Source organism: Zonotrichia leucophrys, unplaced genomic scaffold (genome assembly GCF_028769735.1).
Source record: "Zonotrichia leucophrys gambelii isolate GWCS_2022_RI unplaced genomic scaffold, RI_Zleu_2.0 Scaffold_49_388800, whole genome shotgun sequence".
Classification (NCBI taxonomy): Eukaryota; Metazoa; Chordata; class Aves; order Passeriformes; family Passerellidae; genus Zonotrichia; species Zonotrichia leucophrys.
Genome location: NW_026992254.1, coordinates 284,865 through 353,239, shown reverse-complemented (window position 1 = coordinate 353,239; position 68,375 = coordinate 284,865). Strand labels below are relative to the sequence as shown.

Genomic DNA, 68,375 nt, shown 5'->3' with positions numbered 1-68,375 from the left:
TCCTCAACGACCACAAGAAGAAGGTGCTCAAGAGGGTGACGCTGAACCCCAGCCTGCAGGTGAGGGGGGCTGGGGGGGGCTGTGGGGCTCAGGGGGCTTGGGGGACCCCACGGTGATGTCCCTGTGCCCACCTGTGCCCACCTGTGGTGTCACTGAGCTCACCTGTGCCCACCCATGCTTACCTGTGCTCACCTGTGCTCACCTGTGGTGTCCCTGTGGTGTCATTGAGCTCCCCTGTGCCCACCTGTGCCCACCTGTGCTTACCTGTGCTGTCCCTGTGCTGTCCCTGTGCTCACCTGTGGTGTCCCTGTGGTGTCACTGAGCTCACCTGTGCCCACCTGCTCTCACCTGTGCCCACCTGTGCTGTCCCTGTGCTGTGCCTGTGCTCACCTGCACTCACCTGTGCTGTCCCTATGGTGTCACTGTGCCCACCTGCACTCACCTGTGCCCACCTGTGCTCACCTGTTGTGTCCCTGTGGTGTCACTGAGCTCACCTGTGCTCACCTGTGCTCACCTGTGCCCACCTGTGCTCACCTGTGGTGTCCCTGTGTTCACCTGCGCTCACCTGTGCTGTCCCTGTGGTGTCACTGAGCTCACCTGTCGAGTCCCTGCACTCACCTGTGCCCACCTGTGCTGTCCCTGCCCTCCCTTGTGCTGTCCCTGCCCTCACCCGTGCCCACCTGTGCCCACCTGTGCTGTCCCTATGGTGTCCCTGTGCTGTCCCCGCCCTCACCTGTGCCCACCTGTGCTGTCCCTGTGGTGTCACTGAGCTCACCTGTGCCCACCTGTGGTGACCCTGTGCTGTCCCTGCCCTCACCTGCCCCCACCTGCCCTCACCTGTGCCCACCTGCCTCGGGTGCTGTCCCTGTGCCTGTCCCCCCTCACCTGTGCTCACCTGTGCCCACTGTGCTGTCCTCCTCCCTGTGCCACCTGTGCCCACCGGTGCTGTCCGTGCCCTCACGTGCTGTCCCTGCCCTCCCCGTGCCCACCGCTCTCCTGTGCTGTCGGTGGCCTGACGGTGCTGTCGCTGCGCTCCCCGCCGGCAGGAGGCGCTGCACACGTTCCCGCAGCTGCACGCCGAGCCCGGCGAGTCCCTGGTGCGGCTGCGCCCGGGCGGGGACCCGTACAACCGAAAAACGCTGAGCAAGGTGAAACGGAGCGTGGGCAAACCGCAGGTACGGATTTGGGGGTACCTGGGGGTACCTGGGGGGCACAGGTGGGGTTTGGGGGGTACCTGGGGGTACCTGGGGGGCACAGGTGGGGTTTGGGGGTACCTGGGGGGCACAGGTGGGGTTTGGGGGGACCCGTACAACCGAAAAACGCTGAGCAAGGTGAAACGGAGCGTGGGCAAACCGCAGGTACGGGCACCTGGGGTACCTGGGGGTACCTGGAGGGCACAGGTGGGGTTTGGGGGTACCTGAGGGGGCACAGGTGGGGTTTGGGGGCTCCTGAGGGGTCACAGGATGGGGATGGGGTTGGGGGGCACAGGTGGGGTTTGGACGGGGTACCTGGGCAGCACAGGTGGGGTCTTGGGGGACCTGAGGGGGTCCCAGGTGGGGTTTGGGGGTCCCAGGTGGGGTTTGGGGGTACCTGAGGGGGCACAGGTGGGGTTTGGGGGACCTGAGGGGGTCACAGGTGGGGTTTGGGGGTCTCCAGGTGAGTTTGGGGGTCCCAGAGGATCCCCAGGTGGATTTGGGGGTCCCGGGGAGTCCCCAGGTAGGTTTGGGTGGTCTCAGGTGGGTTTGGGGGTCCCCAGGTGGAGTTTGGGGGGTCCCCAGGTGTGTCAGGGTGTCCCAGGCTGTCCCCAGGTGTCCCAGGGTGTCCCCAGGTGTGTCCCAGGGTGTCCCCAGGTGGTCAGGTGTCCCAGGTGTCAGGCTGTCCCCAGGGGGTTTTGTGGGGGTCCCCAGGTGTGTCCCAGGCTGTCCCCAGGTGTCCCAGGGTGTCCCCAGGTGTGTCGCTGACCCCAGGTGTCCCAGGCTGTCCCCAGGTGTGTCAGGCTGTCCCCAGGTGTCCCCAGGTGTGTCCCAGGCTGTCCCCAGGTGTGTCCCAGGTGTCCCCAGGTGTGTCCCAGGCTGTCCCAGTGTCCCCAGGTGTCCCCAGGCTGTCCCCAGGTGTGTGTGGGTGTCCCCAGGTGTCCCAGGCTGTCCCCAGGTGTCCCCAGGTGTCCCAGGCTGTCCCCAGGTGTCCCAGGTGTCCCCAGGTGTGTCGCTGACCGCGGTGTCCCCGCAGGAGTTCAAGGTGGAGGTGGAGAAGTCGTTCCTGTACACGCTGTACCACTCGCTGCACCACTACAAGTACCACACCTTCCTGCGCTGCAAGGACGAGGTGAGCGCACCTGGGACACCTGGTGTCACTGTCACCTGTGTGTGACACCTTTTTGTCACCTGTTTGCCACCTGTGTGTCACCTGTCTCACCTGAGTGTCACCTGTCTGTCACCTGAGTGTACTGTCACCTGTGTGTTCACCTGATAGCCACCTGTGTGTCACCTGTGTGTCACTGGGTGTCACCTGTGTGTGTCACCTGTGTGTGACACCTGTCTGTCACTGGACACCGAGTCACCTGTCTGTCACCTGTGTGTCACCTGGGACACCTACTGTGCCCCTGGTCTCCCATGTCCCCACACTTCTGGCTGCAGACCATGAGTGCACCTGGACACCTGTGTGTGTCACCTGTGTGTCACCTGTGTGTGTCACCTGTGTGTGTCACCTGTGTGTCACTTGAGTCACCTGTGTGTCACCTGTCTGTCACCTGAGTGTCACCTGGGACACCTGGGTGTCACCTGAGCCACCCCCTGTCACCTGTGTGTCACCTGTGTGTGCTGTGTGTGTCACCTGTGTGTCACCTGTGTGTCACCTGTGTGTCACCTGTGTGTCACCTGTGTGTGTCACCTGTGTGTGTCACCTGTGTGTCACCTGGGATGTCACCCCCTGTCACCTGTGTCCCTCCCCTCACTGACCGCACCGCCGGTCACTTTGTCGCAGTGACCGTCCTGCTCATGGCGGTCACCCTTTGGCCCTTTGCTCCATCCCACTGACCATTCACTGGCCATTCCCCACCCCACTGCCATTTCCGTCCCACTGACCATTCCCCACTGCCCCCTCCCCATCCCCACTGACCACCCCACTGACATTCCCACTCACCCGACCATTCCACTGACCATCCCCCCTCGACGGACCATTCCCCATGACCATTCCCCACCCCACTGACCATTCCCCACTGCCCACTCCCCATCCCACTGACCACTCCCCGCTGACCATTCCCCACCCCACTGACCACTCCCTGTCCTACTGACCATTCCCTGTCCTACTGACCATTCCCCACTGACCATTCCCTGACCCCACTGACCATTCCCCATCCCACTGACCATTCCCCACCCCACTGACCATTCCCTGTCCCACTGACCATTCCCTGTCCCACTGACCATTCCCTGTCCCGCTGACCATTCCCCACCCTGCTGACCATTCTTTGTCCCACTGACCATTCCCCACTGACCACTCCCCACTGACCATTCCCCACCCCACTGACCATTCCCCACTGACCACTCCCCACTGACCACTCCCCGTCCCACTGACCCCTCCCCACTGACCACTCCCCTCCCCGCTGCCCCCTCCCCGCTGACGGCGTGTCCGTGTGTCCCCGCAGACGACGGCCATCGAGGGCCGCGCCGAGGACCTGGGCCAGGAGGAGGTGGTGCAGCGCTGCATGCGCAACCAGCCCTGGCTCGAGCGCCTCTTCGACTCCTTCAGCGACCTGCTGGCCCAGGCGCGCGCCAAGTGCGCCTGAACCCCGAAAACACGGGGGGGACACACCCCTGGGATTGGGGATCCCCCCCAAAAAACCCGGGGGGACACCCCAGAAATCGGGGACACCCCCCGCAAAACCGGGGTGACACCCCCCAGAAATCGGGGATCCCCCCCGAAAAACCCGGGGGGAACCCCCCAGAAATTTGGGACAGCCCCCAAAAAATCGGGGTGACGCCCCCTGGGATCGGGGATCCCCCCCAGAAAACTGGGAGGACACCCCCCAGAAATCGGGGACGCCCCCCAGAAATTCGGGGTGACACCCTGGGATCGGGAACACCCTCCAAAAAATCGGGGTGACACCCCCTGGGATCGGGGACACCCCTCCCAAAAACCCAGGGGGACACCCCCCAGAAATCGGGGATCCCCCCCAAAAAATCGGGGACACCCCCGGTATTGGGGACACCCCCCACAAAAAATCGGAGGGACACCCCCGGATCGGGGATACCCCCAAAAAACCCAGGGGGGGACACCCCCGGCATCGGGGACACCCCCAAAACACCGGGGGGACACCCCCCAGAAATTCAGGGTGACACCCCTGGGATCGGGGACACCCCCCCAAAAAACCCGGAGGGACACCCCCCAGAAAATTGGGGTGACACCCCCGGCATGGAGAGGGGACACCCCCGGGATAAGGACTGAACCTGCTGCCATGGGATGGGGACGCCTGGAACCCCCCCTAAAATGGGGATCCCCCCCAGAAAAATCGGGGGGACACCATCTGGGATTGGGGACACCCCCCAAAATCGGGGACACCCCCCAAAAAACCGGGGGTGACACCCCCGGGATAAGGACTGAATCTGCTGCCATGGGATGGGGACACCTGGACACCCCCCTAAAATGGGGATCCCCCCCAAAAAATCGGGGTGACACCCCCCAGAAATTGGGGACACCCCCCAAAAAATCGGGGTGACATGGAGAGGGGACACCCCCAGGATAAGGACTGAACCTGCTGCCATGGGATGGGGACGCCTGGACCCCCCTAAAATAGGGATCCCCCTAAAATGTGGGCACCCCCCCCCCCAAAAATGGGGACCCCACCCCCCCAAAAATCGGGGATCCCTTCCAAAATATGGGGTGACACCCCCGGGATAAGGACTGAACCTGCTGCCATGGGATGGGGACGCCTGGACCCCCCTAAAATGGGGATCCCCCCTAAAATGGGGAGCCCCCAAAAATCCGGGATCCCCCCCTAAAAATGGGGACACCCCCAAAATCTGGGATGCTCCCCAAAAACGGGGATCCCCCCCCCAAAAAAATGGGGTGACACCCCCAGAATGGAGGGTGACACCACTGAAACAGCAAAGGGGGGGACAAGGACTGAACCTCCTGCTATGGGGACACCAATGTGGGGGAGACCCCCCCCAATTTAGCACCCCAAAATACGAGGACCCCCCCCAAAAATATAGAGGACCCCCCCCAAAATATGGAGACCCCTCCAAAGGATGGGGAACCCCCCAAAAATGGGGATCCCCCCAAAAAATGGGGTGACACCCCCAGAATGGCAGAGGCGACAAAGACTGAACCTCCCATCATAGGGACCCCAATGTGGGGGAGACCCCCCCCCAATTTAGCACCCCAAAATACGAGGATCCCCCCCTCAAAATATGAAGACCCCCCCCAAAAAATATAGGGATCCCCCCAAAAATGTGGGAACTTGCCCAAAATCGGGGTTCCCCCCCCAAAATACACCCCCAGAACGGCAAGGACTGCACCTCCCACCATGGCGACCCCAATGGGGAGGGGGCGCCCCAAAATATTGGGGATCCCCCTCCCCAAAAAAAAAAAAACTGCACCCCAAAATATGGGCGGGACCCCTCCCCCCAAAAAAATTGGGACCACCCCAAAAACCCCCCAAAATGGGGGGGTGGGGGCGTTTTTTGGGATAAGGATTGAAACTCCTGCAGCGGGGCCCTGAAATTCAGTGGGGTCCCCAAAATCTGGGGGGGGTCCCCAAAAATGGGGTGGGGGGGACACCCAAAGGAGGGAGAGTGGGATAGATCCCCCCCCCCCATGCAGGAATAGGAGGATCCCATGGGGAGGAGTGGGAGGGCCCCCCAAAAATGGGGACACCCCAAAAACGGGATCCCCCCTCCCCAAATTTCCTGACAGGGTTTGAGACCCCCCCCCAAAAACACAGGGACCCCTCCCAAAAATCGGGGGGCAGCTCCCCCCACGAACTACACCCCAAAAATTGGGACTTTTCCCCCCCCAAAATTGGAGCACCCCCTTTTTAGGGACCCTTCCCCACCCAAAATCACCCCAGCAGGGTCTGTGTGTCCCCCTCCCCTTTTTTTATAGGGTGGGGGGCTCTGGAAATTGGCAGAGATACAGGAGACCCCCCCCCCAAAATAAAAACGGGGTGTCCCCACCCCCAAATCGGGGGGTCCCCCAAAAAACGCCCCCCCCCCTATTTATATATATGTACAAATGTCTATTAGCAGCCCCCTCTCTCTGCCCCGATTTTGGGGAGGGGGGTCCCCAATTTTTTTTTTTTTTTTTGGGGGGGGTTTGGGCGCCCCAACACCGGTGTCCCCCCAAAAATCCCAGGCAGCCAACAGGGTTATTTTGGGGAGGTGGGGGGGGGAACCCCCAAAATTTGCCCCCCCCTCCCCTCCCCCTTTCCGGGACCACCCCTCACCCCCCCCCTCGAGGGGAACGTGTATATAAATTGGGGGGGGGGGGTTCAAAATGAGGGGTGGGGGGGGCCCTGCCAAGGGATGGGGAGGGGTCCCCAAAATCACCATCAGCCCCCCCCCCCCCCTCCCCACACTATTTATTGCCAAGTTGCCCCCCCCCCGGATGAATTTGGGGGGTGGGGTTCAAAGGGAGGGGTCGCCCCCCAAAAGCCCCCCCACCCCCCGGGATTTTGGGGAGGGGGGGGGTCTGTAAATAGTGTATATGGTCAAAGTCTCTATGTATCATATTGTATTTGCCCCCCTCCCCCCCCGGGGGTCGCATTTGCCCCCCCCCGGGGCAATTCCCCCCCCCTCACCCCTCCCGGGGCATTTATACCCCCCCCCCAGGGGTAAATTTACCCCCCCCCCCAAAATTTGCCCCCCTGGGTGGGGTTGATTCCCCCCCCCCCCAGGTGTCCAACACACAACCCCTCCCCCACCATGGGCAGGGGGGTATTTCCTCCCCCCCCCCCTCAATTTTGGGTGGGGGGGGCTTCTCTCCTTTCCCCCTCCACCCTCTCCCCATTTTTTTGTTCATTTCGGGGTTTTTTTTAATTATTATTATTATTATTATTATTATATATATATTGGGGGCCCCTCCTACCCCTTCCCTCCTTTCCCCCCCCCCCCCACGGGGTTTTTGGGGGGGTTTTGGGGGCCCCCCCCCGGTACCCCCCCCCCATTTTCTACGGTGTATCGTGACGGGCGTGTCGTGGGTGTTGCCGAGACCTTTTTATCGTTGCCGAGGCTCCGCGAGTTTTTTTGGGGTGAAAAAAGGGGAATTTGGGGAGGTCATGCAGTTTTGGGGTGCAGGGGGGGGGGTCACAGGGTTTTGGGAGGGGTCGGATTTTGGGGGGGGTCAGTCAACTCTGGGGGTCATTTTTGGGGTGAGATGTCAGATTTTAGGGTTCACAATTTGGGGAGATTGTAAAAACAGAGTTCAGATTTTGGGGGGGTTTATATGAATTTGGGGGGCTCAGTCTTGGGGTTGAATTTTTTGGGGGGAGGTCAGATTTTGGGGAGTCTCACCTCTGGGAGATCAGGTATGGGGGGTCTCATTTTTGGGGTGGGATGTCAGATTTTAGGATTCAAAATTTGGAGAGATTGTGAAAACAGATTTCAGATTTTAGGGGGGTTTATATGAATTTGGGGGGCTCAGTCTTGGGGCTGAATTTTTTGGGGTCACAAAATTTGGGGAATGGTCAAATTTTTGGGGGTCAGTCAACTCTGAGGGTCATTTTTGGGGTGAGATGTCAGATTTTAGGGTTCACAATTTGGGGAGATTGTGAAAACAGATTTTGGGGGCGTTTATATGAATTTGGGGGGCTCAGTCTTGGGGTTGAATTTTTGGGGGGGGGGCAGATTTTGGGGAGTCTCACCTCTGGGAGATCAGGTATGGGGGGGTCTCATTTTTTGGGGGTGGGATGTCAGATTTTAGGATTCAAAATTTGGGGAGATTGTGTGAAAATAGAGTTCATATTTTGGGGGTTGTGAGTTTGGCGGGCTCAGTCTTGGGGTCGAAATTTTTGGAGGGTTCACACAATTTTGGGGATGGAGGGGTCACACAATTTGGGGAGGGGGTCTGCGAAATACACAAAATACACACAAATACATACCCAAGCGGGAACCCACAAATTCCCACAGAATCCAGTGCAAGGATTTGCTGTGACCATGGCAGCATTGAGGAATCCAAGAACCCCAGGACTCTTTTTGGTCATTTTCCTCACAATTTCCCCTTTTTTACTCACATTTCCCACCCTTTTCCCCTCTGGTTTTCCACCAGTTTTCCCCTCACACTTCCCGCTCTTCTTTCTATCCCTTCACATTTCCCATCATGTTTGGCCCTGTGTTGTCTGCTTTTTTTCCCCTTTAACACCAATTTTCTCTCCTGTTTCCTGTCTTTTCTCCCCTCACATTTCCTTTCCTTTTCTCCCCTCTCATTTTCCACCCTTTTTTCCCCTCACATTTTCCTCCCCTCATGTTTCCGGCCCTTTTCTCCCCTCACGATCCCCACCATTTTGCTCCCTCACATTTCCCTTCCTTTTCTCCCCTCACATTTCCTCCCCTCACATTTCCTGCTCTTTTCTTCCCTCACATCTCCCGCCTTTTCTCCCCTCATTTCACACCTTTTCTTCCTCTCATTTCCCGTCCTTTTCACTCAAGTTTGCTGTTCTCCTTGCCTTCCGTTTCCTGGCTTTTTCTCCTCATGTTTCCCGCCCTTTTCTCCCCTCATGATCCCCACCATTTTGTCCCCTCACATTTCCCTTCCTTTTCTCCCCTCACATTTCCCACGTTTTCTTCCTCTCATTTCCCGTCCTTTTCACTCAAGTTTGCTGTTCTCCTTGCCTTCCGTTTCCTGGCTTTTCCTCCCCTCATGTTTCCCGCCCTTTTCTCCCCTCATGATCCCCACCATTTTGTCCCCTCACATTTCCCGCTTTTTCCTCCCCTCACGTTTCTCCCCTCACATTTTCCACCATTTTTTCCCCTCATGTTTCCCACCCTTTTCTCCCCTTGTTTCATACTTTTTCTTACTCTCATTTCCTTTCTTTTTCATTTAATTTTACTGTCCTTTTTGTCTTCCGTTTCTGGCCTTTTTCTCCCCTCATATTTCCCACCCTTTTCTCCCCTCACGATCCCCACCATTTTGCTCCTTCACATTTCCCTTCCTTTTCTCATTTTGCTCCTTCACATTTCCCTTCCTTTTCTCCCCTCACATTTCCTGCTCTTTTCTTCCCTCACATCTCCCGCCTTTTCTCCCCTCATTTCACACCTTTTCTTCCTCTCATTTCCCGTCCTTTTCACTCAAGTTTGCTGTTCTCCTTGCCTTCCGTTTCCTGGCTTTTTCTCCTCCTGTTTCCCGCCCTTTTCTCCCCTCATGATCCCCACCATTTTGTCCCCTCACATTTCCCTTCCTTTTCTCCCCTCACATTTCCCACTCTTTTCTCCCCTTATTTCACACGTTTTCTTCCTCTCATTTCCCGTCCTTTTTGCTCAAATTTGCTGTTCTCCTTGCCTTCCGTTTCCTGGCTTTTCCTCCCCTCATGTTTCCCGCCCTTTTCTCCCCTCACGATCCCCACCATTTTGCCCCCTCACATTTCCCGCTTTTTCCTCCCCTCACGTTTCTCCCCTCACATTTTCCACCATTTTCCCCCTCATGTTTCCCACCCTTTTCTCCCCTTGTTTCATACCTTTTCTTTCCTCTCATTTCCTTTCTTTTTCATTTAATTTTACTGTCCTTTTTGTCTTCCGTTTCTGGTCTTTTTCTCCCCTCACATTTCCCGCCCTTTTCTCCCCTCACGATCCCCACCATTTTGTCCCCTCACGTTTCCCTCTCTTTTTCCTCCTCACATTTCCCACCTTTTCTGCCCTTTCTTTATACCTTTTCTTCTCAAGTTTCCCGTCCTTTTTGCTCAAGTTTACTGTCCTTTTTGCCTTCCATTTCCCAGTTTTCCCCCCCCTCGCGTTTCCTTCTCTTTTCTCCCCTCACATTTTCCACCAGTTTTCCCCCTCACATTTCCCATTTTTTTTCTCCCCTTCTGTTTCCTACCTTTCCTTCCTCTCATTTCTCGTCCTTTTTCCTCGAGTTTATTGTCCTTTTCGCTTTCCATTTCCCAGCTTTTCCCCCTCACGTTTCCTGCTCTTTTCTCCCCTCACATTTCCCTCCCTTTCTCTCCCCTCATGTTTCCCGCTCTTTTCTTCTGTCACCCCAAAATTACCTTAAACCACCCAAACATAGCATAAAAACACCCCAAAAAATTAAAAAACATGCCCAAAATGCCCTAAAAGCGCCCTAAAACCACTTAAAATAACCCAAACCCACCAAAATTCCCAAATATCCTAAAAATGTCCCTAAAAATATCCTAAAATCCCCAAGAATTACCCAAAAACTGCTCAAAAATACCACCAAAATGCCCCAAAACCACCAAAACTCTCCCAAATTCCCCAAAAAAACCTCAAAGTATCTTCAAAATACCCTAAAAACACCCCAAAAATGTCTCAAAACCACCCCAAAACAACCGCAGGTCTAGGGGGGTGTGTACCCTCTTTCCGCTGTTCCCGTTGGCATGGGAACAACGCGATTGCCATGGAAACAGCGCGGGGGGAGGGGAGAAGGCACGGCAGTGTTGCCATGACGACAGCGATGCGGGGGAGACGGCGGGCCCTGGGAACAGCGGGCGGTTTCCATGGTAACAGGAACAGCCGCGCGGAGGGAGGCGAGGCGATTAAGGCAATGGCGGTTGCCATGGGAACAGAGCGGGCGGTTCCCATAGCAACGGGAACAGCGCCAAAGGCGGGAATCGCGGCCCCCTCCGGAAAAATGGGAATGGGGAGGGGGGTGCCCAAAAAATGGGACCCCCCCCAAAATTTGGAGACCCCTCCTCAAAAAAGGGGTCCTGGGGTGCGACCGACAGCCCTGACAAAATTTGGGGACCCCCCCCCCATCCGAAATTTGGAGTTTCCCCCCCAAAAATTGAGTTTCGAAATGTGGAGTTCTCCCCGAAATTGGGGGTCCCAAGGGCATGACCGCCCCCAAAAATTGGGGTCCTAAAGTTGCGACCCTCCCCCCCCGAAAAAAATTGGGGCCCTCCAAAAATGGAACCGCCCAAAAATTTGGGGTCTCTCCCCAAATTTGGAGGTCATAAAGGCGACTCTCCCCTCAAAAAATGAAATCGCCCAAACTTTGTGGTTCTAGGGGTGCAATCCCCCTCCCTCAAAAAATGGAATCGCCCAAAAGTTGGTGACCTTCCCCAAAAAGTTGGGGTCCCAGGGACGCGAATCACCCCCCAAAAATGGAATCGTCCGAAATTTGAGGACCCTTTCCCTAAAATTTGGGGTCCCAAGAGTGCGACACCCCCTAAAAATGGAATCGCCCCAAAAATTGGGGACTCCAAGGATATGACCCCCCCTCCAAAGAATGGAATCTCCCAAATTTTGAGGACTCCTCCCCAAAATTTGGAGCCCTAAAGGAGCGGCCCCCCCCCCCAAAAAAATGGAACTGCCCAAATTTGGGGTCTCCCCTCACCCCCATTTGGCCCCAAGCCCCGCCCACAAAGAGCCTCAAGGCCCGCCCACAAAGAGCCTCAAGCCCCGCCCACAAAGAGCTCGAAGTCCCTCCCCGATTTCCAAACCCCGCCCTCAAAGGGGTCCGGGCCACGCCCTCCGAGTTCTCAAACCACGCCCACAAATGGGGTCAAGACCACGCCCACAAATATCTCCAGACCACGCCCACAAATGTCACCAGGCTCCGCCCACACCCGGAAGTGCCCCCGCGGGGGGTGGGGGGGTGGGGGGCAAGGGCAGGAGGGAGGCGCGAGCGAGCGAAAGGGTGCGGCGTAATTAGTGGGGTGGGGTTAATTAGGGCGGTTGGGTTAATAAGGGGGGTTTGGGGTTAATTAGGGGATTTGGGTTAATAGAGTTGAGAGTAAAGGGGTTTGAGGGTTAATTAGGGGAATTTCTGGGTTAATTAGATGGGTTGAGAGTTAATTAGGGGTGTTTACAGAGTTAATTAAGGGCGTTTGTGTTAATTAGTGGGGTTTTGGGGTTAATTAGGGAAATTTATGGGTTAATTAGAGGGGTTTGAGTGTTAATTAGGGGGAGCTCGGGCTTAATTATGGGAATTTAGGGGTTAATTAGAAGGTTTGGGGGTTAATTAGGAGAATTTGGGGGTTAATTAGGAGAATTTAAGGGTTAATTAGCGGACTTGAGGGTTAATTAAGGGGCTTAGGGGGTGAATTAGTTGGGTTTGGGGCCCTATTAGGGGTTAATTAGAAGGTTAGGGGTTAATTAGGGGAATTTAGGGATTAATTGGTTTGAGGGTTAATTAAGGGGGGGTTTGGCGTTAATTAGGGGGGTTTGGCGTTAATTAGGGGGGTTTGGAGTTAATTAGGGGGCCTTTGGGGCTTAATTAAGGGTTAATTAGGGCGGTTTGGGGGTTAATTAAGGGGGTTTGGGGCTTAATTAGGGGAAATTGGGGTTAATTAGGAGAATTTAGGGGTTTATTAGAAAGTTTGGGGCTTAATTAGATCGGTTTGGGGTTAATTAAGGGGGTTTTGGGGTTAATTAGGGGGGTGGGGGATCAATTAATTAGGGGTAATTAATGCTAATCATGGGTTAGTTCCTGTTAATTAGGGATTGATTCGTGTTAGTTGGGGTTAATCAGTGCTCATTGGGGATTAATTAATGTTGATTAGTGTAAATTAAGGGTTAATAATGGTTAATTAGGGGTTAATTAGTGTTAATTAGGGGTTAATTAGTGCTACTTAGGGGTTAATTAGTGTTAATTAGTGTTAATTAGGGGTTAGTTGGTGTTACTTAGGGGTTAATCAATGTTAATTAGCGTTAATTGGCTGCCCCAGGCCATGGAGGAGCAGCCGCGGATTCGGCGCGTTGGGATCCTGGGATACGGACAGCTCGGTACTGGGTTATACTGGTTTATACTGGTTTATACTGGGATATACTAGAATATACTGGTTTATACTGGGACGGACTGGTTTATACTGGGATATACTGGGTTGGAGTGGGATAGACTAGTTATACTGGTTTATACTGGTTTATACTGGGATATACTGGAATATACTGGAATATACTGGTTTATACTGGGATGGACTGGGATATACTGGGATGGACTGGGATATACTGGGATGGACTGGTTATATGGACTGGGGATACTGGTTTATACTGGTTTATACTGGGATGGACTGAGACAAACTGGTTATATTGGTTTATACTGGGATATACTGGTTTATACTGGGTTACACTGGGTTTACTGGTTTGTACTGGGATAGACTGAGATTGACTGGGATATACTGGGTTATACTGATTTATACTGGTTTATACTGGGATGGACTGAGACTGACTGGGTTATACTGGTTATACTGGTTTATACTGGTTATATGGACTGGGGATACTGGTTTATACTGGTTTGTACTGGGATGGACTGGGACAAACTTGTTGTACTGCTTCGTACTGGTTTATACTGGGACAGACTGGGTTATACTGGTTTGTACTGGGATGGACTGAGATTGAGTGGGTTATACTGGTTATACTAGGTTATACTGGTTATATGGACTGGGGATACTGGTTTATACTGGGAAACAGAGAGCTCAGTACTGGAAGAGACTGGGATGGATGGGGAATACTGGTTTATAGTGGGATGGACTGGGACAAACTGGTTTATACTGGGATATGGAGAGCTCAGTACTCGGAGGGACTGGGGATACTGGGATAGACTGGGTTATATTGGGTTATACTGGTTTATACTGGTTCTATGGACTGGAGATACTGGTTTATACTGGGATGGACTGGGACAAACTGGTTATACTGGTTTATACTGGACTATACTGGTTTATACTGGATATACTGGGATATGGAGAGCTCAGTACTGGGATATACTGAGATATACTGGTTTATACTGGGTTATACTGGGATGTACTGGGATACAGAGAGCTCGGTTCTGGGAGGGACTGGGGATACTGGGATGTCCTGGGTTATACTGGCTTTTACTGGGTTATACTGGGATGTACTGGGATGTGGAGAGCTCAGTGCTGGGAGGGGACACTGGGGACATTGAAGGGACACTGGGAGGGACTGGGACTAACTGGGACAAACTGGGGGCACATTGAGGGGACACTGGGACAGACTGGGATAAACTGGGAGGGACTGGGAGGGGACACTGGGGACATTGGGAATTGGGACATGGGAGGATGGACAATGGATGGACGGGAGGAATGGGAGGGGACTGGGACAGGACTGGGATGACTGGGAGGAACTGGGATAAACTGGGAGGGGACACTGGAGGGACATTGGGGACATTGAGAGGGGACACTGGGAGGGACTGGGACAGACTGGGAGGAACTGGGATAAACTGGGAAGGGACACTGGGGGGACGTTGGGGACATTGAGGGGACACTTGGGAGGACGGGACAACTGGGATAAACTGGGAGGAGACAGAGGAAACTGGGAGGGACACTGGGACTTGGGGACATTGAGGCATGGGGGACACTGGGATGGAACTGGGAGGGAACTGGGATAAACTGGGAGGGACACTGGGGACATTGAGAGGGGACACTGGGATGAACTGGGAGGGGACACTGAGGGGACATTGAGGGGACATTTGGAACATTTTGGAGGGACTGAGGGGACACTTGGGGACATTGAGGGGACATTGAGAGAGGACACTGGGAGGGACTGGGAACAAACTGGGAGGGGACACTGGGAACGCTGGGAGATGACAGGGGGAGGTGACAGCACTGTCCCAGGGGAGGTGACACTGCTGTCCCCAATGTCCCAAAGGCCATTCCTGGTGTCACAGGGGAGGTGACACATGTGACAGGGCTGTCCCCAATGTCCCCGATGTCCCCAGGGCCGTTCCTGGTGTGACAGAGGGGAGGTGACACCTGTGACAGGGAGGTGACACTGCTGTCCCCGATGTCCCCACGGTCCGTCCGTCGGTCTGTCCCTGTCCGTGTGTCACAGGGAGGTGACACAGGTGACAGGGAGGTGGCACTGCTGTCCCCAGGGCAGTTCCTGGTGTCGCAGCTGCTGTCGCACGGTCCGTCCGTCGGTCTGTCCCTCGCCTTTGTCTGGGCTCGCCGCTGGGAGGCGCTGGAGGCGCTGCCGCCCGCTCTGCGCCTGCGCGAACTGAGCGAGCTGCCGAGCACGTGAGGGACCCGAAACGGCCCGAATTTAACCCAAAAATGTTCCGGAATTCACCCCAGAAATGTCCTGAATTCACCCCAAAAATGTTCCCAAAAATGTCCCGGATTCACCCCAAAAATGTCCCGAATTCACCCCAAAAATGTCCCCAGAAATGGCCCGAATTAAACCCAAAAATATCCCCAAAAATGTCCTAAATTCACCAAAAAATGTCCCAAAAATATCCGGAATTCGCCCCAAAAATGTTCCCAAAAATGTTCGGAATTAACCCCAAAAATGTCCCAAATTCACCACCAAAATCCACCCAGATTTACTCCAAAATGTGCAAAAAATGTCCTAGATTCACCCCAGAAATGTCCCAAAAAATGTCTGGAATCCACCTTAAATATGACCCAAAAATATACCGAATTAACCCCAAAAACGTCCCAAATCCATCCTGAAAATATCCCAAATTCATCCCAAAAATATTTCGAATTTACCCCAAAAATTAACCCCAAAAATGTCCCAAATTCACCTATAAATGTCCCGGATTTGCCCCATAAATGTCCCAAAACTGCCCCCAAAAATGTCCCGGATCTACCCCAAAAATATCCCGAATGAATCCCAAAATATCCTGAATTTCAATATCCCAAACCCATCCCAAAACTGCCCAGATTCACCCTAAAATGTCCCAAAACTGCCCCAAAAAACCTGAAAAAAACCCAAATCCCCAATGTCCCCAAATGTCCTCCAAATGTCCCCATTGTCCCAAATCCCTCCAATGTCCCCAATGTCCCCATTGTCCTCAATGTCCCCATTGTCCCCAATGTCCCCAATTCCCCCTGATGTCCCCATTGTCCCCAATCCTCCAAATGTCCCCAATGTCCCCAAATGTCCCCAATGTCCTCCAATGTCCCCAAATGTCCCCATTATCCCCAATCCCCCCAATGTCCCCATTGTCCTCAATGTCCCCAAATGTCCCCAACGTCCCCATTGTCCTCAATGTCCCCCAATGTCCCCCAATGTCCCCATTGTCCTCAATGCCCCCATTGTCCTCAATGTCCCCAATCCCCTCAATGTCCCCATCCCCAACGTCCCCATTGTCCTCAATGTCCCCCAATGTCCCCATTGTCCCCAATGTCCCCAACGCTGTCCCCAGGGGGGTGGACCTGGTGGTGGAGGTGGCACACCCGTGTGTGACACAGGAGCACAGCGAGGACATCCTGGGACACGCCGACCTCATGGTGACACCGCGGGGACACCGCGCACCCATGTCCCCAATCCCCCCCATGTCCCCAAATCCCCAATGTCCCCAATCTCCCAAATGTCCCCAGTGCCCCTCCAATGTCCCCAAATCCCCTCAATGTCCCCAATTCCACATTGTCCCAATGTCCCCATTTCCCCCATGACCCCAATGTCCCCAATCCCCATTGTCCCCAATGTCCATCCCATTGTCCCCAATGTCCCCAATCCCCATGACTCCACGTCCCAAGTCCCCAATGTCCCCAATCTCCCCATTATCCCAATTCCCCCATTGTCCCCAATGTCCCCAATGTCCAATCCCCATTGTCCCAATGTCCCAATCTCCCATTGTCCCCAATCCCTCCATTGTCCAAAATGTCCCCAATACCCCCAATGTCCCCAATCCCCTCAATGTCCCGATGTCCCCAAATGTCCCAAATTGTCCTCAATGCCCCATTGACCCCATTCCCCCTAAGGTCCCCAATGTCCCCAATCCCCCCATTGTCCCCAGTGTCCCCAATCCCCCCATTGTCCCCAATCCTCCCATTGACCCCAATGTCCCCATGTCCCTGATGTCCCCAATCCCTCCATTGCCCCCAATGTCCCCAATGTCCCCATTGCCCCCAATGTCCCCAATCCCCCCAATGTCCCCATTATCCCCAAACCCCCAATGTCCCCAATCCCCCCAATGTCCCCAAAGCCCCAATGTCCGAAATCCCTCCATTGACCCTTTTGCCCCAATTCCCCCCAATGTCCCCAATGTCCCCAATGTCCCCATTGTCCCCAGCTGGGGTCCCCCACGGCGCTGGCGGACGCCGTCACCGAGGGGCGGCTGCGGGCGGCGGCGGCGCGCGGGGGCCACACCCTGTACGTGCCCCGGGGGGCGCTGTGGGGCTGCGAGGACATCGCCAGGATGGACAGCGCGGGGACACTGCAGGTGACACCAACGGGGACATTGGGGATAATGGGGATATTGGGGACATTGGGGATAATGGGGTTAATGGGGACATCGCCAGGATGGACAGCGCGGGGACACTGCAGGTGACGTTGGGGACATTGGGGACATTAGGGATAATGGGTTAATGGGGATCATCGCCCGCAATGGACAGCGCGGGACACTGCAGGTGACATTGGGGACACTGCAGGTGACATTGGGGACATTGGGGACATTAGGGACATTGGGGACATTGGGGTTAATGGGGTTAATGGAGTTAATGGGGACATCGCCCGGATGGACAGCGCGGGGACACTGCAGGTGACATTGGGGACATTGGGGACATTGGGGACATTGGGGAATAATGGGACAATGGAGTTAATGGGACATGCCCGCATGGACAGCGGGGGACCTGCAGGTGACATCTGGGGACATTGGGGATATGGACATGCTGGGGACATTGGGGTTAATGGGGGACAAATGGGGATAATGGGGACATCGCCCGATGGACAGCGCGGGACACTGCAGGTGACATGGGACATGGGACATGGGGAATAATGGGGACATTGGGGATAATGGGGGACAATGGGGTTAATGGGGACATCGCCCAGATGGACAGCTCAGGGACACTGCAGGTGACATTGGGGACATTGGGGACATTGGGGTTAATGGGGGACATTGGGGACATTGGGGTTAATGGGGACATCGCCCGGATGGACAGCACGGGGACACTGCAGGTGACACCAATGGGGACAGTGGGGACACTTCTGGGGACATTGGGGACAGTTGGGACACTGCAGGTGACATTGGACGGGACACTGTCGCCCGATGGACAGTGCGGGACACTGCAGTGACATTGGACATGGGCATGGGACACTGCCATTGAGGGTATGGACAGGGTAAGGACAATGTCCCCTGTGTCCCCTGAGATGACAAATGAAAACTGTCTTGACTGTCCAAGAGGGTCAATGACATGTCCTGATGTCCCCACAGGTGACAATGACAAGGTCCCTCTGTATGTCCCCGAGGCAGCAGGACCTGAGGTGAGGACAATGACAAGGCCCCTGCCAGGTTATGCCGTGCCCCATGGCGGCGTGACAGTGACAATGACAATGACAATGACATTGACATTGACAGTGACAGTGACAATGACAGTGACAATGACAATGACAATGACAATGTCCCTGTGTCCCCAAGGTGACAGTGACAATGACAATGTCTCTGTGTCCCCAGAAGTGACAATGACAATGTCCCTGTCCCCGCAGGCGCTGAAGGTGACAATGACCAAGGCCCCCGGCAGTTTCCGTGCCCAGGGCTGGCTGTGACAGTGACAATGACAGTGACAATGACAATGACAGTGACAATGACAATGACAATGTCCCCACAGGCGCTGAAGGTGACAATGACCAAGGCCCCGGCAGTTTCCGTGCCCAGGGCTGGCTGTGACAATGACAGTGACAATGACAATGACAGTGACAATGACAATGTCCCTGTCCCCACAGGCGCTGAAGGTGACAATGACCAAGGCCCCTGGCAGTTTCCGTGCCCAGGGCTGGCTGTCCCCGCGCGTGGCGGCCGCGGTGGCCTCGGGGACACGGACGGTGCTCTACGAGGGTCCCCTGCGCCCGCTCTGTCCCCTTGTCCCCAACAACGTCAACACCATGGCGGCGGCCGCGGTGGCAGCGCCGCACCTGGGCTTCGACGGCGTCACCGCCTGCCTGGTGGCCGACCCCAGGTGTGTCACCTGTGTCACCTGTGTCACCTGTGTGTGTCACCTGTGTCACCTCTGTGGTGTGTGGCACCTCCTGTGTCACCTCTTTGTGTCACCCCTGTGCCATCAGCGTCCCCTCATTGTCCCTCCAGTGCCACCCCAATGTCCTCTCCCTGTCCCCTGTCACCCTCAGTGTCCCCAATGTCCCTGTCACTGTTCCCCCAGTGTCCCCAATTGTCACTTGCAGTGTCCCCGACCGTCACCTCATCAATGTCCCCTCAGTGTCCCCAATGTCCCCTCAGTGTCCCCGACTGTCACATTGTCACTGTCCCCAATGTCCCCTCAGTGTCCCCAGCTGTCACATCATCGATGTCCCCAGTGTCCCCAATGTCCCCTCAGTGTCCCCATCTGTCACATTGTCACCATGGAGGTGTCCCCAATGTCCCCTCAGTGTCCCCAATTGTCCATCCATTCCCACAGTGTCCCCGACTCACTCATTGATCGAGGTCACATCGTGTCACTGTCACTGTCCAATGTCCCCTCACAGTGTCCCTGAGTCACATCATCGGTGCCAATGTCCCCTCAGTGTCCCCATGTCACATCATCATGTCGAGCACATCGTGTCACTGTCTCACTGTCATTGTCCCCTCAATGTCCCGATGTCACATTGTCCCCTGTCCCCTCAGTGTCCCTGACTGTCACCTCATCGATATCGAGGTCACATCGGTGTCACTGTCACTGTCCCCAATGTCCCCTCACAGTGTCCCCGACTGTCACATCATCGGTGTCCCCAGTGTCCCCTCAGTGTCCCCGACTGACACATCATCGATATCGAGGTCACATCGGTGTCACTGTCACTGTCCCTGTCATTGTCCCCTCAGTGTCCCCAACTGTCACATTGTCCCTGTCCCCTCACAGTGTCCCCGACTGTCACATCATCGATGTCGAGGTCACCGCCGTCCCCGAGCACGGCCGCTCGCTGACCGTCACCAGCACCCGCCGCAACCCTGCCGAGCCCGGCCGCGTCACCGGCAGCGCCACCCGCCACAGCTTCTGGAGCAGCGTGCAGGGTTTGTCACCTCAGTGTCACCTGTGCCACCCTCGGTGTCACCTGGGCCAACCCTCGGTGTCACCTGGGCCACCTCAGGCCCGCTCACTCTGTGCTCTCCCCGCAGCCTGCACCGGACACGGCGGCTGCGTCAAGCTCTGCTGAGAAGGAACAGCGAAAAAAACCTGCGAGGGACATTTTGGGGACAATTTGGGGACAATTTGGGGACAATAAAACCTGGCAAGGCCTGGCGGTGGTAGCGCCCTTCTTAAAATGGCGGCGAGGGGGAGACGCGATCTGATTGGTGGAAAAACTACAAGGAAGGAAAGATTCTCACCGCTGATTGGTTAACGCTGCGGTGCAAAGCATCACAGGAAGAAGGTCAAAGCGCTGATTGGTCAGACGCTGAGGAGGGAGGAGAGTGCCGCGTTCTGATTGGTTAGCGCCTCGGAAAACACGACGGGAGTTGTAGTCCGCGGCCCTGAGGGGGCAGAGGCCGCCATGGCCCTAGAGGACGCGCAGGGTGAGGAGGGGGCGGCCCAGCCGGATTTTGGGGGGTCCTGAGGGGTCCTGGGGGGTCTTGGGGGGCTCAGGGAGGGCTCGGGGAGGTTTTTGGGGGGTCGTGAGGGGATTTGGGGGCGAAGGGAGGCGGAGGCCGCGCTGAGGGCCCGGGAGGGCGGAAGGGCTGAGGAGGCCTGAGGGGGTTTTGGGGAGTCCTGAGAGGATTTTGGGGGTCCTGGGAGGTTTGGAGGTGTCAGGAATTTGGGGAGGGGGTTTGGAGGGTCCTGGGAGGGATTTTGAGGGGATTTTGGGGGAATTTGAGGGATTTTGAGGTAACTTTGGGGGAGTCAGGAATTTGGGGATGGGTCCTGGGGGAATTTGGAGGTGTCAGGAATTTGGGGAGGGGGCTTGGGGGGGATTTAGGGGGTTCTGGGGGGTCTCTGGGAGGGATTTTGAGGGATTTGGGGGGGTCTCAAGGGTTTGAGGGGGATTTTGGGGGGCCCTGAGGGAATTTGGAGGTGTCAGGAATTTGGGGAGGTGTCTTGGAGGGATTTGGGGGAATTTGAGGAGGGGTCTCAGAGGAGATTTGGTGAAATTTTGGGGGGATTTTGAGGGAATTTTGGGGAAATTTGGGGAGGGGTCTCGGGGGTGATTTCGGGATTTTGGGGGAAATTGAGAGAATTTTGGGGGAATTTGGGGAGGGGTCTCGGGCGTGATTTGGGAAAATTTTGGGGGGAATTTTGGGGAAATTTGAGGAGGGGTCTTGGGGGATTTTGGAGGGAATTTGGGGAGGGGCCTCGGGGGAGATTTGGGAGAATTTTTGGGGGGAATTGAGGGGAATTTGGGGAGGGGTCTTGGAGAGAATTTGTGGAAATTTTGGGGGGATTTTGAGGGAATTTTGGGGGAAATTTGGGGAGGGGTCTCAGAATAAATTCGGGGGAAGTTTGAGGAAAGGTCTTGGAGGGAATTTAGGGAAAATTTGGGGTGAATTTGGGGAGGGGTCTTGGGGTGATTTAAGGTCATTTTGGGGAGGAATCTCAGGGTGACTTGGGAATTTAGGGGTAATTTGGGGAGGGGTCTCGGGGATGATTTGAGGGAATTTTGGGGGGAATTTGAGGGAACTTTGGGGAAATTTGGGGAGGGGTCTTGGAGAGAATTTGTGGAAATTTTGGGGGGGGGTCTTGGGGGATTTTTGGGGGAAATTGAGGGAATTTTGGGAAACTTTGGGGAAGGGTCTCGGGGGGATTTTGAGGGAATTTTGGGAGGAATTTTGGGGAAATTTGGGGAGGGGTCTTGGCGATGATTTGGGGGAATTTTGGGGGGAATTTGAGGGAAATTTGGGGAAATTTGGGGAGGGGTCATGGGGGATTTGTGAGAATTTTTGGGAGGGGTCTCGGGGAAGATTTGGGAGAATTTTTGGGGGGAATTTGAAGGAATTTGGGGAGGGGTCTTGGAGAGAATTTGTGGAAATTTTGGGGAGGAATTTGAGGAGGGTGGGGGGGTCTCCTCAAATTTGAGTCTGGGGTCTCACAGCTCCCACTCTCCCCCGCAGCCCCCCTGGATTTGCGGGGGGTCCTGGGGGACCAGGAGCTCCCCGATGTGGGGGGGGGGCTGCCCGGATTTGGGTCTGGGGTCCCGGGGGTGCCGTACCACGAGCGGCAGCGCCGGCAGCTCTGCGCCCTGCACGCCCTCAACAACCTCCTGCAGCGGCCCTGGCTCAGCCAGGCCCAGGCCGACCGCATCTGCCAGCGGTGAGACCCCAGACCCAATTCGGGGAAGGCTCTGGGGAGGGGTCCTGGGGGGGTTTTAGGGTGGTGGGAGGGGGTTTGGGGGGATTTTAGGGGGGTTTTAGGGGGGTTTTAGGGTGGTGGGAGGAGATTCTGAATTTGGGGAGGGGTCTCAGAGGGGTTTTCTGAATTTGGGGAGGGGTCTCAGAGGGGTTTCTCAGTTTGGGGAGGGGTCTCTGAATTTGGGGAGGGGTCTCAAGGCTGTGGGGAGGGGTCTCAGAGGGGTTTTCTGAATTTGGGGAGGGGTCTCAGAGCAGTTCCTGAATTTGGGGAGGGGTCTCAAGGCTGTGGGGAGGGGTCTCAGAGGGGTTTCCTGAATTTGGGGAGGGGTCTCTGAATTTGGGGAGGGGTCTCAAGGCTGTGGGGAGGGATCCTAGAAGGGTTTCCTGAATTTGGGGAGGGGTCTCAGTGGGGTTTTCTGAATTTGGGGAGGGGTCTCAGAGGGGTTTCTCAATTTGGGGAGGGGTCTCTGAATTTGGGGAGGGGTCTCAGAGGGTTTGGGGGCTTTGGGAGGGGGTTTTGGGGGGTTTATGAGAGTTCCTGAATTTGGGGAGGGTTTCCTGAATTTGGGGAGGGGTCTTAGGGGTATTTGAAGGGGTTTAGGGGGTTTTGGGGGGGGGTTTAGGGTCATGGGAGGGGCTCTTGAATTTGGGGAGGGGTCTCAGAGCAGTTCCTGAATTTGGGGAGGGGTCTCAGGGGGGTTTGGGGAGGGTTTTAGGATGGATTTAGGGCTCCTGAATTTGGGGAGGGGTCTCAGGGGGGGTTTGGGGGAGGGTTTTAGGATGGATTTAGGGCTCCTGAATTTGGGGAGGGGTCTCAGGGGGGTGTATGGGTTTAAAGTGACGTCATTGCTTTTTGGGTTTCAATTGGTGCTTTAAGGGATTCAATTGGGTCTGGGGTCTCCGGGGGTGTATGGGTTAATTTGGGGAAGGGTCTTGAGGGATCCCTTAATTTGGGGAGGGGTCTCGGGTGGGATTTCCCAAATTTGGGGAGGGGATTCCCCCATTTAAAATGACGTCATTGCTTTAAGGGATTCAATTGGGTCTGGGGTCTCTCAGGAGGGGATTCCCCTCCCCAAATTGGGTCTGGGGTCTCTGGGGGTGTCTGGGTTAATTTGGGGAGGGGTCTCAGAGGGATTCCCAAATTTGGGGAGGGGTCTCCCCCATTTAAAATGACGTCATTGCTTTAAGGGATTCAATTGGGTCTGGGGTCTCTCAGGAGGGGATTCCCCTCCCCAAATTGGGTCTGGGGTCTCTGGGAGGCTCTGGGTTAATTTGGGGAGGGGTCTCGGAGGGATTCCCAAATTTGGGGAGGGGATTCCCCCATTTAAAATGACGTCATTGCTTTGTGGGATCCCCAATTGCCGCTTTAAGGGATTCAGTTGGGTCTGGGGTCTCTCTGGTGGGGATTTCCCTCCCCAAATTGGGTCTGGGGTCTCGGGGGGGGTCGCGGGGATGATCAGGGTTAATTTGGGGAGGGGTCTCACCTGGAAGCCCCCCCAGGTTGGCCCCAAATTCGCGGCCCAACCCCCACCGGAGCCTGCTGGGATTGGGCAATTATGACGTCAACGTGGTGATGGCGGCGCTGGGCATGCTGGGATTGGCGGCCGTGTGGTGGGACAAGAGGCGGTGAGACCCCAGACCCAATTCAATGAGACCCCTCCCCAAATTCCCTGAGACCCCAGACCCAATTCACCAAATGAGAGAGACCGAAGATTCCATTCACTGAGACCCCAGACCCAATTCAATGAGACCCCAGACCCAAATTAACCGAGACCCCAGACCCAATTCAATGAGACCCCAGACCCAATTCACCGAGAGAGACCACAGACCCAATTCCCCAAATTCACTGAGACCCCAGACCCAATTCACCGAGAGGGACCCCAGACCCAAATTCACTGAGACAGACCCCAGACCCAGTTCCCCAAATGAGAGAGGCCCCAAATTCCAAATTCCCTAAATTCCCCAAGTCCCCAGACCCAATTCACTGAGACCCCAGACCCCTCCCACAACCCCCAGACCCAAATTTGGTCCCTCCCTGAGCCCCCAGACCCAATTTAGGACCGACTCAAGTGAAATGGGGACCTGTCGGATCTCTGTTTTCTATTGGGGTGTATTGGGACAAACGGTGCTGAGACCCCTCCCCAAAATCCAGATACACCCTCAAGACCCCAGACCCAAATTCTAGGACCCCTGACCCCAATTCCAGACTCTTCCAGAGCCCCCAGACCCAATTCCTTCCCCCTCCACTTTTCCCACCGCCATCTCCCACTCCCTTCCCTTTAATTCTGCCCCCCATATTAATTCCCCCAATTAATTAATTAACTAATTAATGAATTAATTACCCCCCCCAGCCCCCTGGAGCGGCTGTGTGTGCCCCGCGTGCTCGGCTTCCTGCTCAACGTCCCCTCGCGGGTGACGCTGGGGACCCCAGACCCAAATTTGGGATCTCTTCAATCTCTCTTTTGTCCTGACTTGTATGGGGTCAGAAGTGCTGAGACCCCTCCCCAAATTCACTGAGACCCCAGACCCAAATTCCAGACCCCTTCCAGCTATCCCAGACCCAAATTTGAGACCCCTCAGAGCCCCCAGACCCAATTCCTTCCCCCTTCCCCCTCCACTTTTCCCACCGCCATCTCCCACCACCCTCCCTTTAATCCCCCATTAATTAATTTATCACACTCTCCCAGAGACCCCAGACCCAAATTTGGTCCCTCTCAGAGCCCCCAGACCCAATTTGGGACCTGTCAGATCTCTCCTTTCTATTGCAGTATATTGGGACAAGCAGCCATGAGACCCCTCCCCAAATTCGGGATACACCCCTGAGACCCCAGACCCAAATTCTGGGACTCCTCACCCCTATTCTAGACCCCTCAGAGACCCCAGACCCAATTTGGGACCTGTCATATTTCCCATTCCCTCAGGGTTTTATGCGGACAAAACATGCTGAGACCCCTCCCCAAATTCAGGATACACCCCTGAGACCCCAGACCCAAATTCCAGACCCCTCCAGCTACCCCAGACCCAAATTTGAGACCCCTCAGAACCCCCAGACTCAATTCCTTCCCCCATTCCCCTCCACTTTTCCCACTGCCATTTCCCACTCCCTTCCCTTTAATCCCCCCATATTAATTAATAATTAATTAATGAATTAATTACCGACTTCCCCAGCCCCCTGGAGCGGCTGTGCGTGCCCCGCGTGCTCGGCTTCCTGCTCAATGTCCCCTGTGCCGCCCCCAGCCCCAGAGCCCTCAGAGACCCCAGACCCAATTTAGGACCAACTCAAGTGAAATGGAGACCTGTCGGATCTCTGTTTCCTATTGGGGTGTATTGGTGCTGAGACCCCTCCCCAGAATCCAGATACACCCTCAAGACCCCAGACCCAAATTCTAGGACCCCTGACCGCAATTCCAGACTCTTCCAGAGCCCCCAGACCCAATTCCTTCCCCCTTCCTCCTCCGCTTTTCCCACCGCCATCTCCCACTCCCTTCCCTTTAATTCTGCCCCCCATATTAATTCCCCCAATTAATTAATTAACTAATTAATGAATCAATTAACCCCCCCCCCAGCCCCCTGGAGCGGCTGTGCGTGCCCCGCGTGCTCGGTTTCCTCCTCAATGTCCCCTCGCGGGTGACGCTGGGGGCGCTGGCGCTGCCCCTGAGCCGCCCGCACTGGCTCTGCGTGCGCCCCTTCGGCCCCGCCTTCTACAACCTGGACTCCAAGCTGGCCACGCCCACCCGCATCGGGGCGGAGCCGCAGCTCAGGTGACACCCGGGGACACCTTGGGGACATTGGGGTGGCACTCGGGGACATTGGGGTGGCATTTGGTGGCACTTGGAGGGCATCTCAGGTGGCATCTGAGGGCTCCTGGTGGCACTTGAGGATACCTGGAGGCACCTGAGTGGCACTTGGGGACATCTAGGTGGCATTTGGGGACCTTGGGGACACCATGGGGACATTGCGTTGGCATTTGGTGGCACTTTGGGTGGCATCTAGCGACACTTGGGGGCTCTTAGTGGCGCTTTGGGGACATCTTGGGACACCTGGGTGGCACTTAGAGACATTGGGGGCACCTTGGGGACATTGGGGTGGCACTTGGGGACACCTGGATGGCATTTGGTGGCACTTTGGTGGCACTTTGGGGACACCTTCTACAACCTGGACTCCAGGCTGGCCACGCCCACCCGCATCGGGGCGGAGCCGCAGCTCAGGTGACACCCGGGGACACCTTGGGGACATTGGGGTGGCAGCTGGGGACACCTGGAAGGCATTTGGTGGCAGCTCGGGAGCACTTTGGGGACATCTCAGGTGGCATCTGGGAGCTCCCGGTGGCACCTTGGGACACCTGGTGGCACCTTGGGATATTTGGGGACACCTTGGGGACAGTTTGGGGACACCTGGATGGCGTTTGGTGGCACTTTGGGGACACTTCGGGGGCACTTTGGGTGGCATCTGGGGACATGTGGGGGCTCTTGAGACACCTCAGGGACACTTTGGGGACACCTGGGGACACTTTGGGGACGCTTGGATGGCACTTGAGGATGTCTAGGTGGCACTTGGGGACATCTGGATGGCATCTGGGGACACCTGGGGGACACTGGGGTGGCAGCTGGGGACACCAGGATGGCAGCTTGGGGACACTTTGGGACACCTGGGGACACTTGGATGGCACTTAGAGACATTGGGGACACCTTGGGGACATTGGGGTGGCACTTGGGGACATTGGGGTGGCATTTGGTGGCACTTGGCATCTCAGGTGGCATCTGGCGACATTTGGGGGCTCTTAGTGGCACTTTGGGGACATCTTGGGACACCTGGGTGGCACTTAGAGACATTGGGGACACCTGGGGACACCTTGGGGACATTGGGGTGGCATTTGGTGGCACCTTGGGGGCACCACAGGGACACCTCGGGTGGCATCTGGGGGCTCTTGGTGGCACCTGGGAACACTTGAGTGGCACTTGGGGACATCTGGGGACACCAGGATGGGGTTTGGTGGCAGCTCGGGAGCACTTTGGGGACATCTCAGGTGGCATCTGGGGGCTCTTGGTGGCACCTTGGGACACCTGGGGACACTTCAGGCACACTTGGATGGCACTTGGGGACACCTGGAGGCACCTGGGGACACTTTAGGGACACTTTAGGGACACTGGGTTGGCATTTGGTGGCACTTCGGGAGCACCTTGGGTGGCATCTGGGGACATCTGGTGGCACTTTGGGACACCTGGATGGCACCTGGGGACACCTTGGGGACACTTTAGGGACACTTTGGGGACACTGGGGTGACATCTGGGGACACTTTGGGGACACTGGGGTGGCACCTGGGGGCTCTTGGTGGCATCTTGGGGACACTTTGGGACACCTGGGGACACTTGGATGGCACCTGGGGACATCTGGGGACACTTTGAGGGCACCTTGGGGGCACTTTGGGGACGCCTGGTGGTGGGGACACCTGGATGGCACCTGGGTGTCGCCTCATTGTCCCTTGTCACCTGTTTGTCCTGATTGTCACCTCTTTGTCCCCTCACTGCCACCTGTTTGTCACCTCATTGTCCCCTTGCTCTCACCTGTTTGTCCCCTCATTGTCACCTGTTTGTCACCTGTCTGTCCCGTTTCTCACCTGTTTGTCCCCTCATTGTCCCCTGTTTCTCCCGTTTGTCCCTTCATTGTCACCTGTTTGTCCCCTCATTGTCCCCAGTTTCTCACCTGTTTGTCCCCTCATTGTCCCCTGTTTGTCCCCTCATTGTCTCCAGTTTCTCACCTGTTTGTCCCCAGTTTGTCCCCTGTTTGTCCCCTCGCTGTCCCCAGTTTGTCCCCTCGCTGTCCCCCGTGTCTCACCGCGTGTCCCCGTGTGTCCCCAGGGAGTTCCTGCGCTCGGCGCTGGCCCCGGCTCCCTCCGAGCTCTTCCTGGTGGTGTCGCGCGACGTGGAGGAGGCGGGGACGTGGCTGAGCCCCGAGTGACACCTGGGGACACCTGGGGACACCTGAGTGACACCTGGGGACACCTGGGGACACCTGAGTGACACCTGGGGACAGCTGGGGACACACCTGGGGACAGCTGGGGACACCTGGGGACACCTGGGCACACCTGGGGACACCTGAGTGACACCTGGGGACAGCTGGGGACACACCTGGGGACAGCTGGGCACACCTGGGGACACCTGGGGACACCTGGGGACAGCTGGGGACACACCTGGGGACACACCTGGGGACAGCTGGGCACACCTGGGGACAGCTGGGGACACCTGGGGGACACCTGGGGACAGCTGGGGACACACCTGCGGACACCTGGGCACACCTGGGGACACCTGGGGACACCTGGGGACACCTGGAGGAAACCTGGGGACACCTGAGTGACACCTGGGGACACACCTGGGCACACCTGGGGACACCTGGAGGAAACCTGGGGACAGCTGGGGACACCTGGGGGCACCTGAGTGACACCTGGGCACACCTGAGTGACACCTGGGGACACACCTGGGCACACCTGGGGACAGCTGGGGGACACCTGAGGGACACCTGGGGACACACCTGGAGACACACCTGAGGGACACCTGGGTGTCACTTGGGGACACTTGGATGGCATCTAGGTGGCACCTGTGGACACCTGCGCACCTCCGTGGCATCAAATCCATCCCAGAAAGGATTAAAAGCGATCGGTGGCAGCTTCGTGTCTGTGTGATGGGACCAAAATCCTTGAATTTCACCCCAAATCCCTGAATTTCATCCCAGAATTCCAAACGCCACCTAAAAATCCCCCCAAAATCCCAAAATTTAACCCCAAAATTCCCGAATTCCACCGCAAAATCTCCAAATTTCCTCCTCACAGCTCCGGGAGGGAGAGGCGGGAAACCTGAGGCGAGGGGCGTGACCACGCCAGAACCGCGTTCTGATTGGCTTTGCTTTTTGATTGACACCCTCACCGTGCCATCACGGCCAATCAGCGCGCAGCATACGGCTTCGGCGCAAAATCCCCGACTTTCCACCCGAAATCGCCGAAATTTCCCCCAAAATCCCCGAATTTCCACCACAAACCCGCGAGTTCCACCCCAAAATCCCCAAATTTCCTTCCTACAGCGCCGGAAGAGGCGGGAAACCTGAGGCAGAAGGCGTGACCACGCCAGGACCCCGCTCTGATTGGCTGCGCCATTTGATTGACACTCCAGCCAGAGGGCTTTAGCCATTCAGCGCGCCGCGTGGTTTCAAGGGTGTCCGTGCCGCGCAGCTCAAAATCGCCGAATTTCCGTACGAAATTCCCGAATTTTACCCCAGAATCTCCTCATTTCACTCACAGATTACCAAATTCCAACCCTTAATACCTGGGTTTTTAACCAAAATTTCCGTATTCCACCTCAAAATGCCCGAAATTCTCTCCCACACGGGGAGGCGGGAAACCTGAGGCGAGCAGTGACCACCCCTGATCCGCGCTGTGATTGGCTCTACACTTTGATTGACACTTTCTCCATACCATCCCAGCCAATCAGCGCACAGCATGCGGCTTCTGTGCAAAATCCCCGAATTTTCCCCCAAAATCTCCGCATTTCGCCCACAAATTCCCGAATCACACCCCAAAATCCCCCAATTTTCCCCCAAAATTCCCGAATTTCAACCCAAAAATCCCCAAATTTCCTCCCCTCAGCGCCGGGGGCGAGAGGCGGGAAATCTGAGGCAGAGGGCGTGACCACCCGGACACCGCGCTCTGATTGGCTTCGCTAATTGATTGACAGGCATTTGGGAGGGGTTTAGCCAATCAACTTTTACTATGATGCCTCTCGTGGCGCCCGTGCTTAGTGGCCCTCGGCCTTCCCTGGTGGTCTAGTGGTTAGGATTCGGCGCTCTCACCGCCGCGGCCCGGGTTCGATTCCCGGTCAGGGAAGATACGTAGTTTCTTTACATTTTATTTATTTTAAATTTTTTCCCAACTTATTTCCGCTTCCGCTCGTGGAATCCTGCTTTTTCTTCACCCCCTTATTTTTCGTTTAGTCAAAAATCAAATCATTAAATCAGGAAAAAGAACTATGACGTAATACATAAAATAACGACGGTTCTGTCGCGATATGGTCACGACAGAGCGGAGGCACCGCTGGGATTCGAACCCAGGATCTCCTGTTTACTAGACAGGCGCTTTAACCAACTAAGCCACGGCGCCGCGCGCTCCCTGCGCCGCCCTAAATTCAAAAACCCAAAATTCCCCAAAAAAGGAAAAACTCAAAATTCCCAAATTTTCCTGCCCAAAAATCCCAAATTTTCCTCCCCCAAAAGGGAAACCCCCAAAAATCCCGAATTTTTCTTTCCCTAAAAAGGAACAAAACCCCAAAAATTTAAATTTCTGCTTCCCTAAAAAGGAAAAAACCAAAAAAACCCCAAATTTCTCCTCCAGGAAAAAGGAAAAACTCCAAAATCCCAAATTTTCCTCCCCACAAATTCCAAATTTCCCTTCCCCCAAAAAAGAAAAAAGAGCCAAAATTCCAAATTTCTTTCCCTAAAAAATCCCAAATTTCCTTCCCCCAAAAGGGCAAAACCCCAAAATTCCCAAATTTCCCTCCCCCTAAAAATGGAAAAAATCTCAAAAATCCAAATTTCTCCAATTTTCCACCCCACGCCCCAAATTGAAGGAACCCAAAAATGACCAAATCCTCAACTTTTGCTCCAAAATTGTGAAATTTCTCTCAAAATCGTCAAATTTCACCCCAAAACTTAATTTTCGCCCTAAAATCCTCAAATTGTGCCCAAATTCCCCAAATTCCACCCCAAAACGTCCAAATTTCAGTCCAAATCCTCGATTTCCACCCCAAAAATCTCCAAATTTCACCTCAAATTGAGGATGAAATGGGAAAATTGATGAAAAAACCGAGAAATTATTTGGAAAAAAAAGGGGAAATTGAAGGAAAAATGGAGAAAATTAGGGAAAATTTTGAAATTACATGGAAAAGTTGATGGGAAAATGGGAAAAATTTGGGTAAAATGCAGAAGAAATGCAAAATTTGAGGAATAAATCAGGAAAAATGAGGGGGGAAACGAAAATGAGGGGAAAGGGGAAAATTAATGAGAAAATGAGGGAGAAATGGGAAAAATGAGGGAAAATTTGAAATGAAATTGGAAAATTGAGTGGAAAATGAGGGGAAAAGGGAAAAAAAAAAGAAATATTGAGGGGAAAATGAGGGAAAAATGAAGGAAAAATGTGGAAAATTGACGAAAAAATGAGGGAAAATTGAAGTAAAACCAGGAAAATTATGGAAAAAAGGGAAAAGTAAGGAGAAAATGAAGTGGAAAATAGGAAAATTGAGGAGAAAATGAGGGAAAAATTGGGAAAATGAGGGAAAAATTTGAAGTGAAATTGGGAAATTGAGTGGGAAATGAGGGGAAAAAACGAGAAAATAAATGGGAAAATTGAGGGGGAAATGAGGGGGAAAATTGATGAGGTAATGAGGGGGAAAGAGAGCAAAATTTGAGGGAAAAAATTGAAATTAATGTGGAAAATTGAGTGGAAAATGAGGGGAAAAGGGAAAATAAAGAGAAAAAATTAAGAAAAATTGGAAAATTTGACGAAAGTATGGGAAAACATTGAAGCTAGCAGAGGATGGTTTCGATCCATCGACCTCTGGGTTATGGGCCCAGCACGCTCCCGCTGCGCCACTCTGCTGCTGCTGCCGCCTTGGCTGCGGATGAATCCTAATAAACCTAACTGCCGATGACGTCACTGGATAGGAAATCTCGCGGTTTCTCCCCTGCTGGCTCAGCTTCGGTCCCGCGCTTTCCCCACCAATTTTATTGAATAGTTTATTTTTAATTTCTCATTTAATTTTTACGGTTTTTTGTTCATTTTTTAAAAATTTCCCCTTTTTTTAAATTCCCCCTTTCTAAAATTAATTTTTTTCTTTTTTAATTAATATTCCCTTTTTTATTTTTTCCTTTTCTAATTTGATTTTTCCTTTCTTAAATTTTAATTGTCCCTTTTTTATTTAATTTCCTTTTTTATTCAATTTTCCCTTTTTAAGTTTTCTGTTTATAATCTAACTTTTATTTTTGAAATCTAACTTTTCTATTTTTTTGTTTCACTTTCCCTTTATTTTAAATTTAAGTTTTCTTTTTTTTATTTCATTTCTCATTTCTCATTTCGGGAAAAAAAAGAATGAAGAGAAGAATAAAGAAGAATAAAATTTGGGGTAACTAGGAAAGAACAAGGAGAAATGTGGGGGGAAATGGGAAAAAATTAGGGTAAAACAAGAGAAAATTGAGATTTTCCCGTGTTTGGCGGGGCGGGATTCGAACCCGTGACTTACGGAGCTGAAGCCACGCCAAATCCCCGCCCCTAACCACGCCTCCAGTGCTGACCACGCCCCCTTAGCGCACCCTATGGGCGCTGGGCGCAGGCGCGCAGCCGCGGACGAGGTGGCCGAGTGGTTAAGGCGATGGACTGCTAATCCATTGTGCTCTGCACGCGTGGGTTCGAATCCCACCCTCGTCGGAAGTCGCATTTTGGGGTGAAAAATCCCAAATTCGCTTTTTTAGGGTTTCAATCCCAAATTCTCCAATCTCCGGAGATCGTTTTTGGGGGAAACACCTCAATTTTGGGATCTCTCTCACTTGAAAATTCCCTTTTTTGCTGATGCATTTTTCTCTTCATTCCTGGGTTCGAATCCCACCCTCGTCAGGACACAAATTTTGGGGTCAAAAACCGAAATTCCAATTTTTATGGGGTGATCCCAATTTCTCCAATCTCACCCTGTTCTGGAACTGCTTTTATTGGGAAAAATCCCCGATTTTGGGGGTTAAATCCTCGATTTTGGGGTTTGAAATCCCCAATTTTTGGGGCTTCAATCCCCGATTTTCGGCGTTTAATCCCCAATTTTTTGGGGAAAATTTCCCATTTTTTGAGGAGAATTCTCATTTTTTGTTGGAAAATCCCCGATTTTTGGGGGAAAATCCTCGATTTTTGAAATTCTTGATTATGAGGTTTCAAATCACGGATTTTTGGGGTTAAATCCCCGGGTTTTGAGGGAAATCGCCAATTTTGGGATCCCTCTCTCCTGAAAATTCCCTTTTATTTGAAGTGATCCCAAAACCTCCAATCCCACCCTCATCGGGATCAAAATTTTGGGGTGAAAAACCCGAAATTTTCTTTTTTGGGGTTAAATCCCAAATTTCCCAATCCCATCCATGTCATGAGATGCTTTTTGGGGTGGAACTCCTCGATTTTGGGATTCCTTTCTCCTTAAAATTCGCTTTTTTTGGGGTGACCCCAAATCCTGCAATCCCACCCTGATGGGAAAATGCGGTTTTGGGCTGAAATCCCCGAATATTGGGAAGGAATCCCCGATTTTTTGCTGGAATCTCCGATTTTGGTGTTTAATGCCTAATTTTGGGGAGGAATTCCCAATTTTTGGGGTGAAATCTCCAATTTTTGGCCTTCAATCCTCAATTTTTGGGGTTAAATCCCCAATTTTTTTGGCCTTTCATCTCCGGGTTTTGGGGGAGAAAATTCTTGATTTTTGGGTTAAAATCCCCAATTTTGGGGTGAATCCCAGATTTTTTTTTGGTTCAATGCCCGATTTTGGGGTTTAATCCCCTATTTTGGGGGGCAAATCCCTGATTTTTGGGCTTGAATCAGATTTTTGGCGGGAAATCTACAATTTGGGGATTAATTCCCGATTTTTGGGGTGAAATCCCCGAATTTTTGCAACTAAATCTCCGGTTTTGGGGGTGAAATTCCAGATTTTTGGGGGTGAAATCCTCGATTTTTGGGGTTCAATGCCCTGATTTTTTGGGGGTGAAATCCCCCATTTTTCAGGACAAATTCCCGATTTTTCGGGTGAAATCCCCAATTCTTGGGGTTAATTCCCGAATTTTGGGATTAAATCTTCGATTTTTGGGGGGAAATCTCAGATTTTTGGGGCTAAATCCCCAATTTTTTTGCTTCAATTCCCAATTTTTCTGGTGAAATTCCTCAACTTTTGGGGTTAAATCCCCGATTTTTGGCCGGAAATTCCCAGTTTTGGGGTTAAATTCCCGATTTCTGGGGTTCAATCCCCGAATTTTTGGGGTTACATCCCAAATTTTTTAGGTGAACTCCCCGATTGTTTTTGGCTTCAATCCCCGATTTTTGGGGCGAAATCCCCGAATTTTTGGCAGGAAATTTCAAGTTTTTGGGGTTCATTTCCCGATTTTGGGGGTGAAATCCCCGATTTTAGGGTTAAATCCTCGATTTTTGGGGTGAAATATTCCAATTTTGGGCTTTCAAATCCCTTTTTTTTGGGGGGGGAGGGGTTCAATCCCCGATTTTTGGAGTAAAATTCAAAATTTTTGGGGTTCAGTTCCCGAATTTGGAGTTAAATCCCCGATTTTGTCCTTCAGTTCCGAAGTTTCGAGGTTTCACATCCCGGATTTTTGGGGTTTAAATTCCCGATTTTGGTGTTAAATCCCCAATTTTGCGGGGTTCCATCTCAAATTTTGGCGGGAACCTCCCGATTTTTGGCGGGAACCCCCCGATTTTTGGCGGGAACCCCCGATTTTGGGCTCCGTTTCTCCCCAAAATTCCCTTTTCAATCTCCCCCAATCCCCTCCCAGTTCCCGCTCAGGCCCCGCCCATTCCGGCGGTGACGTCATCGCGCGCGAACGCGACCGGAAGTGGCTCCGGGGGCGGCGGCGGCGCCCGGTGAGAAACTGGGAGGGAATTGGGATAAACTGGGATGGAATTGGGATGGACTGGGATGGACTGGGATAAACTGGGATGGACTGGGAGGGACTGGGATGGGATTGGGATGGATTGGGATAAACTGGGATGGACTGGGATGGACTGGGATGGACTGGGACAAACTGGGATGGGATTGGGATGAGATTGGGATAAACTGGGATGGACTGGGATAAACTGGGATGGACTGGGATGGACTGGGATAAACTGGGATGGGATTGGGATAAACTGGGATGGACTGGGATAAACCGGGATGGGATTGGGATAAACTGGGATAAACTGGGATAAACTGGGACAAACTGGGATGGGATTGGGATAAACTGGGATGGACTGGGATGGAATTGGGATGGACTGGGATGGACTGGGATGGGATTGGGACAAACTGGGATGAGATTGGGATAAACTGGGATAAACTGGGATGGACTGGGATGGGATTGGGACAAACTGGGATAAACTGGGATGGACTGGGAGGGACTGGGGCCGTTCCCAAGTGGATCCCGAATCCCAAATCCCGAATTTTTTTGGAGATCCCAAATCCCAATCCCGGAGATCCCCGAGAGGATCCCGAATCCATCCCGAGGGATCCCAGATTCCCAAATCTGATCCCAAATTCCCAAATCTGATCCCAAATTCCAGCCCAGGGAGTTCCCAAATCCCCAAATTCCACCTCAGGGGATCCCAAATCCCAAAATCCCAACCCAGGGGAATTCACAAATCCCAAATTTTTGGGGCCTCTTTGTTGGCATCAAAATTCCTGGAATTCCGATCCTGGATTTTGGGGCTTTGGGGTTTCGCAGTTTTGGGATTTGAGGATTTTGGGGATTTTGGAATTTTGGGATTTTGGGGCCTCCTCGGAGCTATCGGAATTCCCCAAATTCCGATCCCAGATTTTGGGATTTGGGGTTTTTTTAATTTGGGATTTTGGGATTTGGGGATTTCTGGGAATTTGGGAATTTTTGGGGATTTGGGATTTTGGGGATTTGGGGATTTTGGGGCCTCCTCAAAGCCATCAGAAGTCCCAAAATTCTGATCCCAAATTTTGGGATTTTTTGGGCCTCCATGACGACAGAATTCCCAAAATTCCACTCCCAGATTTTGGAGGTTTGGGCCTTTTCAATGACTTTGGAATTCCCGGAATTCTGATCCCAAATTTTGGGATTTTGGAGCCTGATGGTGGCATCAAAATTCCCAAAGTTCTGATCCCAGATTTCGGGATTTGGGGATTTTTGGGATTTGGGAATTTTTGAGGTTTTGGGAATTTGGGAATTTTGAGATTTTGGGTTTTTTGATTTGGGATTTTGGGGGTTTGGGATTTTTGGGATTTGGGAATTTTGGAGGTTTTGGGATTTGGGGGCCTGCTCGGAACCATCAGAATTCCCAAAATTCTGATCCCAAATTTTGGGATATTTTGGGGCTCTGTGGCATCAGAATTCCCAAAATTCCAATCCCAGATTTTGGGGTTTTGGGGCCTCTTCAATGACTGTGGAATTCCCGGAATTCTCATCACAAATTTTGGGATTTTGGAGCCTCGTGGTGACATCAAAATTCCCAAAATTCCGATCCCGGATTTTGGGGGTTTGAGATTTTGGAATTTTGGGGATTTAGGATTTGGAATTTTGGGGGTTTGGGATTTGGGATTTTCGGGATTTTGAGATTTAAGGATTGTGGAGTATTGGGAATTTGGAGATTTTGGGGCCTCTTTGAATCCCTCAGAATTCCCCAAAATCGTGATCCCACATTTTGGGATTTGGGGCCTCCTTGGAATTCCCAGAATTCCCATCCTGGATATTGGGGCTTTTTGGGCCTCTTCAATGACTTTGAAATTCCCGGAATTCTGATCCCAAATTATGGAATCCCAGATTATTTTGGGATCCCGGATTTTAGGATTCTGGGGTCCAGGATTATTTTGGGATTTTCGGAACCGCTCAAATTCTCTGGAATTCCCCAAATTTTTTTTGGTCTTTCCTGGGATTGTTCAAATCCCGAAGTTCCACCCAGAGGGGGATCCCCAAATCCATTCCTGGGGTTCCCCAAATCCATCCCAGAAAATTCCCAAAGGGATCCCCAAATCCATGAGGGGGATCCCCAAATTTCACTCAGGACATTCCCAAAGGGATCCCAAAATTCAACTCAAGGGATCCCCAAATCTCACTCAGGGAATTCCCAAAGGGATCCCCAAATCCATCCCAGAGAATTCCCAAAATCCATCCCTGGGAATTCCCGAGGGGATCCCCAAATTCAGCTCCAGGAGTTTCCCAGGGATCCCCAAATCCTCACCTGTCCCCACCCCCTTTTCCAGGTGCGACCATGGACGCCCCTTCCCCCTTTGCCCAGGTGATCCCTCACCTGTGTGAGGAGGAGGAGGAGGAGGAACCAGGTGAGGAGGAGGAGGAGGAGGAGGAGGAGCAGCCAGGTGAGGAGGAAGAAGAAGGACCAGGTGAGGAAGAAGAAGCAGGACGAGATGAGGAGGAAGAAGGAACAGGTGAGGAAGGAGCAGGTGAAGAACCAGGTGAGGAAGAACCAGGTGAGGAAGATCCAGGTGATGATGAAGAACCAGGTGAGGGAGATCCAGGTGATGATGAAGAACCAGGTGAGGAAGATCCAGGTGATGATGAACCAGGTGATGATGAAGATCCAGGTGATGATGAAGATCCAGGTGAAGAGGATCCAGGTGACGATGACGACGAAGATCCAGGTGACGATGACGATGACGATGAAGGCCACCACCACCACCCAGGTGCCTCCCTCCAGACACGCCCCTCCTCCCGCCGGCCCCGCCTTTACCTGCGGCCACGCCCACCCCTGGCCGAGCCCGGCCCCTCCCACCTGCAGCTCCCCTGGCCCCGCCCACCCGGAGCCCCGCCCTCCCCTGAGCCAGGTGAGGCCGCCACGCCCGCCTTCGTGCAGCTCATCGACGAGCGCGGCGTCTACTCCACGGCCAAGCTGGTGCTGGGCGGGCGCTCAGGTGCGCCCCAAAACGGGGATGATGATGATGATGAGGATGAGGAAGGCGCCGCAGGTAAGGAGGAAGACGAGGACCAGCAGGACCTCGCCGCCCACCTGGAGATCCGCCAGGTGATCGTGGCCGACAAACCCTTCCAGTGCCCCGCCTGCCACAAGAGCTTCAAGCGCACCTGGGAGCTGCTGAGCCACCAGGTGGTGCACACCGAGGCGCGCCCCTTCACCTGCCACCTGTGCCGCGCCACCTTCAAGCGCCACTCGGACTTCAAGAGCCACGCCCTGGTGCACACCGAGGAGCGGCCGCACCGCTGCGACCTCTGCGGGAAGCGCTTCAAGCGCTCCTCCAACCTGCAGGAGCACCGCCGCACCCACAGCGGCCACCGCCCCTTCACCTGCGCCAGGTGCGCCAAGGCCTTCAAGACGCCCTACGAGCGCCAGCGCCACGCCCTCACCCACCTGGCCGCCTCCGAGGGGGCGCCGCTGCGCTGCTCCGAGTGCGGCAAAGCCTTCCCGGCCGCCAACGCGCTGCTGCTGCACCGGCGCCGCGGCTGCCGCGACAAACCGCACGCCTGCGGCGTCTGCGGCAAGCGCTTCGCCTACGGCCACTCGCTCAAGGTGCACGAGCGCGTGCACACCGGCGACCGCCCCTTCCGCTGCGCGCTCTGCGGCAAGGCCTTCAAGCAGAGCAACGCGCTGGCCTCGCACGCGCGCGTGCACACGGGCGAGCGCCCCTTCGCCTGCCGCACCTGCGGCAAGGCCTTCAAGCAGAGCTCCTACCTGGCCGTGCACCAGCGCGCGCACACGGGCGAGCGGCCCTACGCGTGCGAGGCGTGCGGCAAGGCCTTCGCGCGGCCCTCGCTGCTGCTGCAGCACCGCCGCGTGCACAGCGCCGCGCGGCCGCACCAGTGCCGCCACTGCCACAAGTTCTTCAAGGACCTGGCCTACCTGGCCGTGCACGAGAAGGTGCACACGGGCGAGACGCCCTACAAGTGCGGCGTGTGCGCCAAGGGCTTCGCGCACCCCTCCAACCTGCTGCAGCACCAGCGCGTGCACCGCGACACCTGAGAGGGGTCACCTGGGCAGGTGAGGGGCACGGAAAGGCGTGGCGGTGTCACCTGAGCCCCGTGGACGAAGCCCCAGGTGAGAGGACTCGGTACCTGTGAGCCCGGACAGGTGTGGACCCCAAAAATTGCGTTTGGACCCCAAAAAGGTGTGGTGGTAACACCTGGACAGCGACACCTGAGCCCCAGGTGTGGGAACCCCAGAACTCCATCCCAGCACAGGTGTGGACCCCAAAAAGCTTCACCTGCAACACCTGGACAGTGACACCTGAGCTCCATGTTTAGGAGCCACAGATCTGCACACCTGGACAGGTGTGGACCCAAAAAATTGCGTTTGGACCCCAAAAAGGTGTGGCAGGAACACCTGGACAGCGACACCTGAGCCCCAGGTATGGGAACCCCAGATCTATGACCCAGGACAGGTGTGGACCCCAAAAATCTCCTGTGGATCCCAAAAAGGTGTTGCAGGAACACCTGTATAGGTGTGGACCCCAGACATTGAGTTTGGACCCCAGAAAGGTGTGGTGGTAACACCTGGACAGTGACACCTGAGCCCCAGGTGTGTAAACCCCAGAACTGCGCACCTGGACAGGTGTGGTGTCTTCACCTGGAGCACCTGAGCCCCATGGATGAAGCCCCAGGTGAAAGGAGTCGGTACCTGTGAGCCCGGACAGGTGTGGACCCAAAAATTGCGTTTGGACCTCAGAAAGGTGTGGCAGGAACACTTGGACTGCAACACCTGAGCTCCATGTTTAGGAGCCACAAATCTGCACACCTGGACAGGTGTGGACCCCAAACATTGAGTTTGGACCCCAGAAAGGTGTGGTGGTAACACCTGGACAGTGACACCTAAGCCCCAGGTGTGGAAACCCCAGAACTGCACACCTGGACAGGTGTGGTGTCTTCACCTGGAGCACCTGAGCCCCGTGGATGAAGCCCCAGGTGGAAGGACTCGGTACCTGTGAGCCCGGACAGGTGTGGACCCCAAAAATTGCGTTTGGACCTCAAAAAGGTGTGGCAGGAACACCTGGACAGGTGTGGACCCCAAACATTGAGTTTGGACCCCAGAAAGGTGTGGTGGTAACACCTGGACAGTGACACCTGAGCCCCAGGTGTGGAAACCCTGAATCTCCATCCCAGCACAGGTGTGGAACCTGAAACCTCACACCTGGACAGGTGAGGGGCACGGAAAGGTGTGGCGGTGTCACCTGAGCCCCGTGGATGAAGCCCCAGGTGGAAGGACTCGGTACCTGTGAGCCCGGACAGGTGTGGACCCCAAAAATTGCGTTTGGACCCCAAAAAGGTGTGGCAGGAATACCTGTACAGGTGTGGACCCCAAACATTGAGTTTGGACCCCAAAAAGGTGTGGTGGTAACACCTGGACTGCAACACCTGAGCCCCAGGTATGGGAACCCCAGAACTCCATCCCCGCACAGGTGTGGACCCCAAAAAGCTTCACCTGCAACACCTGGACAGTGACACCTGAGCTCCATGTTTAGGAGCCACAGATCTGCACACCTGGACAGGTGTGGACCCCAAAAATTGAGTTTGGACCCCAAAAAGGTTTGGCAGGAACATCTGGACAGTGACGCCTGAGCCCCAGGTGTGGAAACCCCAGAAATGCGCACCTGCACAGGTGTGGACCCCAAAAATCTCAGAAGAACCCAAAAGCTTCACCTGCAACACCTGGACAGGTGTGGTGTCTTCACCTGGAGCACCTGAGCCCCGTGGATGAAGTCCCAGGTGGAAGGACCCAGTACCTGTGAGCCCGGACAGGTGTGGACCCAAAAATTGTGTTTGGACCTCAAAAAGGTGTGGTGGTAACACCTGGACTGCAACACCTGAACCCCAGGTATGGGAACCCCAGAACTCCATCCCCGCACAGGTGTGGACCCCAAAAAGCTTCACCTGCAATACCTGGACAGTGACACCTGAGCTCCATGTTTAGGAGCCACAGAACTGTACACCTGGACAGGTGTGGATGTCAAAAATTGAGTTTGGACCCCAAAAAGGTGTGGCAGGAACACCTGGACAGGTGTGGACCCCAAACATTGAGTTTGGACCCCAAAAAGGTGTGAGGGTAACACCTGGACAGTGACACCTGAGCCCCAGGTATGGGAACCCTGAATCTCCATCCCAGCACAGGTGTGGAACCTGAAACCTCACACCTGGACAGGTGAGGGAACCCCGGACCTGCACACCTGGACAGGTGTGGACCCCAAAAGCTGCACCTGCAACACCTGGACAGCGACACCTGAGCCACAGGTGAGGGGACCCCAGATCTGCACACCTGGACAGGTGTGGACCCCAAAAATCTCCTGTGGACCCCAAAAAGGTGTGGCAGGAACACCTGGACAGCAACACCTGAGCCTCAGGTGAAGGCACCTCAGCCAGGTGTGGACACCAAATTCTGCAACACCTGGACAGTGACACCTGAGCCTCAGGATGGGGCAGGGGCACACCTGGATGGGCACACCTGGATGGGGCGGGGCCTTCCCAGGACCTGGATTTTCCCTCTTGGACAATGGGACAGGGACAGCTCACCTGGGCACACCTGAGCTCACCTGAACACACCTGGGCACATTTGGGACACACTTGAGCGCACCTGAAGTCACCTAAACACACCCAGGCACACCTGAGCACATCTGGGGCTCACCTGGGCACACCTGAGCTTACCTGGGCACACCTGGGGCACACCTGAACACACCTGGAGCACACCTGAGCTTACCTGGGCACACCCGGGGCACACCTGAGCACACCTGGGGCTCACCTGGGCACACATGAGCTCAGCGGGGGCACACCTGAGTTCACATGAACACACCTGAGCCCACCTGGGCACACCTGGGGCACACCTGAGCTCACGTGGGACACACCTGAACTAATCTGGGCACACCTTGGACATACCTGGGCTCACCTGGGGGCACACCTGAGCTCACCTGAACACACCTGGGGCACACCTGAGCTTATCTGGGGCACACCTGAGCTCATTTGAGCATACCTGGGACACCCTTGACCACACCTGAACACACCTGGGACACACCTGAGCTCAACTGGGGCACACCTGAGCTCACCTGGGCACACCTGAGCCCACCTATGGCACACCTGAACACACCTGGGACACACCTGAGCTCAACTGGGGCACACCTGTGCTCACCTGTGCTCACCTGTCGCCCCTTTCCGGGCGGTTCTGTAGCGCTGGGGGTGGGCGGGGCACACCTGGATCACTCATTAAAGGATCATTCATTGATGACGTCATCGCCGGTCTCACCTGAGTCTCACCTGGAGCTGCGGGGGCGGAGTCAGTGGACAGGTGTGTGTGTGGGGGGAAATCCCACAAAATTCACACCTGGAGGGGTTTGGGCCTCCCAAAATTCACACCTGTCACACCTGGAGGGGTGGGGGACCCCAAAATTCACACCTGAGGGGGTTGGGGATTCCCAAAATTCACACCTGGAGAGGAAGAACCTCCCAAAATTCACACCTGGAGGGGTTTGGACCTCCCGAAATTCACACCTGTCTCACCTGGAGGGGGTTGGGATTCCCAAAACTCACACCTGGGGTGTTTGGGGACACCTGAGATTCACACCTGGACAGGTGGAGACCTCCCGAATTCACACCTGGAAAACAAGAACCTCCCAAAATTCACACCTGGAGGGGGTGAGCACACCTGAGATTCACACCTGTCACACCTGGAGGGTTTGGGGATTCCCAGAATTCACACCTGGAGAACAAAGACCTCCCAAAATTCACACCTGTCACACCTGGAGGGGGTTGGGATTCCCAAAATTCACACCTGGAAAACAAGAACCTCCCAAAATTCACACCTGGAGGGGGTGAGCACACCTGAGATTCACACCTGTCACACCTGGAGGGGGTGGGGATTCCCAAAATTCACACCTGGAAAACAAGAACCTCCCAAAATTCACACCTGGAGGGGGTGAGCACACCTGAGATTCACACCTGTCTCACCTGAGGGGATTTGGGATTCCCAAAATTCACACCTGGAGAGCAAGAACCTCCCAAAATCCACACCTGGGTGGGTGGGAACACCTGAGATTCACACCTGGAGGGATTGGGGCATCCCGAAATTCACACCTGGGACACCTGGAGGGGGTGGGGAACCCAAAAATCCACACCTGGAGGGGATGAGCACACCTGAGATTCACACCTGTCACACCTGGAAGAACAGGAGACCCCAAAGTTCACACCTGGAGGCTCCGGACGCCATTTTTTTATTTATTCACCTGCCCAGGTGTGCGGGGACACCTGAGCTGCCAAAGGGGGGGGGGAGGGGCCAGGTGAGGGTTCCAGGTGAGGAGTCCAGGTGAGGATTTGCAGGTGACATCCAGGTGAGAAGGACCAGTGGAGATTCCAGGTGAGAGCGGCCAGGTGAGGGAATCCAGGTGAGGTTCAAGTGGGAAGTTCAGGTGAGGATTCCAGGTGAGAGAATTCCAGGTGAGGTTCAGGTGAGAGCAGCCAGGTGAGGGATTCCAGGTGAGAGATTCCAGGTGAGAATTCCAGGTGAGAGCAGCCAGGTGAGGGAATCCAGGTGAGAGTGGCCAGGTGAGGTTCAGGTAAGAAATTCCAGGTGAGGGAATCCAGGTGAGGGAATCCAGGTGAGGTTCAAGTGGGAAGTTCAGGTGAGGATTCTAGGTGAGAGAATTCCAGGTGAGGCTCAGGTGAGAGCAGCCAGGTGAGGATTCCAGGTGAGGTTCAGGTGAGGGATTCCAGATGAGAGATTCCAGGTGAGAGCGGCCAGGTGAGGTCCAGGTGAGGATTTGCAGGTGAGGATTCCAGGTGAGGCTCAGGTGAGAGCAGCCAGGTGAGAGGAACCAGGTGAGGAGTCCAGGTGGGATTCAAGGTGAGAAGGACCAGGTGAGGATTCCAGGTGAGAGGAGCCAGGTGAGAATACCACGTGAGGTTCAGGTGAGAGGTTCCAGGTGAGAGCGGCCAGGTGAGGTTCAGGTGAGAGATTCCCGGTGAAGATTCAGGTGAGAACTCCAGGTGGATATTCCAGGTGAGAGCAGCCAGGTGAGGGATTCCAGGTGAGAAGGACCAGGTGAGAATTGATGAGGTTCAGGTGAGGTTCAAGGTGAGAACGATCAGGTGAGAGGTTCCAGGTGAGAGATCCCAGGTGAGGATTTGCAGGTGAGGATTCCACATTCGAGTGAGAGGTTCCAGGTAAGAGCGGCCAGGTGAGGTTCAGGTGAGAGGTTCCAGGTGCCAGGTGAGCCCCACCAGGTGAGTTCCAGGTGAATTCCAGTCCCCAGGTGAGCCCGTCCAGGTGAGTTCCAGGTGAGGATTTCAGGTGGGCTCCTCCAGGTGAGCTCAGGGGGCGTCGTCCATCAGCTGCAGCTCCTCCCCCTGGCCAGGTGAGCTCCTCCTGGGCAGGTAAATGGCGCCGGGGGCCCTTGGGGCGTCCAGGTGAGCTGGGGACACACCTGGGGTCACCTGGGGTCACCTGGGGACCCCTGAGGACACCTGAGGACACCTGGACACACCTGGGGATGGGGACACACCTGGGGACACACCTGGGACACACCTGGGGACACACCTGGGGATGGGGACACACCTGAAGACACCTGGGGACACCTGGGGACACCTGGGGACACCTGGGGCCATTGGGGACACACCTGGGACTCACCTGGGACACACCTGGCCCGCAAGGTGAGCCAGAGCAGGGCCCCGCCCAGTGACGTCATCAGCACCAGCAGCGCCACCAGGTAGGAGCAGGAGGGGGCAGCACCTGGGGACAGGTGAGGGAGCGGGGGGAGACGTCACACCTGTCCTCACCTGTCCTGGTTTAAGCTGTCACACCTGGCCTGGCTCCTCTCACCTTTCCTGATTTCTCACCTTTGGCCCCTCCCCCTCTCCCCACCTTTAGCCCCTCCCCTTCACCTTTGGCCCCTCCCCCTCTCCCCACCTTTAGCCCTCTCCTCCCTGTCCCTACCTGTGGCCCCTCCCCCTCCATTAGCCTCCCCTCCTTGCCCCTCCCCCCACTTTTAGTCCCTCCGCTTTGGCCCCTCACCTGTAGCCCCTCCCCCACCTCTGGCTCCTCCTCCACACCTTTGGCCCTTCCCCCTCCCATAGCCCCTCCCCCCTTAGCCACCTTTAGCCCCTCCCCCACTCCCTGCTACTTTGGCCCTCACCTCCCCCCCCATTTCCCCTCCCCACACCTTGGCCCTCCCCCCCACTTAGTCCCTCCCCCCACCTTCCCTCCCCTTTAGCCCCTCCCCCCTCACCTGCTGCCCCTCCCCACACCTGTCCCATACTTTTAGCCCTCCCCCCTCACCTGGAGCCCCTCCCCCACCTCTGGCTCCTCCCCTTCCACCCTTTGGCCCTCCCCCTCCCATTTGCCATCCCCTTAGCCCCTCCCCACCTTTGGCTCCTCCTCCACACCTTCCTCCCCTCTCCCCCCTCCCCTTCCCCCCCATTTAGCCACTCCCTTAGCCCTCCCCCTCACTGGCTCAACATTGGCCCCTCCCCCTCCCATTTATCCCCTCCCCCCTCACCATTGGCCCCTCCCCCCACTTTTCGCCCCTCCCCCTCCCTTTGGCCCCTCCCCCCATAGCCCCTCCCCTCACTTTGCCCTCTCCCCTCCCATTGGCCCCCCTCCTTGCCTCTTCACCCCCCCCCCCGCTCACCTTTGGGCATCTCACACCTGAGCTCGGCCGCCGCCCCCCCTGCGCAGGTGCCCGGCCCCGCCCCCTCCTGCAGGCACTCGGCCAGGTGCGCCTCGGAGCCGTCACAGGTGAGGCCGGACAGGTAGAGCTGCCCCTGCGCCAGGTGGGGCTGCTCCGACAGGTGAGGCTGGGCCAGGTGAGGCTCCGACAGGTGAGGCTCGGCCAGGTGAGGCTGGGCCAGGTGAGGCTCCTGTCCCGCCAGGTGAGGTCGCTGCTCGTCCAGGTGCGGCCCCGCAGGTGCGCTGAGGGCGGGGCCGCAGCCCAGCTGCCGGCACAGCACCTGCGCCTCGGGCAGCCCCCAGGTGAGGCCGCACACCTGCAGCCAGGTGCGGTTCAGCAGCACCTGCACCTGCCCCGAGCAGGGCCCGGCCCCGCCCCGCAGCCGCACCTGGGGGGGATCCGCACCTGGGGGGGGAGGGGACACGGGGTCAGGGGGGCGGGGACGGGGGGGACAGGTGAGCGCACCTGGGGACAGGTGGGGACACCTGGGGGACACCTGAGCTCACCTGTGCTAATCTGAGCACACCTGGGGACACCTGAGCTCACCTGAACCCACCTGAGTTAATCTGAGCACACCTGAGCTCACCTGGGGTACCTGGGCTCACCTGAACCTATCTGAGCTCATCTGAGCACACCTGGGGGCACCTGAGCTTACCTGAGCACACCTGAACCAACCTGTGTTACCTGAGCACACCTGGGAGCACCTGGGGGCACCTGGGGACACCTGAGCATATCTGAGCACACCTGGGCACACCTGGGGACACCTGAGCTCACCTGAACACACCTGTGTTACCTGAGCACACCTGACCTGAACTGAGCTCACCTGCGCACACCTGTCCATGCTCACCTGCGCACACCTGCGCACACCTGTGCTCACCTGCGCTCACCTGTCCCTCACCTGTTCACACCTGCGCACACCTGTCCATGCTCACCTGCGCACACCTGTGCTCACCTGCGCTCACCTGTCCCTCACCTGTTCACACCTGCACACACCTGTCCATGCTCACCTGCGCACACCTGCGCACACCTGTGCTCACCTGCACACACGGCCGCCGCGTTCTCCTCGTGCCCGCAGCCGCTCTCCCCCCAGCCGCCGTGCTCGCACCTGTCCAAGGTGAGCTCCTCACCTGTGCAGCGCACCCGGCCCAGCCACACCGGGCCCTCACCTGTCCCGAACGCGCCACGCCCGGGTGCGGCCAGGGCGGGGCCGCAGCGCACCTGGCGGCAGGTGACGCGCGCGGCCGCCAGGTCCCAGGTGCGCCCGCACACCGAGCCCCACCTGCCCAGGTGCAGCACCTCGACCCGCCCGGCGCACCTGTGCGGGCCCCCGGCCAGGCGCACCTGGGGAGGGGGGGACGGCGCAGGTGAGGGGGGCGGGGCTGTGGAGAGACAGGGGAGAGAGCAACAGGTGAGGGGTGGACAGGTGAGACAGGTGAGACAGGTGAGGGATGGACAGGTGAGACAGGTGAGGGACAGGTGAAGGGAGGGACAGGTGAGGGACAGGTGAGCACCTGGGACAGGTGAGGGGATGGAGGGACAGGTGAGGGACAGGTAAAGGGATGGAGAGGTGAAGGGAAACAGGTGGGAAGGGACAGGTGAGTGAATGGACAGGTGAGGGGATGGACAGGTGAGACAGGTGAGGGGTGGACAGGTGAGTGAATACACAGGTGACAGGTAAAGGGATGGACAGGTGTGGAACAGCTGAGGGTGAGGGGTTGTGGAGAGACAGGTACAGGTGAGACAGGTGAGGGGCAGGCAAAGGGATGGGCAGGTGAGGGGAAACAGGTGAGAGCATGGGGGGACAGGTGAGGGATTGACAGGTGAGGGTAGGGACAGGTGAGGGATGGACAGGGTACAGGTGAGGGACAGGTGAGTGATTGGACAGGTGAGCATCTGGAACAGGTGAGGGTGTGGGGAAACAGGTGAGGGACAGGTAATGGATGGGCAGGTGTGGCACAGGTGAGACAGGTGAGGAATGGACAGGTGAGGGATGTTGAGGGATGGACAGGTGACAGGTGAGGGTGAGGGGGGAGGGGCTGTGGAGAGACAGGTGAGAGATGGACAGGTGAGAACCTGAGACAGGTAAGGGGATGGACAGGGGAAAGGTGAGGGTGGATGGGGACAGGTGAGGGGATGGACAGGTGAGGAACAGGTGAGTGAATGGACAGGTGAGGGGATGGACAGGTGAGGGGGACAGGTGTGGGACAGGTGAGGGGATGGACAGGTGAGGGATGTACAGGTGAGGAACAGGTGAGGGATGGACAGGTGAGGGACAGGTGAAGAGGAACAGGAGAGGGGATGGGGGGTCAGGTGAGGGATGGACAGGTGCTCACCTGCCCTCACCTGCCCTCACCTGTCTGTCCCCACCTGTCCCACCTGTCGGTGCTCACCTGTCCCACCTGTCCCCACCTGTCCCACCTGTCCATGCTCACCTGTCCCACCTGTCCCACCTGTCGGTGCTCACCTGCGCACTCCACGGCCGCGTCCCGCTCGTGCCCGCAGGTGTTCCTGCCCCAGGGGGGGGCGGGGCACTGCCCCAGGTGCCGCTCGCTGCCCGCGCAGGTGAGGTCGCTCAGCCACACCTGGCCGGAGCCACGCCCGAACCGCGCCCCGCCCGGGGCCGACAGCGCCCGGCCACAGCCCAGCTGGTGACACACCACCTGCGGACAGGTAACACACCTGTGGGACAGGTAAACACACCTGGGGACAGGTAACACACCTGGGGGACAGGTAAAGACACCTGAGTGACACTGAATACGCCTGGGGGACAGGTAAATACAGGTGAGTGAGATACACACACCTGTGGGACAGGTAAACACACCTGGGGACAGGTAACACACCTGGTGAGCCAGGTAAACACACCTGGGGGACAGGTAAATACACCTGAGTGAGATACACACACCTGGGGGACAGGTAAACACACCTGGGGGACACTGAATACACCTGGGGACAGGTAAGCACACCTGGGGGACAGGTAACACACCTGTGGGACAGGTAAACACACCTGGGGACACTGAATACACCTGGGGACAGGTAAATACAGGTGAGTAACACTGAATACACCTGCGGACAGGTAAATACACCTGAGTGAGATACACACACCTGTGGGACAGGTAAACACACCTGGGGGACAGGTAACACACCTGAGTGACACTGAATACACCTGGGGGACAGGTAAATACACCTGAGTGAGATACACACACCTGGGGGACAGGTAACACACCTGGTGAGCCAGGTAAGCACACCTGAGTGACATTGAATACACCTGCGGACAGGTAACACACCTGTGGGACAGGTAAACACACCTGGGGACAGGTAAACACACCTGGTGAGCCAAGTAAACACACCTGGGGGACACTGAATACACCTGGGGACAGGTAACACACCTGGGTCAGCCCAGGGACACACCTGAGTGAGCTAAACACACCTGAGTGACATTGAATACACCTGGGGACAGGTAACACACCTGGGGGACAGGTAACACACCTGGTGAGCCAGGTAAACACACCTGGGGGACACTGAATACACCTGGGGACAGGTAAATACAGGTGAGTGACACACACACACCTGGGGGACAGGTAACACACCTGGTAAGCCAGGTAAACACACCTGGGGGACAGGTAAATACAGGTGAGTGACATTGAACACACCTGGGGGACATTGAATACACCTGGGTGATACACACACCTGAGTGACATTATAACACACCTGTGGGACAGGTAAACACACCTGGGTAACATTAAATACACCTGGGGACTGGTAAATACACCTGGATGAGAGACCTTAAACACACCTGAATAAATACACCTGTGGGACAGGTAACACACCTGGGTGAGCCAGGGAATACACCTGTGAGACATTAAACACACCTGGGGGCAGGTAAACACACCTGAGTGACACTAAATATACCTGGGTGACCCTAAACACACCTGGGGACAGGTAACACACCTGGGGACAGGTAACACACCTGGGTGACCCCAAGCACACCTGGCCTCTCTCAGGGATACCCCTGAGCTCACCTGGGCATCCCCAGGGCTCACCTGTGCCCCCCTTACCCTCACCTGTGCTCACCTGTGCCCCCCTTACCCTCACCTGTGCTCACCTGGGCTCACCTGGGCATCGCTCAGGTCCCACCTGAGCCTGCCCCACCCTCACCTGTGCTCACCTGTGCTCACCTGTGCTCACCTGTCCCAACCTGTCCCCTCACCTGTGCCACCTGTGCTCACCTGTGCTCACCTGTGCTCACCTGTCTCACCTGTGCTCACCTGTCCCAACCTGTCCCCTCACCTGTGCCACCTGTGCTCACCTGTGCCACCTGTGTTCACCTGTGCTCACCTGCACTCACCTGTCCCCTCACCTGTCCTCACCTGTGCTCACCTGTGCAGCCCCTCAGGACCTGCCCCAGCCTCACCTGTGCTCACCTGTGCTCACCTGTCCTCACCTGTGCTCACCTGTGCTCACTTGTCCTCACCTGTGCTACCTGTGCTCACCTGTGCTACCTGTGCCACCTGTCCCACCTGTCCCCCCTTACCCTCACCTGTCCCCACACCTGTGCTCACCTGGGCGTCGCTCAGGTCCCACCCGCGGTCGCAGACGCTGCCCCAGCGCCCCTCGTGCAGCACCTCCACCCTACCTGCGCACAGGTGAGGCCCGGCCGCCAGGCGCACCGCACCTGAGCTGGAGTTACCTGCGGGACACGCACAGGTGAGGGGCACGCACAGGTGAGGGGCATGGACAGGTGAGGGGCATGGACAGGTGAGGGGCACGCACAGGTGAGGCTCACCTGGGACCCCAGCGACAGGTGAGGCTCACCTGGGCTGGGGTTACCTGGGGGGGTCTGGACAGGTGAGACTTGGCATAAAGGAGGCCCCGCCTCACCTGTGCATGGCACACCTGTGCTCACCTGTGCTCACCTGAGCACAGCCCGGCTGCACACACACCTGCGCACACCTGTCCGCACTCACCTGCGCACATCTGTCCTCACTCACCTGTGCACTGCACACCTGTGCCCACCTATGCACACACCTGCACACACCTGTCCACACCTCACCTGTGCACACCTGTCCATATCACACCTGTCCCTATCACACCTGTACACACCTGTGCACACACCTGTCCCTGTCACACCTGTCCCTGTCACACCTGTCCCTGTCACACCTGTCCATATCACACCTGTACACACACCTGTCCATACCACACCTGTCTCACCTGTCCGCACTCACCTGCGCAGATCACAACTGTACACACCTGTGCACACACCTGTCCATATCACACCTGTCCATATCACACCTATGCACACCTGTCCATATCTCACCTGTCTCACCTGCACAGGTCACGCCTGCATCCTCCCCGTGGTGGCAGTTGTGGCTGCACACCTGTCCCTGTCACACCTGTCCCTATCACACCTGTACACACCTGTACACACACCTATCCCTGTCACACCTGTCCATATCACACCTGTGCACACACCTGTCCCTACCACACCTCTCCATATCACACCTGTACACACCTGTGCACACACCTGTCCATATCACACCTGTCCATATCTCACCTGTCTCACCTGTCCGCACTCACCTGCGCAGATCACACCTGTCCATATCGCCCCTGTGCACACACCTGTCCATATCACACCTGTCCCTGTCACACCTTGCACACACCTGTCCATATCCACCTGTCGTCTCACCTGCGCAGATCACACCTGTATCACACCTGTGCCACACCTGTCCATATCACACCTGTACCTCCACCTGTCCCGCACTCACCTGCCGATCACACCTGTACACACCTGTGCACACACTTCCCTGTCACACCTGTCAATCACCCTGTGCACACACCTGTCCATATCACACCTGTCCCTGTCACACCTGCGCAGATCACACCTGTACACACCTGTGCACACACCTGTCCATATCTCACCTGTACCCTCACCTGTCCGCACTCACCTGCGCAGATCACACCTGTACACACCTGTGCACACACCTGCCCATATCTCTCCTGTCTCACCTGTCCGCATGTCTCACCTGCGCAGATCACACCTGCGTCCTCCCCGTGGTGGCAGTTGTGCTCCCCCCACGCCCGGTGCGCGCACCTGAAGAAGTCTGGCTCCTCCCCCGTGCAGGTGACGTCATCCAGCCAGATGGGCCCCGCCCCCCGGCCGTACCTGGCCGCACCTGGCGCCTCGAGGGCGGGGCCGCAGCCCAGGTGCGCGCACAGCACCCGCGCCTGCCGCAGCCCCCAGGTGTCGTCGCACACGGTGCCCCACAGGTGCGCCCGCAGCACCTCCACCCGCCCCGCGCACCTGTCGGGCGCACCTGAGAGGCGCACCTGGGGCGGGGCCGGCACCGCCGACACTGCGGGGGAGGGGAGAGGGGGCGTTACCGGGGACAGGTGAGGGGTCAGGGTTACCTGTGACAGGTGAGGGGTCAGGGTTACCTGGGGACAGGTGAGGGACAGGTGAGGGACAGGTGAGGGGTCAGGGTTATCTGGGGACAGGTGAGGGACAGTGTTGGGAGGTCAGGGTTACGGGGACAGGTGAGGGGTCGGGTTACTGGGAAAGGTGAGGGACAGGTGTGTGAGGGTGTAGGGGTCACCTGGGACAGGTGAGGGGTCAGGGTTACCTGGGGACAGGTGTGGGCAGGGACAGGTGAGGGACAGGACAGGTAGTGGGGCAGGTGATGGGGGTCTGGGTTACCTGGGGGTTACCTGGGGGTTACCTGGGAAAGATGAGGGCAGGTGAGGGGGTCAGGGTTACCTGGGGGCAACCTGGACAGGTGTGTGGGCGGGTACCTGGGGTACCTGGGGCACCGGGGGGCACTGGGTGGCACCTGGGGGCACTGGGCACAGGTGAGGGTCGGGGTTACCTGGGACAGGTGTGGACAGGTGTGGGGGAATCAGGGTTACCTGGGGGGTACCATGGGACAGGTGAGGGGTTCAGGATTAACCTGGGCACGATGTGGGACAGGACGGGTGAAGGACAGGACAGGTGTGGGACAGGTGAGGAGAGTCAGGGTTACCTGGGGGTTACCTGGGGACAGGTGTGGGGGGGCTCAGGGTTACCTGGGGGGCACCTGGGGGGTACCTGGGACAGGTGAGGGGGTTGGGGTTACCTGGGCACAGGTGAGGGGGTCAGGGTTACCTGAGACAGGTGAGGGGTTTAGGATTACCTGGACACAGGTGAGGAGTATAGGATTACCTGGGACAGGTGAGGGGGTCAGGGTCACTTGGGCACAGGTGAGGGGGTCGGGGTTACCTGGGACAGGTGTGGGGTTTAGGATTACCTGGGACAGGTGTGGGACAGCTCACCTGAGCTCACCTGTCCCTCCCCTTCACACACCTGAGCTCACCTGTCCCTCTCCTTCACACACCTGTGCTCACCTGTGCTCACCTGAGCTCACCTGTGCTCACCTGTCCTCACACACCTGTGCACATCTGAACTCACCTGAGCTCACCTGAGCTCACCTGCCCCATGTCTCACCTGCGCACGCGGCTCCCGCATCCTCGGCGTGGTTGCACCTGTGCTGCCCCCAGGTGTGCCCGGGGCACTGCGCCAGGTGCTCCTCGGTGCCCGCGCACCTGAGCCCGTCCAGCCAGATGGGCCCCGCCCCCTGCCCGAACTGCGCCGCCCCCGGCGCCCAGAGGGCGGGGCCGCAGCGCACCTGGCGGCAGGTGACGCGCGCGGCCGCCAGGTCCCAGGTGTCGTCGCACACCGAGCCCCACCTGCCCGCGTGGAACACCTCGACGCGCCCGGCGCACCTGTGCGGGCCCCCGGCCAGGCGCACCTGGCCCTCCACGGGCTCACCTGGCGGGGCAATGGGACAGGTGAGGGCACCTGGGCACCAGGGACACACCTGGGTGTGCCACAGATTCACCTGAGCACTCCAGGGATTCACCTGGGCACCCAATGGAGACAGGTGAGGTCACCTGGGCAGGTGAGCACACCTGGGCATGCCAGGGATTCATCTGAGTGCCCAATAAGGACAGGTGAGTTCACCTGGAGGCACCAGGAGATCACCTGGGCACCCAATGGGGTCAGGTGAGCTCACCTGGGCACACGGAACATGGACAGGTGAGCTCACCTGGGCATGCCAGGGGCTCACCTGGGCACCCAATGGAGACAGGTGAGGTCACCTGGAGGCACCAGGAGCTCACCTGAGCACTCCAGGGGCTCACCTGGGCCACAGAACATGGACAGGTGAGCTCACCTGGGCACCCAATGGGGCTTACCTGGGCACCCAATGGAGACAGGTGAGGGCACCTGGCCCTCCAAGAGCTCACCTGGGTGCCCAACATGGACAGGTGAGCTCACCTGGAGGTGCTACAGGCTCACCTGGGCATGCCAGGGGCTCACCTGGGCACCCACAGGAGACAGGTGAGTCACCTGGGCAGGTGAGCCACCTGGGCATGCCAGGGATTTCACCTGGGCCCAAAAGGACAGGTGAGCACTGATGGCACCATGAGCTCACCTGGGCACCCAATGGGGCTCACCTGGGCACCCAATGGGGACAGGTGAGCTCACCTGGGCACCAAGAGCTCACCTGAGCCACAGAACATGGACAGGTGAGCTCACCTGGAGGTGCTACAGGCTCACCTGGGCATGCCAGGGATTCACCTGGGCACCCAATGGGGACAGGTGAGCTCACCTGGCCCTCCAAGGGCTCACCTGGGGGGGGACAATGGGGACAGGTGAGCACACCTGGGCACCAGGAGCACACCTGGGCACCCAATGGGGCTCACCTGGGCACCAAGAGCTCACCTGAGCCACAGAACATGGACAGGTGAGCTCACCTGGAGGTGCTACAGGCTCACCTGGGCATGCCAGGGGCTCACCTGGTTGCCCACCAGGGACAGGTGAGCACACCTGGGCAGGTGAGCACACCTGGGCATGCCAGGGATTCACCTGGGTGCCCAATAAGGACAGGTGAGCTCACCTGGAGGCACCAGGAGATCACCTGGGCACACCTGGAGCTCACCTGGGCACCAAGGACTCACCTGAGGATTTCAGGGTCGCACCTGAGGGTGTCATGGCCGTACCTGGGGGCACACCTGGGACACAGAACACAGACAGGTGAGCTCACCTGGGCACCAGGAGCTCACCTGGGCACACCTGGAGCTCACCTGGGCACCAAGGACTCACCTGAGGGTTTCAGGGTTGCACCTGAGGGTGTCATGGCCGTACCTGGGGTCACACCTGGAACACAGAACAGGAACAGGTGAGCTCACCTGGGCACCCAATGGAGACAGGTGAGCTCACCTGGGCATGCCAAGGGCACACCTGGGCACCCAATGGGGCTCACCTGGGCATCCAACAGGGACAGGTGAGCTCACTGGGCACCCAACAGCGACAGGTGAGCTCACCTGGGCACACCTGGGGCTCACCTGGGCACCAAGGACTCACCTGAGGGTTCCGGGGTCGCACCTGAGGGTGTCATGGCCGTACCTGAGGGCACACCTGGAACACGGAACAGGGACAGGTGAGCTCACCTGGGCATACCTGGGGCACACCTGTGCATGCCAGGGGCTTACCTGAGTGTGGAGAGCCCAGAGGTCTCACCCGGCCCCTCCCCCTCACCTGGCCCCTCCCCCCTCACCTGGCCCCTCTCCCCTCCCCCAGCCCCTCCCCCTTCCCGGCCCCTCCCCCACTCACCGCAGAGCCCCCACAGGTGCAGCAGCAGCCCCAGGTGAGCCCCCAGGTGAGGGGGGCCCCCAATCCTCATGGCAGGTGAGGGGCTCAGGTGAGTCCAGGTGGGCTCAGGTGGGCTCAGGTGGGTCCAGGTGAGTCCAGGTGAGTCCAGGTGAGCTCAGGTGAGCTCAGGTGAGTCCAGGTGAGTCCAGGTGGGTCCAGGTGAGCTCAGGTGAGGTCTCAGGACAGGCTGATCTGGGCCACAGGTGAGGGGTGATCAGACAGGTGAGGGAGGGGACAGGACAGGTGAGGGGGATGGGACAGGTGAGTGTTGGCCCAGTGGTTTAGGATCCCCCCCCCCCACACCTGAGCCAGGTGTGCCCCCCAGGTGTGTCCCCACCCCCAGGTGTGCCCAGGTGTCCCAAAGTATCCCCAGGTGCCTACAGGTGACTCCCAGGTGTGTCCACATCCTCAGGTGTGCCCAGGTGACCCCAGGTGTCTCCCAGGTGCCCCCAGGTGTTCCCAGGTGTGCCCCCAGGTGTGCCCAGGTGTGCCCATTCCCCCCCAGGTGTGCCCCCCCCAATGTCTCCACCTGTTGAGCGTTACCTGCCCCCTTCCCCAGGGGTCCGCGTGTCCCCCCAGGTGAGCGTTACCTGTCCGCCCCAGGTGCCCCCAGGTGCCCCCAGGTGCCTTCAAGTGCGGCCCCAGGTGTCCCCCTGTCCCCAGGTGTCCATTACCTGTCATCCCCAGGTGTGCCCAGGTACCCCCAGGTGTGTCCCAGGTACCCCCAGGTGCCCCCGGCCCCCCCTCTCCCCAGGTGTCCCTCACCTGTCCCCCTCCGGTGTCTCCGTTTCCGTTCCCGCAGCGGCTCTGAACAAACCCCGCCCCTCCCCCCCCCCGTGACCCCTGAGGTGACCCCGGGGCGGGGCGGGGTCAGCCGAGGGGGCGGGGTCAGATGAGAGGAGGGGCGGGGTCACGTGGGGAAGGGGGCGGGGTCAGCAGGGGGAGGGGTGACATTGGAGAAGGGGCGGGGTCAGCTGTGGGAAGGGGCGGGGTTGCGAGGGGGCGGGGTCACCTGGAAAGGGGAGGGGCGAGGTCAGTTGGGGTGGGGGCAGTGGACAAGGGGGAGGGGTCACGTGGGAAAAGGGGCGGGGTCAGCTGAAGTGAGGGGCGGGGTCACAGTGTAGAAAGGGCGGGGTCTGCTGGGGGAGGGGTTATATTGAGGGGGGCGGGGTCACGTGGGGGTGGAGCCACGGCGGGGGCGGGGTCATGGAGGGAGGGGTCCCGGTATGGGGGAGGGGCCACCTGAAGGGGGCGGGGTCACGGGGGAGGGGTTATATTGAGGGGGCGGGTCACGTGGGGGGGACTCACGGCGGGGGCGGGGTCATGGGGAGGGGTCACCTGAAGGGGGCGGGGTCACGTGGGGAGGGGTCACGTGGGGGCCCCTCCCCACGGGGTGGGGGGAGGGGTCACCGGGAGGGAAAGGGGGCGGGGTCCCGGCATGGGGGAGGGGCCAGCTGAAGGGGGCGGGGCCTCGGTCTCACCTGCGGCCATGGCGGCTCCAGGTGCGCTCACCTGGGGCCTCCTGGGGCTGCTGCACCTGCCCGGTGAGTGACGTCATCGGGGGGGGCAGGGGAGGGGGGGTTTGACCCAAAATTGGGGGATTTTAGCCCAAAAAAACTGGGGATTTTATCCCAAAATTCAGAGATTTTATCCCAAAATTGAAGGAGTTTATCCCAAAAATTTTGGGTATTTTATCCCCAAAAAATGAGGGAATTTTATCAAAAAAATTGGGGGTTTTATCCCCAAAATTCAGAGATTTTATCCTAAAATTGGGGGGGGGGGGGTTTATCCCAAAAAAATCGGGAATTCTACCCCAAACTGGGGAGGGGGGGTTATCCCAAAATTGGGGGATTTTAGCCCAAAAAAATCGGGGATTTTATACCAAAATTGGAAGAGATTATCCCAAAAATTTCGGGTATTTTACCCCCCCAAAATTAGGGAATTTTATAAAAAAAATTGGGGGTTTTATCCCCAAAAATTCAGAGATTTTTATCCCCAAAATTCAGAGATTTTATCCTAAAACTGGGGGGGTTTATCCCAAAAAATTCAGGGACCAAAATGTGGGAATTTAATCTCAAAATCCTGGGGGATTTGAGTCCAAAATTCGAAAATTTCCACTAAAATTCGGGTATTTAATCCCCCAAAATTCAGGAATTTTATCTCAGAATTGGAGGATTTTATCCCAAAAACTTCAGGGCGTTGAGCCCAAATTTTTGGGGATTTTATCAAAAATTTTTTTTCCAAATTTGGGGGCTTTCATCCCTAAAAATTCGGGGATTTTATTCCTCAAAAAATTCAGGATTTGGGGCCAAAATTCAGGGATTTTATCCTAAAATATGGGGGGATTTGTGTCCGAAATTTGAGGATTTCATCCCAAAAAACTGGGGGGGTTGATCCCAAAAAATCAGGGATTTTATGCCAAAATTTGAGGCTTTTATCAAAAAAAAATTGAGGGTTTTAGCCCAAAATTGGGGGATTTTATCCCAGAAAATTCCGGATTTGGGGCCAAAATTCAGGGATTCTATACTCAAAAATCGGGAATTTCCACCCCAAAATTCAGGGATTTGATCCCGCCAAAAAATCAGGATTTGGGGCCAAAATTGGGGGACTTTTATCCCAAAATTCAGGGATCATATCCCAAAAAAATTTGGGGGGCTTCATCTCAAAAAATTCAGGGATTTTAATAAAAAAAATCCAGAATTTTATTCCAGCTTTTGGGGATTTTATACCAAAAAAATCGGGAATTTTATCCCAACAAATTCCATATTTGGGGCCAAATTTTGAGGATTTTTTTCCAAAAAATTCTGGATTTTGGGGGATTCTGGAATTGGGGGATTTAATTTTAAAAAATCAGGATTTGCTCCCAAATCTCAGGGATTTTATTCCAAAAAAATTGGAGATTTTATTCCAAAAAATCGAGGTACTTTATCCCAAAATTCCCTTTTTTTACCCTAAAATTCAAGATTTTTTTCCCAAAATTCCCATTTTTTTGCCCCCATTCCCCTCCCCCCTTCCCAAATTCCGGGAATTTCCCTTTTCCCGCCCATTTTTTCCCGGGAATTTTGCCCCGCCCCCGCCCTTGGGCCCCGATCGATTTTTGGGGGCAAATTCCGCGATTTCGGGGCCCCCGCGCGACCTTCGGCCCCTCCCGGATCCCGAATTCCCGAAATCCCGAATTTCCCAGAATTCCCCATTCCCCTCCCCCTCCCCATTCCCCCTTTTTTCCCAATTTTTCCCAAATTTTCCCGATTTTTCCCCAATTTTTCCCAAATTTTCCCAGTTTCACCCCTATTTTTCTCCCCTATTTTTCTCCTTCTTTCCCCCATTTTGTCACAAATTTTGTACAATTTTCACAATTTTTCTCCTCCCCTCCCCCATTTTCCCTACTTTTCTCCATTTTTCCCGATTTTCCCTGATTTTTCCCAAATTTTCCAAATTTCCCCCTGATTTTTCCCCTCCTTTCCCCACAATTTTTCCACAATTTTCAAAATTTTTCTCCTCATTTTCCCCCGATTTTTCCCAAATTTTTCCCAATATTTCCCCTTCTTTTACCCAACTTTTCACCAAATTTTCCCGATTATTTTCTTCAAAATTTTCCTGGTTTTTTCCTGATTTTTCTCCTCCTTTTTCCCAATTTTTCCACAAATTTTTCCCAATTTTTCTCCTTCCTTCCCCCACTTTTCCCCCTTTTTCCTCGATTTTTTCCCCAATTTCCCCCCGATTTTTCTCCTTCTTTCCCCAATTTTCCCACATTTTTTCCCCAATTATCCCAATTTTTCTCCTCATTTTCCCCACATTCCCCCCCGATTTTTCCCAAAGTTTTCCCAATATTTCCCCTTCTTTTACCCAAATTTTCACCAAATTTTCTAATTTTTTTCTTCAAAATTTTCCTGATTTTTTTCCTGATTTTTCTCCTCCTTTTTCCCAATTTTTCTCTTTCCTTCCCCTCTTTTCTTCCAATTTTTCCACAATTTTTTCCCAAATTTTATCCGATTTTTCCCAATCTTTCTCCTCCCTTTCGCCATTTTCCCCCCAATTTTTTCCCATTTTTCCTTAATTTTCCTCCTCCTTTTTCCCAGTTTCCGTCCTTCCTTCCCCCACTTTTCCCCCTTTTTCTTCAATTTTTTCCCAAATTTTCCCAGATTTTCCCTTCCCTTTTCCCGGTTTTTTCCCCAATTTTTCACCTCCTTTTTCCCAGATTTTCCCACCATTTTTTTCCCACATTTTTTCCCGATTTTTCACAATTTTTCTCCTCCCTTCCTCCTTCCCCCTCCCCCCCCATTTCCAACCAATTTTTCCCAAATTTTCCCGATTTTCCCCCAGAATTCCGGGCTTTCCCCTCCCCCACTTTCCCCATTTTTTCCCAAATTTTTCCCACTTTTACCCCAATTTTCCCCCCTTTTTTCCTCAAATTTTCTTCTCTTTCCCAAGTTTTCCCATTTTTCCCAAAATTTTCTTTTCCTCTTTCCCACACTTTTCCCCAATTTTTCCCAATTTTTCCCCTCCCCGTCCCATTTTTCCCAATTTTTTCCCACTTTTTCTCAATTACCTCGATTTTTCCCAATTTTTCCCAAATTTTCTTCTCCCTTTCCCCAATTTTTCCCATTTTTCCCCTCTTTTTTTCCCATTTTCCTTCCCCTTTTTCCATTCCCCAAATCCCCTCACCTGGGCACACCTGGGCACACCTGGGCACACCTGGGCACACCTGTCCTGTACCTGACCCTTGCCCACCTCACCTGAGCTCACCTGTCCTTTCTCTTTCCCACAGGTGTGCTGTGCTCAGGTGAGTCTGAACAGGTGTGCGCAGGTGAGCACGGACAGGTGTGCACAGGTGAGCCCAGGTGTGCATGGACAGGTGTGCTCAGATATGGACAGGTGAGCACAGACAGGTGTGCACAGGTGAGTCTGAACAGGTGTGCTCAGGTGTGCACAGGTGAGCACGGACAGGTGTGCTCAGGAGGTGGACTTCAAGGTGGACAGGTGGCACAGGTGAGCATGGCAGGTGGCCAGGTGTGCACAGGTGTGCAGACAGGTGTGGCCAGGTGTGCACAGGTGACCACATAAGTGTACACAGTACGGACAGGTGAGCACAGGTGTGCATGGCAGTGACTAGTGTGCTCAGGTGAGCCAGGTGTGCTCAGGATGGACATGGACAGGTGTGCAGCACACAAGGTGTCTCAGTAACTGGACAGGTGTGCACAGGTGTGCTCAGGTGAGCTCAGTGCTGCAGGTGATGCACGGCAGGTGTGTCAGGTTGGACAGGCAGTGAGAGACAGGTGTGCCAGTACACATGGACAGGTGTGTCAGGTGTGTACAGGTGTGGGCGAGGTGTGTGGCAGGTGTGGCGCTGTGTCAGGCAGTGACAGTTCGCAGGGAGACATGGTGCAGGGTGCAGGTGACAGGTGGCAGGTGTTGCAGTGTGCGCTGGCAGGTGAGCAGGCGTGCTAAGGTGTGCCCAGGTGTCCCAGGTTGCAGGTGTGTCGTGTGTGCAGGTGTGCTCAGGTGTGCATAGGTGTGCTCAGGTGTGTGCAGGTGTGCTCAGGTGTGCGCTGTGCAGGTGAGCACGGACAGGTGGGACTGGACAGGTGTGCCCAGGTGTGCCCAGGTGTGCCCAGGTGTGTGCAGGTGTGCTCAGGTGTGCCCAGGTGTGCCCAGGTGTGCCCAGGTGTGCCCAGGTGTGCCCAGGTGTGTCACTCCCACCTTTCTCCCCCCCACAGGTGCTGATCCCCGGCTGCAGGTGCAGCCCCAGGTGTGGGCACAGGTGAATGAACAGGTGAGGGCACAGGTGAGGTGAATCCCCAGGTGAATGCCCAGGTAACAACACAGGTGTGCCCACAGGTGCACCCACACGGGGACGCCCAGGTGGAGCCGCAGGTGCTCTCACAGGTGGAGCCGCAGGTGCAACCCCAGGTGGGCGGCCGGGATCGGTTGAAGGTAAGGCCCCAGGTGTGCCCAGGTGTGCCCAGGTGTGCCCACAGGTTCTCCCAGTGCCCTCAGGTGCCCCCAGGTGTTCCCTCAGGTGTGTCTGTGGCTATTCCCAAATCCACCAGGTGCCCCCAGGTGCCCTCAGGTGTGCCCAGGTGTGTCTGTGGATATCCCCAGGTGCCCCCAGGTGTGCCCAGGTACCCTCGGGTGTGCCCAGGTGTGCCCCCAGTGCCCCTAGATGTGGTTCAGGTGACCCCAGGTGTGCCCAGGTGAGTACCAGGTGTGCCCTCGGGTACCCTCAGGTGACCCCTAGTGCCCCCAGGTGTGCCCAGGTGATGTAGATGCTCCCCCAGGTGTGCCCCCAGTTGTTCTCAGGTGTGCTCAGGTACCCCCCCCCCAGTGCCCTCAGGTGCCCCCAGGTGTGACCCCAGGTGTCCCCAGGTGTTTCCAATGCCCCCAGGTGCCCCCAGGTGTGTCTGTGGCTATCCCCAGGTACCCTCAGGTGTGTCCCAGGTGTGCCCAGGTGTGCCCCCAGGTACCCCCAGCTGTTCTCAGGTGTGTCCCAGGTGCCCCAGGTGTGCCCAAGTGCCCTTGGGTGACCCCCAGGTGTCCTCCAGGTGACCCCAGGTGTGACCCCAGGTGATGTAGATGTGCCCCCAGGTGTGCCCAGGTACCCCCAGGTGTGCCCAGGTGTGCCCCCAAGTAACCCAAACTGTTCTCAGGTGTGCCCAGGTGTGCCCAGGTGCCCTCAGGTGTATCCCCAGGTGCGTTCAAGTGGGCCACAGGTGTGTCCCCAGATATCCCCAGGTGCTCTCCAGGTGCTCCCAGCTGACCCCAGATGTGCCCAGGTGTGCCCCCAGGTGTGCCCTCAGGTGCCCCCAGGTGTGACCCCACAGGTGTGTCCCCACAGGCGTGCCCCCAGGTGACCCCAGGTGACCCTAGGTGTGCCCAGGTGTACCCAGATATCCCCAGGTGCTCTCCAGGTGCCCCCAGCTGACCCCAGGTGTGCCCAGATGTTCCCCAGGTGTGCCCGCAGGTGCCCCCAGGTGAGCCCAGGTGTGCCCCCAGGTACCCCCAGCTGTTCTCAGGTGTGCCCCAGGTGCCCCCAGGTGTTCCCCAATTACCCCAGGCGCCCCCAGGTGTGTCCAGGTGCCCTCAGGTGTATCCCCAGGTGCGCTCAAGTGGGCCACAGGTGTGTCCCCAGATATCCCCAGGTGCTCTCCAGGTGCCCCCAGCTGACCCCAGGTGTGCCCAGATGTTCCCCAGGTGTGCCCCCAGGTGCCCCCAGGTGAGCCCAGGTGTGCCCGCAGGTGCGGTTGGTGAACGGCTCCTCCAGGTGCGTGGGCCGGGTGGAGGTGCTGCACAGGAACAGGTGGGGCTCGGTCTGCGACGACACCTGGGACATGGCGGACGCACAGGTGAGAGCGGGGGGACACACCTGGGACACACCTGGGACACACCTGGGACACACCTGGGACACACCTGGGACATACCTGGGACACACCTGGGATACACCTGGGGATGGGAACCCACCTGGGGGTACCTGGGACACACCTGGGGATGGGGACACACCTGGGGACACACCTGGGGATGGGGACACACCTGGGGATGGGGACACACCTGGGGACACACCTGGGCACACCTGGGGTCACACCTGGGACACACCTGTGACACACCTGGGGATGGGGACACACCTGGGGACACACCTGGCACACCTGGGGTCACACGTGGGACACACCTGGGACACACCTGGGGATATAGGGACACACCTGGGACACACCTGGGGTCACACCTGGGACTCGTGGAGACACATGTGGGACAGGTGGAGACACACGTGGGACACACCTGGGACATGGCAGACACACAGGTGAGAACTTGGGACACCTGGGGACACACCTGGGACAGGTGGGGATGGGGACACACCTGGGGACACCTGGGCACACCTGGACACATCTGGGGACAATGGGGACACACCTAGACACACCTGTGATACACCTGTGACACACCTGGGCACACCTGGGGATATCCACAGACACACCTGGGCTCACCTGCAGCACACCTGGGCACACCTGGGGCAACCTGTGGCACACCTGGGGACACCTGAACACACCTAGACACACCTGGTGATACCTGTGACACACCTGAGGGTACCTGTTGCACACTTGGGCTTACCTGGGCACACCTGGGGATATCCACAGACACACCTGGGCTCACCTGGGCACATCTGGGACACACCTGGGACACACCTGGGCACACCTGGGGATATCCACAGACACACCTGGGCATACCTGTACACACCTATGACACACCTGTGTCTCACCTGTCCCCTCCCCCCCCAGGTGATCTGCCGCTCCCTGGGCTGCGGCTCCGCCCTGGCCGCCCCCGGCCACGCCCACTTCGGGCAGGGGGCGGGGCCGATCTGGCTGGACGGGACGCACTGCACAGGTGAGGAGCTCACCTTGGCCAGGTGCCACCTGCACACCTGGGGGCAGCACGACTGCGGGCACGGCGAGGACGCGGGAGCCGTGTGCTCAGGTGAGAACAGGTGAGAGCGGGGACAGGTGAGCACCGGGACAGGTGAGGGGACAGCTCAGGTGTGCTCAGGTGAGAACAGGTGAGAGCGGGGACAGGTGAGGGGGGAGGGACAGGTGGGACAGGTGAGGGGACAGCTCAGGTGTGCTCAGGTGAGAAAAGGACAGGTGAGAGTGGGAGGGACCGGGGAGGGACAGGTGTGCACAGGTGGGACAGGTGAGGGGACAGCCCAGGTGTGCTCAGGTGAGGTGGGTAGGACAGGTGAGAGTGGGGACAGGTGAGGTGGGAGGGACAGGTGAGTACCAGGACAGGTGAGGGACAGGTGAGGGGACAGCTCAGGTGTGCTCAGGTGGGTCAGGTGAGGTGGGTGGGGACAGGTGGGACAGGTGGGCTCAGGTGGGACAGGTGGCCTCAGATGTGCTCAGGTGAGCATGGGGGACAGGTGAGGGGACAGGTGAGAACAAGGGACAGGTGTGCACAGGTGAGCACAGGTAAAGGACAGGTGAGGTGGTGAGGACAGGTGAGGGACAGGTGAGGGGACAGCTCAGGTGTGCTCAGGTGAGGGACAGGTGGGACAGGTAAGGGAAGGTGAGGGCACAGGTGGCTCAGGTGGATCAGGTGAGCACTTGTTGTGCCCAGGTGTGCCCAGGTAACCCAGGTCGGCTTAGGTGTGACAAGGTGAGCTCAGGTGTAGTTGGGGTGAGGTGCCCAGGTGTGCCCAGGTGTGCCCAGGTGAGCTCAGGTAACACAGATGGGATGAGGTGCCCAGGTACCCCTAGCTGCCCCCAGGTGTGCCCAGGTGTGTTCAGGTGTGCCCAGGTGTGCTTGGGTGAGCTCAGATGGGTTCAGGGAGCCCAGGTGTGCCCCCAGGTGAGCTCCGATTAGCTCAGGTGCCCCCAGGTACCCCCACTGCCCCCCAGGTGAGCTCAGGTGGGTTCAGGTGTGCTCAGGTGTACCCAGGTGAGCTCAGGTGTGCCCAGGTGTACCCAGGTGAGCTCAGGTGTGCCCAGGTTCCCACAGGTACCCCCAGGTGTGCTCAGATGAGCTCAGATAGGTTCAGGTGAGCCCAGGTACCCCAGGTGAGCTCAGGTGTGCTCAGATTAACTCAGGTGTCCCCAGGTGCCGCCAGGTGTGCCCAGGTGTCCTGAGGTACCCCCCAGGTGTGCCCAGGTGCGCTCAGATCAGGTCAGATCAGCTCAGGTGTGCCCAGGTGCTCACCAGGTGCCCCCAGATGCTCTCAGGTGCTCCCCAGGTGTCCCCAGGTGCTCCCCACCTGTCCCCAGGTGTCCCCAGGTGCGCTCACCTGTCCCCCCCCGTCCCCGCCCCCCTGACCCCGTGTCCCCTCCCCCCCCAGGTGCGGATCCCCCCCAGGTGCGGCTGCGGGGCGGGGCCGGGCCCTGCTCGGGGCAGGTGCAGGTGCTGCTGAACCGCACCTGGCTGCAGGTGTGCGGCCTCACCTGGGGGCTGCCCGAGGCGCAGGTGCTGTGCCGGCAGCTGGGCTGCGGCCCCGCCCTCAGCGCACCTGCGGGGCCGCACCTGGACGAGCAGCGACCTCACCTGGCGGGACAGGAGCCTCACCTGGCGGAGCCTCACCCGGCGGAGCCTCACCTGCTGGAGCTCACCTGTCGGGGCAATGAGCAGATGCTGGTCGAGTGCCCGAGGCTCCGCCCAGGTACCTGCGGGACAGGTGCGGTCGCTCACGTGGCGTGCGAGGAGCTGCCAGGTGAGGGGGGAAGGAGGGTGGGGTCACCTGGTGACACCTGTCCATCCCTCACCTGTGCTTCACCTGTCTGTGTCTCACCTGTGTCTCACCTGTCTGTGTCTCACCTGTGTCTCACCTGTCCATGTCTCACCTGTCCTTCACCTGTCTGTATCTCTCCTGCCCCTCACTGACCTCACCTGTCCTGCCCATCTCTCACCTGTCCCACCTGTATCTCACCTGTATCCTGCTTGTGCGTCACCTGTTGCACCTGTGTCTCACCCGTATCTCACCTGTCTCTCACCTGTGTCTCACCTGTATCTCACCTGTGTCTCACCTGTCCTACCCATCCCTCACCTGTCCCACTGCTCTCACCTGTCTGTCCCTCACCTGTATCTCACCTGTCTCACCTGTCCATATCTCACCTGTCTCTCACCTGTATTTAATCTGTGTCTCACCTGTGTCTGTCTCACCTGTATCTCACCTGTCCAGAACTCACCTGTCTGAGCCATCCTGCCCATCCCCCACCTGCCCCATCTGTCCCTCACCTGTCTCTCACCTGTCTCACCTGTCCTTATCTTGTCTCACCTGTGTCTCACCATCTCTCTCACCTGTATCCTACCTGTGTGTCACCCGTCCCACCTGCCCATGCCTCACCTGTCTCACCCTCCCATCTCTAGCTCACCTGTCTCTCTCACCTGTGTCCCACCTGTGTCCCACCTGTGTCTCACCTGTGTCCCACCTGTGTCTCACCTGTGTCCCACCTGTCCTTGTCTCACTGTGTCTCACCTGTCTCTCTCACCTGTATCCTATCCTACCTGCATGTCACCTGTCTCACTCTGTGTCTCACCTGTCCATGTCTCACCTGTTTCTGACCTATCTCACCTGTGTCTCACCTGTTTCTGACCTATCTCACCTGTGTCTCACCTGTGTCTCACCTGTCCATATCTCACCTGTGTCTCACCTGTGTCTCACCTGTCCATATCTCACCTGTGTCTCACCTGTGTCTCTCTCTCTCACCTCTCTCACCTGTCTCTCTCTCTCACCTGTCCATACCTCAGCTGTCTCACCTGTCTGTATCTCACCTGTATCTCACCTGCCCATATCTCACCTGTCCATGTCTCACCTGTGTCTCACCTGTTGATATCTTACCCATATCTCACCTGTCTCTCTCTCTCACCTGTATCTCCCCTGTCACATGTCCATATCTCACCTGTGTCTCTCTCTTGCTCTTACCTGTCCACATCTAACCTGTCCCTCACCTGTATCTCACCTGTCCATACTCACCCGTATCTCACCTCTCTCTCACCTGTATCTCACCTGTCCATACTCACTCGTATCTCACCCATATCTCACCTGTATCTCACCTGTGTCCCTTACCTGGCCATGTCTCACCTGTGGCTCTCTCACCTGTCCCACCTGTGTCTCACCTGTCTGTGTCTCACCTGTATCTCACCTTCTGTCTCTCTCACCTGTATCGCATCTGTCCCTCACCTGTCTCAATTGTCTCTCACCTGTGTCTCTCTCACCTGTCCATATCTCACCTGTCTCACCTGTCTCTCACCTGTCTCACCTGTCCTGCCTATCACTCACCTCTCCCATCCCTATCACCTGTCCCCTCTCCCTCACCTGTCTCTCACCTGTCCCTCACCCATATCTCACCTGTCCATGTCTCACCTGTCCATACACACCTGTGTCTCTCCTGTCCATGTCTCACCTGTGTCTCTCACCCGTATCTCACCTGTCCATGTCTCACCTGTCCCTCACCCGTATCTCACCTGTCCATGTCTCACCTGTCTGTATCACACCTGTGTCCCTTTCACCTGTATCTCACCTGTGTCTCTCACCTATATCTCACCTGTCCATATCTCACCCGTGTCTCTCACCTGTATCTCACCTGTATCTCACCTGTCTCTCACCTGTCCCTCACCTGTCCATACTCACCCGTATCTCACCTGTCCCTCACCTGTCCCTCACCTGTCCATACTCACCTGTCTCTCACCTGTCTCTCACCTGTATCTCACCCGTATCTCACCTGTCCCTCACCTGTCCCTCACCTGTCTCTCACCTGTCCCTCACCTGTCTCTCACCTGTCTCTCACCTGTCTCTCACCTGTCCCTCACCTGTCTCTCACCTGTCCCTCACCTGTATCTCACCTGTCTCTCACCTGTATCTCACCTGCCTCTCACCTGTATCTCACCTGTCCCTCACCTGTCTCTCACCTGTATCTCGCCCATCTCTCACCTGTCCCTCACCTGTCTCTCACCTGTCCATACTCACCCGTATCTCACCTGTCCATACTCACCTGTCTCTCACCTGTCCCTCACCTGTCCATACTCACCTGTCCATACTCACCTGTCCATACTCACCTGTCTCTCACCTGTCCCTCACCTGTCTCTCACCTGTCTCTCACCTGTCCATACTCACCCGTGTCTCACCTGTCCCTCACCTGTCTCTCACCTGTTCCCCATCTCTCACCTGTCCCTCACCTGTCCATACTCACCCGTATCTCACCTGTCTCTCACCTGTCCCTCACCTGTCCATACTCACCTGTCTCTCACCTGTCCCTCACCTGTATCTCACCTGTCCATACTCACCTGTCCATACTCACCTGTCTCTGTCTCACCTGTGCAGCCCCGCCCGATCCGTGCTCTCTGCTGGGGGCGCTGCTGGGGGTGGGGGCGGGGCTCTGCGGGGCCCTGCTGCCCCTTTACCTGTGCGCCAGGTGCGCCCGCGGTGCCAGGTGGGCACGGGCACGGCCAGGTGAGGCTGGGGAACCCAAAATCCCAAAAATTCATCCCAAAAT

The 68,375-nt window shown here is 56.5% G+C and overlaps 5 protein-coding genes and 4 non-coding genes across 11 annotated transcripts in view; 6 read left to right on the top strand and 3 right to left on the bottom strand.

Annotated features, from left to right (window-relative positions):
* PRR12 (proline rich 12) overlaps nt 1-3,849 on the top strand; it is a 34,353-nt gene extending 30,504 nt beyond the window's left edge. The window contains exons 10-13 of the mRNA XM_064737363.1: nt 1-59; nt 1,047-1,175; nt 2,230-2,325; nt 3,644-3,849. The exon at nt 1-59 is cut by the window's left edge and continues 39 nt beyond it. Coding sequence (XP_064593433.1) covers nt 1-59; nt 1,047-1,175; nt 2,230-2,325; nt 3,644-3,784 — 425 coding nt within the window. The 3' untranslated portion in view covers nt 3,785-3,849. The remainder of the gene's footprint in view (nt 60-1,046; nt 1,176-2,229; nt 2,326-3,643) is intronic.
* Nucleotides 3,850-12,773: 8,924 nt separating this feature from the next.
* On the top strand, nt 12,774-20,304 carry ASPDH (aspartate dehydrogenase domain containing). The gene is made up of 7 exons (XM_064737357.1): nt 12,774-12,893; nt 14,998-15,139; nt 16,273-16,357; nt 17,143-17,292; nt 18,792-19,024; nt 19,919-20,070; nt 20,176-20,304. The coding sequence occupies exons 1-7, from the start codon at nt 12,806-12,808 to the stop codon at nt 20,211-20,213; spliced, it is 888 nt and encodes a 295-aa protein (XP_064593427.1). The 5' UTR covers nt 12,774-12,805; the 3' UTR covers nt 20,214-20,304.
* A 195-nt stretch (nt 20,305-20,499) lies between these two features.
* On the top strand, nt 20,500-29,000 carry JOSD2 (Josephin domain containing 2). 3 transcript variants are annotated; one of them, XM_064737360.1, is made up of 5 exons: nt 20,512-20,571; nt 22,102-22,300; nt 23,839-23,964; nt 25,905-26,099; nt 28,197-29,000. In XM_064737360.1, exons 1-5 carry the CDS (start codon nt 20,550-20,552, stop codon nt 28,294-28,296), a joined length of 642 nt encoding a protein of 213 aa, XP_064593430.1. In that variant the 5' UTR covers nt 20,512-20,549; the 3' UTR covers nt 28,297-29,000. The 3 variants fall into 3 exon arrangements, with proteins under 3 accessions (XP_064593432.1, XP_064593431.1, XP_064593430.1); XM_064737362.1 differs by lacking the exons at nt 25,905-26,099; nt 28,197-29,000 and adding an exon at nt 25,507-25,883 and having other exon boundaries at nt 20,500-20,571; XM_064737361.1 differs by lacking the exon at nt 23,839-23,964 and having other exon boundaries at nt 20,505-20,571.
* A 1,139-nt stretch (nt 29,001-30,139) lies between these two features.
* TRNAE-CUC (transfer RNA glutamic acid (anticodon CUC)) lies at nt 30,140-30,211 on the top strand. The gene has a single exon. It is a non-coding gene; the product is annotated as a tRNA-Glu (tRNA).
* Nucleotides 30,212-30,410: 199 nt separating this feature from the next.
* Nucleotides 30,411-30,484, bottom strand: TRNAT-AGU (transfer RNA threonine (anticodon AGU)). The gene has a single exon. It is a non-coding gene; the product is annotated as a tRNA-Thr (tRNA).
* A 1,422-nt stretch (nt 30,485-31,906) lies between these two features.
* On the bottom strand, nt 31,907-31,978 carry TRNAM-CAU (transfer RNA methionine (anticodon CAU)). Its single transcript has one exon. It is a non-coding gene; the product is annotated as a tRNA-Met (tRNA).
* A 743-nt stretch (nt 31,979-32,721) lies between these two features.
* Nucleotides 32,722-32,803, top strand: TRNAS-GCU (transfer RNA serine (anticodon GCU)). The gene has a single exon. It is a non-coding gene; the product is annotated as a tRNA-Ser (tRNA).
* Nucleotides 32,804-34,947: 2,144 nt separating this feature from the next.
* LOC135460490 (zinc finger protein 768-like) lies at nt 34,948-42,303 on the top strand. The gene is made up of 2 exons (XM_064737351.1): nt 34,948-34,990; nt 37,326-42,303. The coding sequence occupies exon 2, from the start codon at nt 37,334-37,336 to the stop codon at nt 39,050-39,052; it is 1,719 nt and encodes a 572-aa protein (XP_064593421.1). The 5' UTR covers nt 34,948-34,990; nt 37,326-37,333; the 3' UTR covers nt 39,053-42,303.
* A 2,073-nt stretch (nt 42,304-44,376) lies between these two features.
* LOC135460487 (scavenger receptor cysteine-rich domain-containing group B protein-like) lies at nt 44,377-56,904 on the bottom strand. The gene is made up of 16 exons (XM_064737344.1): nt 56,804-56,904; nt 55,126-55,179; nt 54,865-54,918; nt 54,720-54,773; nt 54,537-54,588; nt 53,828-53,900; nt 53,206-53,529; nt 52,745-52,755; nt 52,483-52,591; nt 51,752-52,081; nt 50,291-50,418; nt 48,196-48,391; nt 46,769-47,110; nt 45,693-46,136; nt 44,693-44,794; nt 44,377-44,477 (listed from the first exon to the last, which is right to left on the bottom strand). Exons 1-16 carry the CDS (start codon nt 56,902-56,904, stop codon nt 44,377-44,379), a joined length of 2,475 nt encoding a protein of 824 aa, XP_064593414.1.
* Nucleotides 56,905-68,375: the final 11,471 nt, after the last annotated feature.

Excerpts from the sequence above, each read along its gene's own strand:
- LOC135460487 (XM_064737344.1), bottom strand. The coding sequence starts at position 56,904 with ATGGCCGCAGGTGAGACCGAGGCCCCGCCCCCTTCAGCTGGCCCCTCC. Across the intron at positions 54,774-54,864 it reads TGCAACCCTGAAACCCTCAG|GTGTGCCCCCAGGTACGGCC; the intron begins GTGAGTCCTTGG and ends TCTGTGTCCCAG. Across the intron at positions 46,137-46,768 it reads CGCGGCGGCCGTGTGTGCAG|GTGCGGATCCCCCCCAGGTG; the intron begins GTGAGCACAGGT and ends CTCCCCCCCCAG.
- ASPDH (XM_064737357.1), top strand. The coding sequence starts at position 12,806 with ATGTTAATTAGCGTTAATTGGCTGCCCCAGGCCATGGAGGAGCAGCCG. Across the intron at positions 12,894-14,997 it reads CCTGGGATACGGACAGCTCG|GGCAGTTCCTGGTGTCGCAG; the intron begins GTACTGGGTTAT and ends TGCTGTCCCCAG. Across the intron at positions 15,140-16,272 it reads CTGAGCGAGCTGCCGAGCAC|GGGGGTGGACCTGGTGGTGG; the intron begins GTGAGGGACCCG and ends CGCTGTCCCCAG.
- LOC135460490 (XM_064737351.1), top strand. The coding sequence starts at position 37,334 with ATGGACGCCCCTTCCCCCTTTGCCCAGGTGATCCCTCACCTGTGTGAG.
- JOSD2 (XM_064737360.1), top strand. The coding sequence starts at position 20,550 with ATGGCCCTAGAGGACGCGCAGG. Across the intron at positions 22,301-23,838 it reads GCCGACCGCATCTGCCAGCG|GTTGGCCCCAAATTCGCGGC; the intron begins GTGAGACCCCAG and ends AAGCCCCCCCAG. Across the intron at positions 23,965-25,904 it reads GTGTGGTGGGACAAGAGGCG|CCCCCTGGAGCGGCTGTGCG; the intron begins GTGAGACCCCAG and ends CCCCCCCCCCAG.